Source organism: Thermobia domestica, chromosome 9, assembly GCF_964235325.1.
Source record: "Thermobia domestica chromosome 9, izTheDome1.hap1.1, whole genome shotgun sequence".
Classification (NCBI taxonomy): Eukaryota; Metazoa; Arthropoda; class Insecta; order Zygentoma; family Lepismatidae; genus Thermobia; species Thermobia domestica.
Window position 1 is genome coordinate 97,524,737 of NC_137462.1, and position 60,948 is coordinate 97,585,684.

At 34.3% G+C, this 60,948-nt stretch overlaps 1 protein-coding gene across 1 annotated transcript; it reads left to right on the forward strand.

Annotated features, from left to right (window-relative positions):
* The first annotated feature begins 24,019 nt into the window (after positions 1-24,019).
* On the forward strand, positions 24,020-59,465 carry LOC145694054 (uncharacterized). Its single transcript, XM_081770199.1, has 4 exons — positions 24,020-24,163; positions 28,304-28,379; positions 35,756-36,050; positions 59,111-59,465. Exons 2-4 carry the CDS (start codon positions 28,320-28,322, stop codon positions 59,416-59,418), a joined length of 663 nt encoding a protein of 220 aa, XP_081626325.1. The 5' UTR covers positions 24,020-24,163; positions 28,304-28,319; the 3' UTR covers positions 59,419-59,465.
* The last annotated feature ends 1,483 nt before the right edge of the window (positions 59,466-60,948 follow it).

Consider the following 60,948-nt stretch of genomic DNA (forward strand, 5'->3'; position numbering starts at 1 on the left):
TTGCATAATAACACAAAGACGAAACAAACTTATTTCTGTGAATAAGTAATATAAATACATAAAGCAAAAAATCTAAATCAAAAAAGCCTGGTTTAAACCAAAAAAGCCTGGTTTAAAAATCCCCAAAAAACGGGATTTTGGCATTTTCAAAAACAACCATGGTTCTTGCCAACTCTGCTTACTTTTGTATATAGGAGGTTAAAAAATTCTTATTATATACATTGGTTAATCCTGTGGAATTCATAATGTAAATATGTTGAAGAAAAATTGTTTGAAATATCTTTTCGAAATTCATAGTTTATTTTCGAGGTTTTATATTATTATCAGCATCAACCACTAATTAAATGATTTTTTGTGTTATAGAGAAGCGAAACAAAGTCTGCTTTATCAATTTAAAGCGGAATTTCGAAAAAAGCCCAAAATTTCCCAAGCAAAAAAGCGAAGCAGAAAAAACCGAGTTTTTTTTCAAAAAAGCCGTTTTTTTTCGAGCCCTTGCATCTCTAATTTTTTTACATAAGTTTGTGGAAAGCTTCTACTGCACCAGAAGTACTCCGATATTTATATTACATGTTGAGAAATTGATACTATCGTAATATTGTAATCAGATATACAAATTATTACATAAATCAAGTAACAAACAAATTATTTCATAAATTATTGAGAAAATCAAGATGGCTGGTGTATCAATACACCCTAAAGTGAAAGAAACGAAAATATAGTCATGGATGAAACATTTAAAATTTGTCCACGTCTATTTTCATGGTTATATACATTGCACGGAAAGTATTTTGGACATTTTCCCACTCCTCTTCTGCTCATTGCAAAAGTCAGTCGTTGTACAGCCAGCCACAAAAGTAATTCTTCCCCTAAACGCTCTAATTCCATTACTTCGGGTCCAGGTCTTTTGCGGTTATGAGAACGAATAGACAGATGCAACCCAACGTACACGTAACTTTTCTCGTCACTGACAGCAGTTGGTAGCAATGAGTCAAGTCTGTATGGAAGTAAAATTGTGAGTAGATGACGCACGAAACATTTCTCCATTCTGAGATCAATCTCTCTGATTCAGAGCGTGTTGTCCAATGAACATCATATGTTAATCTTACTAGTGCTGTGTATGTAATGTATTTTTTCATTATATACTGTATAATCAAAGAAATAAAAACACTGGTCACATATGAATCAGAAAATGCTTGAAAGTAACTGAAAATATCAAATCTAGAATAACTGCTGGAAATAACTTTGTAAATGATTGCCTCCAATGAGAGACCTTCTCCAATTCTCCTCATTCCAACATCTTCTTCTTTCTAGGGAAGAGAAGATCTTCCTTATCACACTGAGTATGCATTGAAATTGAAATTGAAACAAGAAAAAATTTCAGCCTGGGCGGGACTCAAACCCGGGTCCTTCAAATAGTTTAAGCTTCCACCCAAACTAATACCTAGTTAAAATAGTTTCATGGAAAAATCTAAAAAAGATATTAAAATATAACAAAATCTAACAAATATAAAGAAAATATAAATAAGGAAATATAAGCAACTTGTGAGAGTGTCTTAATGGCTTAGTCGAGATTTCCTCGCTTAACTCAAAAACAAGTTATGTAGACGTTCCTCAATGAGGAAAATATCACGAAACGTTCTTCAAGTTAAGGCTACGCCATTAGCAGAGCCATAAGTTGTGGGGCAGGGGGCAAATGTCCCCCAGAGAAGCTCCCCGACATTCGAGGGGGCCCATTTACAGGCAAAATCTTACTCCATATACGATACGAACATGAAATTAGAAATGAAGCATCAAATAGGGTCACTACATTACATAAACAAAAGGATACAAAAGGTAAATAGAACAAAAATGAGTCTTGGACCCATTTCAGTAAAAAATGTCTACCATTAGGGGCTCTAGAAATAATATTTATTCGTATGGCTTTGAGATTTATCAATATTGTCCCCTTAATAATTCTGTCATGTATGGAATGGGCCCAGGGAGTAACTAACAGAACCACAGACCTTCCCGTGCGGGACGGCCTACAGGCTCCAGAAGGCCCATGAAGATTAAGAGAAAGTTGGAAAGAGGGGACCCAAGAATAAGAAGAACAACTTTTTCTAGGGGGCCCAAATAAGCTTATTAATGCTTGCCACCGCCTCAGAAAAAATCTAAGTTACGGCGCTAGTCCTCGGATGCAGGGATTGTCCCGATTTACATTACATTTCGTCTTTTACATAACTTGTAATTTCCAAAGAAGAAAAGACGACAGAAATTATTGTAGTAATAGACATGTGTAGTAATAGACAGTTCTATGTTTATGTTCCATAACTACTGGTTTATTTTTTTATGTTCATATGAGGAATTTGTGGCAAATTGAGGCCACATGATCATGAGGCTGCCGATCATGAGGCGCAATCCACTAGGGTAGCGTTTCCCAACCTTTCTCAACTTGCGGCACACTACAAGTGTAACTTGAATTCTTGCGGCACACTCATATAGATATTATTATTATTATTATTATTATTATTATTATTATTATTATTATTATTATTATTATTATTATTATTATTATTATTATTATTATTTGTAAACATAAAATACAGTGTTATTTTTTCTGTGATTACTGATATCCTTTTCACAGAGAAGAAAGCTCGATCACTGGTTTTCCCACGCGGTAAATCATTATGCTTATTTTTCATTCTAATTTAAAAGTGGAAAACAATTGCAATGAAATAAGAATGACAGATTTTTAAAAATACACTTTCTTTTTCGAAAACTGTATGCAACTTTTCACTAAGAACGAAGATCACTAAATAAGGAACGAACAAACAAATCTCTTTTACTTTCAAGACACAAATGTAGGTAATTTGTATGCATGTTTGCTTTGCAAAAGGATTGAATGATATTTTAAAGTTTCAAGTTACGAAATACTCTGCAACAATAAAGAAACGATAGTGGTCATAACAATGATAACAAATACTTTTCCAACATTAAAAATGTGCAGAAAAGTAACACAACATGAAACTTAAAATTGTAGATTTATAGTATAGGTTCCTAGTAATGTGAAATACAAATATACATTTTTTCCAATGTCTTGCAATTCGTTTGCTATAGAATTAATAATTTTGATTCGATCTCCTCGTGGCACACCAGCGGCCCATTCGCGGCACAGTAGTGTGCCGCGGCACATCGGTTGGGAAACGCTGCACTAGGGGGTTCGAATTCCACTGAAAAGCAAGGTCGGAATTTAACTGTCCTCAGTATTTCTGTGTTCGTGTTCCTGTAGTGTTTGGAATACGTCGAAAGCACATGAGATGCAAGTGGCGAATAATACTCCGGTTGGGGCGAATTTCTTTAAAAGAAATTGTGAAAACAGGAAACTCCCATTGCAGGAAACCCAAATTGCGAAAGAAAATGTAACATAGTCGAAGGTATTCATAGGAACAGAAAAGATATAGAGTATGTCAGATGTTTCTTAGGTTTACACATGAACGCAATAATATTATTTCGTTTATGGATTTAGAGACAGAATTATCATTTTATGACAACAAGAAATAGAATATAAAGATTTGTTAGCTGATAACAGTAATGCATTTTGTTTCGGCCTTCTTCTAAGTACAAAGGTGAGCTAACATCTTAAATAGGATCATTCACGTGACTAGCGATCCCTATTGTAAGTTCGATAGCTATTTGCAATTTGTGTACAGCTACGAACAATTCCTTGCAACTCATTTTTGGTCCATACTACAGCAGTAAGGACGTGTTTAGGCCTTATGTGTTCATCAATTCTTGTCCAAACACGTTACTTACCAGACAGTTACGAAGGTTGATACAGATAACGTAATTTTGTGTTATTGGCGTTTCACCTGTAAAGGAAGTTGTCGCAACTCTTAGACCCAGAGAAATTGAATATTTTTCATGTTACTATACATCAGATATATCAGTTTTGTAGATTGTAAAAATTTACTGAAATGCCACACCCGGAATTGAACTCGCGTCTCCAACATTACGAAACTAACGCTTAACCTACTACTCTAAAACATCACTGTTCTAGGAGAAGGAAAAATGGAGCTGTAGTGAATTCAGTAATTACACTCTTTTACGATTCCAGTGTAATAATGCTGAAACTTTCTGATTTCAGTCATGACAAAATAATAAAGTATTATGCAGAAAGAATAGTCCAGAGAAGTCAACTTTAAATTGGCAACTCATATGTACGGAGGCGCTGCCATATGCTCTCGCCTCAGCCCTGATTTTTCACTGCATGGCATTGGGCAGATACTAATAATGATTGGAATCTGGTGTTTCAGGGGATTGGATTATTTTTTTAAAGTTAATTAATTTAACAAATCTTTCACAGTACTTTTTTCCCCATTTTTAGACGTTTTACTCACTTTTACAGTTTTTCCACTAACTCTTTAACAAGAGGGACAAAATCACAGAAACATTGTTAAGAGTGAAAATCACAAACACGATTCGTGCGTTCTTCCCTTGCCTGAAGTAAAACAATAAAATGTGGAGAATATGCAATTTTTGTATTCCAGCTTCTATGTGTTGTTAAGTCTGTAAAACCAAACTAAACAAAGAGCAATACTACTACACAAAACGCTCAACATGTTAGCTATTCATGCATGTTGACTATTGCATTATCCGAATAACTCCAGTATATCCACAAATCATCATTTTTCATATTTTACCGAAATACGTCATGACTTGTCTGACAACCTGATACTTTGAATGTTGTTAATACGTAAAGTTCATTGATCTCACCACTTGTTCACTTACTCTCTTATGATCATCACAACTTTAGGGTACTTCCCGTATATATAGAAAGGTGAAATTTAGTAGCCAGGCTTGGTGTAGCATGCAAGTAAACAAATAAAAAGCAACAGGATGATATTTCCTTGCGCCAAGTCCCCTTCAATGGAATGTGTTGTTTATTCAACAAAAAGACGTGAAATTCTATCAGAAAATTCATAAAATATAAAATATTTAGCCAAGTCTGGGCTTTGCAATAATAATAATAATAATAATAATAATAATAATAATAATAATAATAATAATAATAATAATAATAATAATAATAATAATAATAATAAATAATAATAACAATAATAATAATAATAATAACAATAACAAAGGAATAACAGAATTACAATATCAATTACGTAAACAATACCTTCCAATCAAGTAAAATAATAAATGCCACACCAGGATTCGAACCCGGGTGAGTGTAATGGGAGTTCTCTGCTCTCACACTTTGCAATCAATTCTTGAGACAAATATAAGAAAATAAACTAGTAGTTATGTTAGATAATCATAACACACACTATTTCTAGACGTGTTGACATAATTCAGAGAATGTGCAAATAATTTCTATCGTCTTCTTCTTTGGAAACTAGAAGGTAAAGAAAAATTGTAGGGATGGGCACGAGCGAGTTAGAGCTTGTTTTCACTCAAACTCGACTCGACTCAAAACAGACATCTTTGAACTCGACTCGAGAACTCAACTCGAAAAATTTCCTCCAACTTGACTCGAATTTGACTCGAGTTTCCATTCGAGTCAAAACGAAGAAAATCGTGCCAAATGCTGTGTGTAGTTTCAAGTACTTTCTTCAAGTATCCTACATAAACAATGTAATTATTATCAATGATTCTACTACTACTACCACTGCTACTCTTACTTATTATTATTATTATTATTATTATTATTATTATTATTATTATTATTATTATTATTATTATTATTATTACTTTTACTATGGATTCCGTATAGTAAATCTGCAAGCTTATTTTAATTAAAAAAAAGTGTTATGAAAATTTAAAAAACCCTTGGGCAAGGTTTTAAGCCAAACCAAAAAGTATTTCCATTACTAGAACGTTGTCCTAGAGCACTCGGCCACGAGGGAAGACAGCAGCTTGCCTTAATTTCCGCAATGTGTAGGTCATGACTCTTGATGTCCTATTTGTATCGGCCAATAAGATTACAGGATATCTTAAATTCTTGGAATCTCCCGCACACCAAGGTCTGCGGAGTCGTTAGTTACGCCTCTGGGCCCGTTCCATACACGACAAATTCATAAAGGGGACAATATTAATAAATCTGACAATAATATACGAATATATATTACTTCTAGTGCCTCTATTGGTAGACATTATTTTTTTACTGAAATGGGCCCACAACTCATTATTGTTTTACTTACCTTTAGTGTGGAGTGCTGTTCTGTTTATGTAATGTAGTGAACCTGTTTGATGCTTCACTTATAATTTCATTTTCGTATCGTATATTTAGTAAGACAATTTTGTCTTAAAATGGGAACCCCTTGAACGGCAGTGAGCTTCTCTGGGGGTGGAGGGCAATAGCCCCCCTGCCTCCACAAGTTACGGCCCGTCGTCGTGGCAATCATTTTTTCTTAATTGGCAGATATTGTTTACGTAATTGATTTTGTAATTCTGTTATTTCTTTATTATTATTATTATTATTATTATTATTATTATTATTATTATTATTATTATTATTATTATTATTATTATTATTATTGCAAAGTCAAGACTTGGCTACATATTTTATATTTTATGAATTTTCTGATTGGATTTCAAGTCTTTTTGTTGAATAATCAACACACTCCACTTTAGGAGGTTTGGAGGAGGGAAATATTATCTTATTGCTTTTCATTTGTTTACTTGCACGCTATACCAAGAATGGATACTGCATTTCACCTTTCTATATTTATTTATTTATTTATTTGTACCTATTACAGGAAATAAATCCCAATTACAATAGGCTTACATATTAGTAAAACATAAGTGAGTATAATATAAAAAGGATAAGAAAAAAAGAAAAAAGAGAAAAGAGAACAGATAAATAACAGTTAAAAAGACACTAATAATGTAACTCCATAGCGTACAAGACGATTTGAAAATATAATATTCAACTTAAATATTTTCACAACAAGGTTTAGTATTTACTCACACGCTGCTTATATTACAATAGATTTATTTGTTTTTATGTAAGATGAAAAAGATGATGAAAAATCTAACTCAATATTGGTTACCGATAAATTATTGTAAGTTTTACACATTCTCATTAGTGGTGAATTCAAGTATGCTTCGGTTTTAGCTCTTGTGAGATGGAATGGCACCCTGTTACGAAGATAGGTATTTTTTACATTGAAATGTAATTTACTCAGTAATTCCTGATTATCTACAGTGCCATTTACTAGCTTGAACAAAAAAAGTAACAGGGAAATCTCCCGTCTTACAGATAACATAGAATAGTTAAATGTATTTAATAATTCCTTATAAGATATGTTTTCTCTAATGGAATTTAGCTTATAAATTTGATAATACAAATATCTCAAAAAATTTCTTCTGAATACGTTGAATTTTGTTTTCATAACACTTATAGTAAGGCGACCATATAATAGAAACATATTCAATTTTACTACGAACCATACTGTTAAATAGGGTTGTAAAAACTTTAATCTGTTTAAACTCCCTTGTATTTCGTATTAAAAAACCAAGAGATTTAAATGCATCGTTTACAATATTGTCAATATGTTGTTTGAAACATAATTTACTATTTACAAGTATATCTAAATCATTTACTTCATACACTTTTTGTATAATAATATTGTTAATTTTATAGTCATGAGCGTAATTAGAGACCTTTCTCGAAAACGAAATTGATACACATTTATTGACATTAAATGGTAACTTATTTTTAATACTCCATGCATAACAGTTATCCAAATCTGCTTGCAGTTGTGATACATCATTACTATCTCTTATCTCCTTATATATTTTCATATCGTCTGCATATAATAGACATTTTGAATATCTAATGACAGTAGGCAAATCATTTATAAATAACAAAAACAATAATGGGCCAAGATTAGAGCCTTGGGGTATACCTGAAGTTATGTCATATACTATTGAGTTAGTTTGATTGAATGTTACGTACTGCTTCCTACCTTGTAAATAAGAGCATAGCAACATCAACAATTTGTCAGAAAAACCCATATTTGATAATTTCATTAGCAGTATATCATGGTCAAGTCTATCAAAAGCCTTTGCAAAGTCTGTGTATATAGCATCAACTATAGATTTGTTATTAAGATAGTCGAAAATGTCTTGAATAAATGTAAATAAATTCGTAGTGGTAGACCGTCCTGCATAAAATCCATGCTGATAAATCGAAATATATGGTTTTACATGGTTGAAAATTTTTGTATATAATATCTGTTCAAATATTTTAGCTGGGCCTGAAATCAAAGAAATCGGCCTGTAATTTTCTATTTTGTCTGGATTACCTTTTTTAAGTATTGGACATACCTTACTATTCTTCCAAAATGCCGAAAAAGTGGATGTTCTTAAAATAAGATTAAATATATGAGCAAGAGGTATTATTAATACATCAGCACACCCCTTAAAAATATAAATTGGAATCATATCAGGACCGCTTGATTTCGAGGATTTTAACTTATTTATAGAGATTAAAATTTCGTTATCTGTAATTGCATCAATTAATAACGGGTGAGAAACATCCAATTTACCTGCTTGAGGGAAATCATATGTAGCAGAGTGAACGGGATGTACACTTCTAAAATATCGTGCAAAACCATCTACAATAGAATTACTAGTATTCAACTGTTGATTATTATAATACATACAATTGATTGTGTTATTATTTTTCTTTTTACATTTAATAAAATTCCAGAACGATTGAGCATTGCCTTTTATTGTATCCTCAATTTGCATTATATATGATTTGTAAGCTTGAGATATTTTACTTTTTAATTGTCTACGTAAATTAACATATTTGTCATAGTTATAGTCCGATTCATTTTTATGCCTCCTATAATATTCTTTTTCTTTAAAAATATTAATAACTTCAGAGGTAAACCAACTTGGATATCTGTTCTTTTTAAACATTCTTTTCTTAGGCACATTTTTGTCAATAATATAATTAAGAATATCATAAAATTGTTTAACAGCATCATCAACATTATTACATTCTAGTAAGCTTTTCCAATTTTGTAGCTGTAGCATTTTGTATATATTTAAAAAAAAAATCTGCCTTATTGTAATTATATACAGTAACTGGGCTTAATAAAACCTTTGGTATGGATTTTTTTAACCAGTATTCACATTTTAATGAGGGATGATGTGTATCTTCAGGTAGCAGTGGAAATTCAGATTTATTTACCGTAATTCCATTTTGAATATCAGTTATAACTAAATCCAAAGTCTTCCCATTATCATTTTTTACATTATTAAATAGTTTCAGGTCAAATAAAGAAAGGAAATTTGCTACAAGTAACAATGCTTTCAATTTTTAAAAAGAATTCATTGTATTTATCAATTTTTGTTTTTGGTGGTATATATACTAAGAATATGTAATAGGTTCTACGTGAAATACCCTAAAGGTTGTGATGATCATAAGAGAATAAGTGAAGAGATCAATGAACTTTGCGTATTAACAACATTTCAAATATCAGATTGTCAGAAAAGTCATTCGGTATTTCGGTAAAACATGACAAATGATGGATTGTGGATATACTAGAATTATTGGGATCATGCAATAGTTTGTCATGAATAGCTAAGATGTTGATCGTTTTGTGTAGTAGTATTGCTCTTTGCTTGGTTTGGTTTTGCAGATTTGATCAGAGATGGCGTGGGTCAATGAAAACTTGACCCACCACCCACCGCGAACCACTCTGACCCATGATCCACCACCAACCTTGGCCCACTCTGACCCACTACCCACCATGACCCACTCCGACACACCCCCCACCATAAATCACTTACCCACCAAAACACATCGTCATCAACTCGGACACATGATCCACTTCCTCTTTTCTACCAACTAAAGAGTTTATATTTGTAATAAAACCACGTTGTCAAATTCTAAGTAATCGGAATTTGAATTTCTACTTTCAATCCCTCAAGCACCGCTCTGATACAATAATGATGGATATGACGTTTAAGATATAAAATGGTAAAGTGTTTTTCATGGGTAAACTTACGATGAATTTCAATTAAATTATCATGATCTAATTATTTCCTTGTTGAATTATCGATACTTCTCAGTGGAAAAGCGAATGAAATTTGAAACTCCCAAATCAAGGTACGAAGACCAACATACAGAAAATTGCATTGCAAATTTTATCTATTTTTCTCACAACTTTATTGGTTGAATGCCCTGTGCTCTAAGTGCTCCATATAATAAACAAGCTTTCAGCAATTATTATAAAGCGCATGGTAAGCATGTATGGATATATGATGCGAAACACTGTATTTTTGTTGAGTTGAGTTGAGTTGATTTTGAGTTTAACGTCTTTTTCAGCAGCGAAGCTATATGAAAATGCACCTACCCCATGAAGTAAACAACGCCAACAATTAGTGGCCCACTTGCGGGTAAATGTTGATCGTCAATAAGGAGACGAGTCGAAGGATTGCCGCTAGTGTCCCACTGCCGGCTGGGTTTCGTCGAGTCGAAACAAATATCTCGCGTCGGGGTGTTGAAGTTACCACCACGTCGCAGCGAGGATTTCGTTTTGGTCCGCGCTCCTTCGATTCGTCGCGGAAAATCGCGAAGGGACCAATACGAACTATCGCCAGTCATGTATATGCGGTTATTATTATATATTATTTTTTCCTGACGAATTCTTCCTAAAGTAAGCTCCGGGTTTCAAGAATAACCTCTGCCTCAACATCATGAAGTGAAAAATCTTGAGTGCGATAATTGTATGAATTTAGATGGCAACTGTCGTCGATGATTAGAAAGTGAGTATGGGAAAATTATGAAATAAAGTAAATAGACACCCGTCATTTTGTTATAAAATTACATGGCGAAGGCATTTAATCTTATCCCAAACAGTTATCGTCTCATATATACTGATAAAAGAGCACTCTGATTGACCAAATTAAAACAATCTCAACGATTTATCCCTTTACAAGCGACATCTCCTTCATCGCCTCCGTAGCGAAGTAGGAAGTATACCCGCCCAGTAATCATACGGTTGGTGCTTCGAGCCTCCCCCGGGGTACTTTTCCTTAGTGTTTTTAGACTCACCTTAATGTAATCAAATCACACATACAGGCGATTTAACCTATTTTTGGAGGAGTAATTTTGTGGTTCTTAGCGTTTTGTCGCGTCAGAAGATGCTGTCTAAAATGCAGTGAGCAGAGAGGCTCAGTGGGTCAGAGTGCGTCATAGTGGGTGGTGGGTCACGGTGGGTGATGCGTTGGAGAGGATCACGGTGGATTATGGGTCGCAGTGGGTCACATGCTGTTGACCCACGACCCACTGACCCACTCCAACTCTGGATTTGACACCACATAGGAAATGGAAGACCAAAAATTGCATGTTCACCATATTATTGTCTCACTTCAGGCTAGGGAAGAACGCGCGAATCGTGTTTGTGATGTTTACTCTCAACAATGTTTCTGTGTTTTTGTCCCTCTTCTTAAAGAGTTTGTGGGAAAACTGTAAAAGTGAGTAAAACGCATAAAAATAGGAAACAAGGTACTGATGAAGGTTCATTAAATTAACTTAAAAAAATAATCCAGTGCCCTGAAACACGAGATCCCAATCCATATAAGTATCTGTCCAATGCCGTACAGTGAAAAATCAGGGCTCGAGGCGAGAGCATATGGCAGCGCCTCCGTACATATGAGTTGCCAATTTATAGTTGACTTCTCTGGACTATTCTTTCTGCATAATACTTTATTATTTTGTCATGGCTGAAATCAGAAAGTTTCAGCATTATTACACTGGAATCGTAAAAGAGTGTAATTACTGAATTCACTACAGCTCCATTTTTCCTTCTCCTAGAACAGTGATGTTTTAGAGTAGTAGGTTAAGCTTAGTTTCGTAATGTTGGAGACGCGAGTTCAATTCCGGGTGTGGCATTTCAGTAAATTTTTACAATCTACAAAACTGATACTTCTTATGAATAGTAACATAAAAAATATTCAATTTCTCTGGGTCTAAGAGTTGCGACAACTTCCTTTACAGGTGAAACGCCAATAACACAAAATTACGTCATCTATATCAACCTTCGTAACTGTCTGGTAAGTAACGTGTTTGGACAAGAATTGATGAACACATAAGGGCTAAACATGTCCTTACTGCTGTAGTTTGGGTCAAAAATGAGTTCCAAGGAATTGTTCGTAGCTGCGCACAAATTGCTAATAGTGATCGGACTTACAATAAGGATCGCTAGTTCGAGAATGATCCTATTTAAGATGTCAGCTCACCTTTGTACTTACAAGAAGGCCAAAACAAAACGCATTACTGTTATCAGCTAACAAATCTTTATGTTCCATTTCTTGTCATAAAATGATAATTCTATCCGTAAATCCGTAAACGTAATAATATTATTGCGTTCATGTGTAAACCTAAGAAACATCTGACATACTCTATATCTTTTCTGTTCCTATGAATACCTTCGACTATGTTACATTTTCTTTCGATTTTAGTAATAATAATAATAATAATAATAATAATAATAATAATAATAATAATAACACCAATTACATAAACATTATCTTCCCATTCAGAAAAAATACTAATTACCACGACAGGATTTGAACCCAAGTTGCTGGAATGAGAGTTTCTTGGTTTCAAAATTTTTTTAAGACAAATCGCCCCAACCGGAGTATTGTTCGCCACTACCACCTCATGTGCTTTCGACGTATTCGAAACACTACAGGAACACGAACACAGAAATACTGAGGGCAATTAAAATTCTGACCTTGCTCTTCACAGGAATTCGAACCCCTAGTGGATTGCGCCTCATGATCATGTGGCCGCAATTTGACACAAACTCCTCATAATATAAGAAAATAAACTAGTAGTTATGGCAATAAACATAAACACGTTTCTACACGTTTTGATACAACTTAAAGAATGTGAAAATAATTTCTGTCGTCTTTTCTTCTTCGGATATTTAAAGTTATATTAAAGGCGAAATATAATGTAAATCGGAACCATCCCTGCAACTGATGGCCAGCGCTGTAACTTAGATTCTTTTCTTGGAGAGCTTTGGCGAACGAGTCCCGGGTTCAATTAGTGGCGGGAGCTCGTGTGGTTATTATTGCACGTTAATCAGTAGGTCCACGTCTCATATAGCCTCGCTGCTGAAAGAGACGTTAAACTCAAAATCAACTCAACTCTTTTCTGGGGGCAAGCATTAATATGCTTATTTGGGCCCCTAGAAAAAGTTGATTTCTAATTATTGAGCCCTGGCCCACCGAAGCCTGTGGGACCTCCCACACCGGAGTCTGTGGTTTCGTTAGTTACTCTCTGCGCCCATTCCATACATGACAAAATTATTAAGGGAACAATAATGATAAATCTCAAAGCCATACGAATAAATATTACTCAAATTGGGCCACGACTCATTTTTGTTCTATTCAGTTTTTATGTGCTGTTTTTTTTTATGTAATGTAGCGACCCTATTTGATGCTTCATTTCTAATTTCATGTTCGTATCGTATATGGTGTAAGAAGATTTTGTGTGAAAATGGGCCCCTCGAACGGCGGGGAGCTTCTCTGGGGGACATTTGCCCCCCACAAGTTACGGCTCTGCCGATGAAGTAGGCTCAACTTGAAGAACATTTCGTGATACTTTCTTCATTGAGCATCGTGTACATGACTTGTTTTTGAGTTAACTCATTAAGACACTCACACAAGCTGCTTATATTTTCTTATTTATATTTTTATTTACGTATATTTTGTTTATATTTGTTTGTTTTCGTTATATTTGAGTATTTTGTTTATATTTTTCCATGAAACTATTTTAACTAGTTATTAGTTTTGGTGGAAGGTTAAGTGGCGCGGTGGGTGAGTGGTTAACACATTGAACTTCGGTAGACCCGGCTTCGGATCCCGGCAAGCCTGAAACTTTTTCAAGCGTTCCTGTTTCAATTTCAATTTCAATGCATACTCAGTGTGATAAGGAAGATCTTCTCTTCCCTAGAAAGAAGAAGATGTTGAAATGAGGAGAATTGGAGAAGGTCTCTCAATGGAGGCAATCATTTACAAAGTTATTTCCAGCAGTTATTCTAGATTTGATATTTTCAGTTACTTTCAAGCATTTTCTGATTCATATGTGACCAGTGTTTTTATTTCTTTGATTATACAGTATATAATGAAAAAATACATTACATACACAGCACTAGTAAGATTAACATATGATGTTCATTGGACAACACGCTCTGAACCAGAGAGATTGATCTCAGAATGGAGAAATGTTTCGTGCGTCATCTACTCACAATTTTACTTGCATAAAGACTTGACTCAATGCTACCAACTGCTGTCAGTGACGAGAAAAGTTACGTGTACGTTGGGTTGCATCTGTCTAGGCGTTCTCACAACTGCAAAAGACCTGGACCCGAAGTAATGGAATTAGAGCGCTTAGGGGGGAATTACTTTTGTGGCTGGCTGTACACACCCATGCTTCTGCAAATCGAGAAGAAAGCTGAAGATTATTGCTTCCAGTTTCGTTTGCAAGAATTTAGATCCTATGACTGACTTTGAACAAGCGGCAATAAACTCTATAAGAGAAATATTCCAGCAAAGGACATTATGCATTTGTTTGTTTCATTTACCCAAACTATATGGAGAAAAGTACAAGGTATGGGTTGGCTCCACTTTACAAGGCTGATAATGAAGAAACAGATTACGAGAACAGATATACTACCACTTGCTCCTCTCGAAGGCATTCCTGGTGTTTTTCCATATATACAAGACGATACAACAAACATCCCGGAAGCACAGGTTTTCCTAGACTATTTGGTGGACACTTATGTTGACGAACTGAATGCAACCTTCCACTCATAAATACAATAATAATTGAAAGTTTACATTTTTATTGGATTGTTATTTGATTCCTTACGTTGTAATAATTACTATATATTTTATTAATGTTTCAGGGCAGTAAAAAATAAATGTGATAGCAACAGCGAAAAAAAGTCGAACATGGCCAAGATTTAGCATTTAAATTTTAATAGGAAGTAGATATAAATCATCCCTATGTATACAGATTCATTCTACTTTTGACACAAGAACAGTCCGAGAGTGCGGCTGCTGAAAGCAGGCAATTTAACTTTGCATAGAAGATCGTGTAGACGTTTAGACAGTCATACTCGGGACCTTAAGAGTAGATTTAAATCTGGCGATGTTGGCCTTATTTCGTACTTTAATGCAGTATTTCATTGCATTCATTTGGATAGTTGAAATTACAATCCAATGAAGACAAGGTGATATTAAGAGTCACACCTCTGTACTAAATTTATTAAAGTTCATGCCATTATTGTTCAATGAAAATGATATTTTTCATTTATGTGTCTGTGTATTTGTAATTTGTTCTTGTTGCAGTAAATCACGATTGCACTTGTGCGATCAAGGCTCTATTGCGAGCTGCACCTCTTTAGATTTAGGTTGATGTTTTGTTCCTTTCACCAAATATTTCTAGTATTGAAGTGCTATCAAATCATTTCATGCAATTCTGCGAAACAGGAATGGGTAGACTTGACAGGACATTCTACGAAACAGGATTCTGCAAAACAAGAAGTAACCGTTACGAATATAGTAAACCAATAATACAGCAAACATTTGTATTTTAGTACATTCATTTCTAACTAAATGGATTGTCACAATTTTTCTCGTTGGTTTGAGGGCAAGGAAGTGAAGGGAAATCTAACATTGATAAGGGTCCTCCAAATTTACCATTCTCACCTTCAAAAAAAGTTAAATAAACAAAATATTGGTAGCCTATGCTGCTCTCGTTATAAATAGAATCAATCCTTATCCATTTCTGACTTCGACACAATTTTCTTTCATGTGGTAATTTTTTTTATTTGCGGTCTACCCGTCTAAAGGGTTGTGCCCTTTCTTCGGGAAAGTGTTACATTTGTATTGTGGAGGCTAGAACAATTTTGGTTTGTCTAAGGGATTTTTCTTTATTCATTTTTAAAGACATTAACATATATACATTAGAAATAAACTTGAACTGGTGACAGGGGTGCCTACAGGGGGCTATGACGCAAACTGCGTCATTGAAATATTTGGGGCGGGGTTAAAAATCTATATAAATATGTTTGAGGGGGTATAAAAATTAATTGAAAAGATTTTTTCATGGAAGAACACCTACGGATAGACAATTGAGGGGGGTGCGTCATGGACATGAGGGGGTGGGCACCACTGACTGGTGACATACATAAATAACAAAATAACAATAAGAGAAAGATGTGCATGGAGGCGATCAATAATATGAAACAAAAAAATAATAAAATCAGTGCAGTGCATAAAGGCTCAGTGCGTGAATGTAACAACAAATATGAAAAACATTAAAATGAAATAACAATTCTTAGCAAAAACATAATAACAAGAATAATAGATCTCGTAGGAATAATTGAAATGATGAAATGAGGATGAATTGTTCTGGACGCCACAACACGAGGTTCTGTTAGTGAACAGATGCGGTTATATTCTGTTCCTGGGGCTATTCACGTGTTCCTCTAGACAGGAGAGGCCCATGTTAGTAGGTATTTACTGTGCAAATGATGGATATATGAAAGATGACAGATGACGTGGATGATATATAGCAAATACTTCTGGGTCTCGGTCGGCAGGATACATTTGCAAGTGGTACAATGTAAGATGGTGCTGGAGCGGAGTATCGATGTATCGTGGTGGTTCATCATTGTCTCGGTCATAGCGTATTACGTCCTGAAGCATGGGGGGTTGTAAGCCAAAACGTTTCGTAATATAACGGATGCGAAGCTGTTCTAGATGAGCGAGCAATGGTGGAAAACCTGAGGTCATAGAGGAGACTGGTTGGACTTGGTAATTTAATGCGATATGCCAATCTCAGAGCATGTCGCTCCATTATAGATAATTGTTTATAAAATTTGTCGGGGGCAGAGGCCCAAGTTGTATGGCCGTAAGTTAAAGTTGTTCTCAAAAAAAGCTTTGTAAGTATGGAGGACAGTAGGTGGTCGTAAACCCCAGCTGGTTCCAACTAATCGTTTAAGGATATTTAGTCTGTTCCTGGCTTGAGTAATAATTTTCTTAAGATGCGGTGTCCAAGTGAGCGGTGTCCAAATATCACCCCAAGGTAGGTGAGAAACGATGAAAGAGGAACTGGCGTGTTGTCCACATGAATGTATAATAGTTTCGGATTGCGAAACACACTGGATCGTCTGCGAGGTGGTAGAAATACAATAGATTGTGTTTTCGCAGAGTTAATACTGAGCCTCCATACGTCACACCAGTGGACAAATGTGTCGATAGCTGGCTGCATTCGTCTGGATAGTACGAGCCGTTGTTAGAAATGCAGTATCGTCCGCGAATTGATAGACTTGGAAGTGAGGAGTGAGTCTGAGATCAGCAACGTAAACTAAGTACAGCAATGGATAGAAAGAAGATCCTTGAGGTACGCCAGAGTGTAAGAAAATTGGGAGTAATAGAGAGTTGGGTGTAATAAAGCGTTGTTAATAGAAATATATGCAATACGTCTGGTTCAGAAGGTATTGATTAAGCGTATATAAGATATGGGTAGCAGATAATTAAGTAATTTGTATATCAAGGCAGGATGCCAGACTTTATCAAATACCTTTTCCAAATCAAATGTAACTAAACATGAAGGAAAGCCCTTACTGTATTGGTTATAAATGGCAGTGGTAAGTCGTAATAGTTGATTTAGTGTGCTGAAACGCGGTCGGAAATCAGCTTGATGGATTGGCAGAAGATTGTGAGGTGTTCGTGAAGTCGTCGTTCGAATACTTTGCAAAGACAACTTCTTAAATGGATTGGACGATACACCTGGACGTCAGATGGTAGTTTCTTTGGCTTAGGAAATAAAGGAACTTTGGAGTATTTCGAATCGAGCGGAAAGAAGCCAGTTCGAAGGATGAACGTATAAATGACTGAGAATCAGAATGAAAGAAGGAGGTCCATGCTTGATGAGAGCATATATAATGGAGTCGAATCCAGGTGGTGCATTGCGTTTAGTTGCTAAAGTAGCTCTGATGTCATCTGGGCCTATAGCCTGAGTCAGTGGATTATTAGATTCCAGAACATGCTGGTCAGATGGTTGTAAGTGAACAGATGTCGGATCAGCGTGACGGTTGATCGAAGATTGAAGGCGTTGCGGTGTGTGCCATCCAGGAAGCGGAGTGAAGATATCTTGGAAAAATGCAGCAAAAAGATTCGCCTTGTCGATGTCAGTACTAAGAGCTCGATTGTTGTGAATAAGAGGATAAGGCGTGCGAGACGTGTTGCCAGTGAGTTGATGGAATTTAGGCCAATATTTGGTAGGATGGATTTCTGTGGTAAGGGTGTTACACGTTTGAGTCCACTGTCTTTTCTTGTAGGCTATAATGCTTTTCTTGTGTGTTATTCGGAAATATTGATAATGTAAACGAAGTGCCTCCAAGTTGCCGCTAGTTTGGTATTCTCGATAAGCAGAAATAAGTGCAAGATATCTTGGCGGCAAGATAGGTTTATGTGGATGGTCATGAGAAGATGGAATGGAATGATCCGCTGTACCTTGAACTGCGGCAGTAAGTTCCGTGATGACGTGATCAAGACTATGTTGCGATGTAGGTACAGTGAGTGCGGTAATGGCATAATCGATGGTAGATCGATATTGATCCCAATTAGCCTTATGATAGAGATAAATTTTCCTAACTGGTAAGGGATTTGTTGACTTTACTGTACACTGTAGTTCCAGCTTAATAGGAACATGATCACTGCCGATTGAGTCCAGTACAGTAATGTTGATAAGAGGAGATAAAGAAGATGAAGTTATTGCTACGTCATGAGTCGTGTTACTATCTGGTCTCGTAGGCTGTGGCAAGTTGTGAAATTCTACAGTACTGGAAGTTTGTATAAAATCAAGGAAGAGCTGCTTGTCGCGTTGTGTTCGACTATGGAAATTTAAGTCTGCCATTATAATATAATGTGTATCAATGAAACGAAAGAAATAGTAATTGATAATCTTTCCTGGGCGAACACAGATTGTAGCAAATGTGATTGTGTCACCGCGAAAGTAGATAGTTGCTATATTGTATTCAGGCAGATTAAAATCGTAAGGCATGATAACAGTGCGGTATGGTAGACTAGTTGTAATGCCGAGAGCTGTACCGCCATATAGACGTGGTCCGGACGGAGCATCATGGCGTAGTAAATTATATTTTAGGAGGTAAGGTAAGGAGCCAGGTAAGTTTCATTCAGTGCAAAGGCTGAGATATGTTCTTCCTGTAATAACTGCGTGAACAGCACTGGATGTGTCAAGAGAGAACGGATGTTCATAAATAATAAGTTGTAAGCCATCACGAAAACACAAAAGTAGTAGCAAATAGAAGCTGCCATATAAGACGTAGACTACAAGAGGTTGGATTTGAAAATGAACTGTTGGTCCAGAACATGTGGCATGTAGTTGAAGATTAAACAAGATTTTAGCTGCATGAATGATTTTTTCAGAATGTGAGTGGGAAGAAACGGATGGATGTTCTGTAAACTAATTGTGAGAAAGCGGGGCAGATCTTCGACAGTAACAGGATGAAGATAAGAATTAGCAGGTGGAGTGGGACGGTCAGCAGACCTTATGGGTGCAATAAGTTCTGGTTTAGATGGTTCAGGTTGTGGCTTAGACTTACATCTATAGCTGTAAGTTGGATGTTTCTCAGGACATGTACTGCATTGTGGTGGTGCCTTTTGATTGGGGCAACCCTAGGTTGAATGTTGCAATGAACAATAGCCACATTTTATATCGTTAGTACATTCGGATGTGGGATGTTCATTATACAGTTGACATCTCTCGCACCGTAACAGTGGAGGAGGAGGTGTGCGAGAGGGTTCGACCTTATAACGTCCTCGATAAATGTAGGCTCCCGTGGATAACAATTGATCTATCAATTGTGGCTGATCTGTGAGTACCCTCACAAGATATATTGCACTATTATTGTTCCTCATCCTGATACATCGTTTTACAGGGAATCCTTCCTGGTGTAATTCCTCACATATTTCCTTATCGGTGAGATCCGGTTCTACTCCTGGTATAACTACTTAGAGCATTGGCGATCGTCTAGGAGGAGGAGGAGTTTTGCATGTGCTTGGAGTTAGGGCTGTTAGTTTAGCCTTTGGCCCAATTATTTCAAAAGTGGCCTTGTTACGCACATGCGATACAAAGTTTCAATTGCTATACTTTATGCCTCTGTGAGTTTTGACGATTTCGCGTATCTCAGGACGAGGTACATATTTAACCATCTGCTGAAAAACTGTGCGAACGGTATCATACTTTTGGTCATAACCTGTTAACCGAAAGTTATAAACGGGCTCTGGTTGGTTCCGTGTGTTCTAATTATCGACCGAAGTTGATGCCCAATCCATGCTACTCTGATCAATTATAGGATTAACGCGTTCTTTCATTGGATCCAGAGATTGTTCACCATCCGAGAGAGACCGAGAGCGAATGTGATGTCCTTTACTAATTCAGTCAGCGTAACTAGGAGAACCAGAGGTGTTGAATCCTGATCGTGGCGTTCCGGTAACAATCCGAAGTTGAGTTTTCTGACGTCCGTTTGGTCCGATATTAACAGGTAGTTGTTGATGGAGATACAATAGTCCAGAAGCGTTACCAAAGTCAGTCATGATGAATAACGAGCCTAGGGCTCAAGCCCAAATGAAGATGGAAGCGAAAAGAAAGATGATTAAATGATGTTCAGAAAGCAAGCTTGCCCTCCGAAAGTGAGAACTTTCGCCAATCTAAGTGCGTAAGTGTGCTATGCTCACAAGTATGTTTTGCAATACTTGGTCCTTGCTAGCACCCCCATGCCGTAGGCGTCGGAGGACCACCGATGGGCAACTTAATATATCTCGCCAAAAATTGGCGGCCCCGCAGCGACGATCCGCGGTGGCCCCACTTCCGTTTTGAAAATTGTACCACCAGCGGCAGTGACGCGACGAAACGCCAATGAACTAATGAACCCCATAGCTCACTTTAGGAAAATTCGTCAGGAAAAATAATATATAATAATAACCGCATGCACATGACTGTCAATAGTTCGTGTTGGTCCCTTCTCGTTTCTCCGTGACGAATCGTAGAAGCGCGGACCAAAATGTAGTCCTCGCTGCTACGCAGTAGTAACTTCAATACTCCGACTCTAGATAACTCTTTCGACTCGACGAAACCCTGCCGTCAGTGGCACACTAGCGGCAGTCCTTCGAAGCGTCGTTATAGCGACGATCGACATTTACCGGCAAGTGAGCCACTAGTGTTGGCGACGTTTACGGCATGGGGACTGTATCTAACACAAGAGGCTAGGCATCTTCGTTAAGTAAGTATGTTTGGTGATAATTTATTTTAAAATGTTATTAATGCCAAGTTCATTGCAAGTATTAGGAAACTAGCAAAACAAAAAGATGTTATTTATTTAGTTATTTATTTCGGAAAAACAACAGGCAAATACCTTATCCTATATATTTCTACTTTTTATGGAAAAAAGTTCAACAGAAAACACAATCCTGTTCAGTAAATGTCATAATTTGAATTAAGTTCTGAGTGCTGCAATCTGGTGAAAAACTTAGGAGACAATTGAAAGATTATATACGAAACTACATACTATAATAAACACCTTACCATTTCAAATTCAATTACCACATAATCAAATAAAAACTAGGGTCACCAACAAAATTTCTCTCACCAATAAACTAAATCATGTTATGGTGCAGTTATACAAAGAAAATTAGAAGGCGTTTTTAGAAAACTTGATCGGAAGGGCAAGAAACCTAACCCTCAAAAGTAAAGTACCCCTTGCGTATTTTTCAAAATAAGTAAGCTATGCCATATTGTGACGTTATTAACTAAACATTTATTTGCGAAATGTAAAAAATGCCGGCCAAGTCCCTTATGGTGTCCCTTATGAGTTAGTCGCCTGAGAAAACTTACCCTCAAAAGTAGACTACGACGGACAAATATGCAATTTCTCGGGAGAAATAAATTATGCCATGTTATCATGCTATTAAAATACATTTATTTATTAAATGTGAAAAGAAGTACCCGAGAGGATTTTGAGAATATCGCCTGAGGAAATCTCACCCCAAGAGTAAACTACCCTTTGTCTGATTTCTCAGGACAAATGAGTTATTCCATAATGCCAAGCTATTAAATAAACATTTATGGAATATGAATAGAATCGTTAGAGCCGTAAGAGCAAATAATATGAAGATTTAAAAGATGGTTATATTTTTGCAGGTTAAGGATTCGTGGACCAACTTCGCAACCAGCTGAATAATCAACAAATTGTATCCAACCAAAATTATTTGTTGGGCCAACGAATTTTTAACAATGAATATACAACGAAACCTTTACCCAACTTTTTTCAACCAGACCCACCACTTTTCAATGGAGAACCAACAATTTCATGGAACGCATAACTAATTAATGTGTACTTGTCTACTTAGATCCAACAGCGTCTGCTAAACGATAAACTGGGGGCATGTATTTCATTGTTTCTATTTCCATTCATTGAGAGTCATTAAAATGGAAGCACGAACTGTCAGTGATGTGTTGAGTTTTCGATTGTCCTGTTTTCAATAAGTCTCACGTCAACCTGTTCCACAATAATGACTCCATACCCGTTACAGATGCTATTGTTATAAAGCTCATTCTGTCAGTGTGCACTGTTGAACTTCATAGCAGCCGAATGGTAAGTACGATGATATGAAGTGCTATTGGGTACAGCACACGATCTTGGCTACTACGCATTGAGGACATCACCAATGACGATTGTATCAGGAAAATTCTAGAAGCCCTTCCTTCAGACAATTCTGGACACCATATTTTAGAACAATGTCTGATCATTCGTAAACATGGAATGTACGTACAAGCTTTCTTCCCGAAAATTCTGCTTTCATAGCGACGTATGGAAATTGTAATTACAGAACGTAGAGCCTTAATGCAGTAAATGATATTCTAAAATTGTAATCATCTCTGTATATAGTCACATAATAAATTATGGTATAAATGTTAATTCCTTCACACGTGTCTTTCTTTGTGTTACAAGTTTCAAAAACACTCTCGTGTACAACATGCCCGAAGAGTTAAATGATGCATGAAAATATTCTAAATCAAACAATATTGTTCGCAATTTCATCATGTAAGCTTACAAAATGTATTGAGTATAACCGCTACAGCTAGAAGTGATTAACGTTATTATGTGCGTTTCGAACTGGTACAGTACAAATGAAAGCCTTTATATGAAAACTTACTTGCACTTTTTTATAGGCAACAGAAGTTTTTTTTTTTTTAAATTAGTGATTAATGAGCATTGGAACGCGTTAAATGATCATAAAACTGTTTGTAAGTACTGATAAAGGCTATGCTATCAAAAGTTCTGGAAAATGTGGATAACCATTGTTTCCAGTACATGTAGAAACATAAATAGTACCGGTATGCATGGTGTGAATAAGTTCCAAAAACCGTAAAATCACAATGAACTCTTTATAAGATTTCCAAAAAATACATATATATTTTTTAAACATCAAATACACCAAGGCTGACTATTTAGTCTTTAATTATATTAAGACTTTACTCTATCTTGAAGTGATCAAATTTCCAAAAGTGCATAATTATTTTCTTGTGTTTGTATATTTGGTGATATGGAAAGGCGTACGCTGTCATTACCTAACATAAAAGACTGAATAATGATGTAGATCAAAGATTTCTCAATATGAAGTGAGAAGCCATTTACATTTCTTGCTTTTCTTCGCCAACAATTGTTAATTAGATATCTGTTGCTTTAACACACAAGGATATGATGTAAACAACATATTTTTTTCTTCACTCTCTTCATTAAGTACCTATTTACAATTATCATTATTTCATACCATTTTCTGTTTACTGTTTCGCTACGAGCATTTGTAAATTATACACAGAAAATTACAAACCTAGTTACACACAAATGTAAGATTTGTTTTCCCTTGTATTTCAATTTTTGATTTGCTTTGTGCGTGGAATGTTTGTTGCGACTTTCTAAGAAGCAGACTGTAAACCATAGACGTAATTATTTATAGTTTGAAACAAATTGGCGATAACTAAAAATGAAATAATTTCATTACGCTGACAATTTTAAGATTACGCATATACTGTACCTAAGTATATCAGGTAAATATCTATATTCTAGTATAAAGAATAAGATTATGCATTACATACAATATCAGTTTTAGAGTTTAGCCTACACATTTTCAGAGAAAGATAATACAGTTAATTGTTATACTACTTAATTTCTTCTTCTTCTTCTTCTAATATTATTATTATTATTATTATTATTATTATTATTATTATTATTATTATTATTATTATTATTATTATTATTATTATATAACATCTTAGCATCTCTTCTTAATAATCATCTTGAAATATTCATCGTTAGATTCGATTGCACGCACTTCTGTACTAAATTGAGCTTAAAATTTTCTAAAGATTCTTAAACCCGATGAAAATACAATATTTTCGCATACCGGAAATTATTACTTTAACTTATTCTTTCACTGTAAAAATTAAGTTAATACAAACATATTTAGATTGTACTTATGTATAAAAAGCAACGTCAGTTACTTCAATATATGGAAGATTGGTTCAATGCTGGTTTGACGTCTTCAAGTGGCGCCTTTATCGGGAAAGTTAGGAACTACTGCCTACCGCAATGTTCTTTTACTCGTTCGAAACAGGCATTGTTCTCATTATGACTATTTCTTTTAGTTTAACGCCCTATGTTTATGCCCTTCAGAGTAAAGGATATGAATGATTAATTAAGGTAAATGATTATGAATTTTTTGTGCTCCTCTGGAATCGAACCCAGAGCCTTGTACACTGAAGGCACACGGGCTAGCTACTAGGCCAATTGGGAGGGCTATGACCAGAGCCGTAACTTGTGGGAGGACAAGGGGCAATTGCCCCCCAGGGAATCTCCTCGCCGTTCCAGGGGGCCAATTTATCACAAAATTTTCTCACTCCATATACGATACGAACATGAGATTATAAACGAAGCATCAAACAGATTCACTACATTATATAAACAAAGCAACACACAAAAGGTAAATAGAACAAAAATGAAACGTGGACCCATTTCAGTAATATTTATTCGTATGGCTTTGAGATTTATCAATATTGTCCCCTTAATAATTTTGTCATGTATGGAATGTGCCCAGGCAGTGACTAACGGTCCCGCAGATCTTGCCGTGCGGGAGGGCCCACAGGCTCCGGAGGGTCCATAAAGAGTAAGAGAAAAACGGTAAGAGGATGCCCAAGAATAAGAAAAACAACTTTTTCTAGGGTGCCCAAATACGCGTATTAATGCTTGCCCCCCCCCCCCAGAAAAATCTAAGTTAAGGCGCTGGCTATGACTCAAAGGCGCATTCATCGCCATATATTGTCCAGTAGTTCGCATTGCCAGAAACCTATTTAGGGGAGAGTCTAGAAGGTCCTTATCTCCTACCACTTTGAATACAGAATTAGCCAAGCAGATTCCCTTTGTGTCGACGGCGCACGTTGCACGAAAAGTTTATAAGCCAAACGAAGAAAATACGCAAAAGTTGAATAATAATGGTAATAACATGATTAAAGTCAGAATAAAGCCTATTCAAGTATTAATTCCTTTAACGAGTCTATTGGCTTCAATGATTGAAGTTGAGTGGAGTTTTAACATTGTACTTCCAGTACACAGTTGCGTAGGAGCGAGCACGTTAACACTGTCCTGCTAATGCGCGGCACGCTATCGTACAGTGCTCCTCTGCCTCACAACAACCTACTACTACACCAAAATTCATTAAAATATAAGACAACAATGTTGAAAGAAAGGTATGCATAAAATAAGAATTACAATTAGGAATTAGATTTCTGGGCTTTCAGCATTTGTGGCCACATTAGCCCGTCACGTATGAGGGATGCACGAGCACACTATCCGAGCAAAGGGAAGGAAGAAAGGATTGGGAAAGAAAGGAAGCTGTAGGTCCTGTGTTATGTACCACCCCGACATTTGCCTGGTGTGAATGAGGAAAACCTTACTCAGGATGGCAAGCCTGAAAAATCTTTCACACTTTTTCTACCAAGTGTTCCCATAGGAAATCGAACCCAGGATCGCTCGCACCAAAGAGGAGAGCGTTAGCTACTACTCTAGGCGGGTCTATGATAAAATAAGTTTATTATTATTATTATTATTATTATTATTATTATTATTATTATTATTATTATTATTATTATTATTATTATTATTATTATTTCCTACTTTGTTAAAATTTTGTACATTGGAGTGAAGGACCGTAAACCCCTTTCGACCTAGTGGCGGCAAAACGAAATAACGACCCTGTTTCCAAATTTTGACTGTAATTTAAGCCTAGGTGTTGACCCGAGTCACCTGCCTGCTCTACATATAGGGGAAAGCAGGGCAAAGCGAACCAGTTAACTTCAACAGCCTCAAGTAACAACTAAAATTAGGACAAGGAAACTAAAACTTTGAGAAAATATTTTATGATTATTAAATTTCCAAATGATAATATAAGAATAATGATAATCTCACATATGTAAGTGATATTACGTAATAACTGAACTATTACAATTTATTCGCTTTGCCTCAATGGTTGGGCAAAGTGGATCATGATAGTGGGGCAAAGTGAATGAGCGAAAACTCACATATTAAAGGCCAGAGTTTAGTATAAATATGCAAAATATAAGTTATAACTACCACCTAAACGAACTGCTTGACATACAGAAATACTGAAGTGCTTCACATTTTAGTCTAATACAATTAAATGCGGAATTGGATCTACACTAGGCTTGCATACACACTAGACCTAAACATATTTAAAGAGCTCAAGTCCATATAGGTTTAATTTCTTATCAAATAGGCAGTGTTCTATGTGTCTAGTTTCTTTTAATCAAAAGCAACCTTAATGACAACAATCTGCGTAACAGCTATCAAACTGAAGAAAGCAAATTAGAGCTTAGAATATCACATTACATGCTTGGTTTGCACAGATCACAAACGTAAATATCTTGACTCTCATAATCAGTGCAATTTTCCTGAAACCATGATAGACAAATAGAGCATTGGATCCAGTCTTTCGGTAGGGGGGTGTGAATAATATTCATGACAAAACTTGCACTGGTAACTACCGTCTTCTTCTCAAGATATTGGAAGAAGTGATTTTTTTCTTCGTAATTCCATATGTATTTGGTATATTTATAGCAGCAGCAAAAATATTTCTTCTTGCAGAAATATCTTGATCGGTACATTTCCTTCTTTATTTTTCTGGTAGTTCCTTCAAGGAAAGTGCACTAGTACCTGCTTCGGTAGACTTATTGGACTTGCTATACTTCTTTGCACTCTTCTTTTGTAGAGATTCCTTGACAGGAAATCGCTATTCGTTTTACCCCTTCTAAAATTATTCTCTTTGCCCCACACTATCACACGAAACAAAATAATATCTACAGCATATAGATTGCGTAGTTACGATTACTTCCAAATATGATAATAAAGTTAAAACCTCACACTATTCATGCATGCTATGTTCGCAAAAATTCCACAGAATAGTAGGAAAAGATTCTGAAACCCTTATCTTGTGATTTTTTCATAGCAAAATGTGTAATTTCTTTTCTTCTTCTCTCTCGTGGAAACAACAACACGTAGACATTACGCATTAACGTCCTTCTCTTCTTCCACTAATGACGTCACAAACTTGGTCAATCACTTCCTGCCATCTATATTAAATTGACTGTAAATTACGTTATTGGCTTTGCCTCATATATTCACTTTGCCTCCCCTTCCTCTACATTAAAATCATTCTTAACTAGAAGCTCTGTTTACATTTAACTTTTTTTTGTTTGTTTGTTGCAATTAAATCTCCATAATAATTTTAAATCGGCAAATCGCCTGCACGCTAGCGACATCTATTGGTGTAAGACAGCGTATGTAGCGATAAGTAGTAGCATGACTGTTTCATGCACAGACTGTGAAGTTTCTCTTTTATCCTGTAACTAGTAGTTTGATTCAGCAAATTGACAGCACCGTTTAATACCCAACAATACATCAACTGTCGACATCTATTAGCGTGACTGTTTATTATTAGAAAAGACTTTACCATTTATCATTAGGATTAGGTTTGATGTAATGTTACTCCATTTACCAAGTTAAACATCGTAATGTCTGTGTAGCAAGTTCTGTTTCATTGTACTTTGTAGACCTACAGTCTATCTTTAAATAAAAGCGTAATCTAATTTATTCTTTTATTTTATTTATTTTTTCAGTATATGGTCTTCAACAATGTTGAAATTTGGAATAGTTTTAACATGTATTTTACTCCTTACTCCACAAGTCTATAATGTAAGTAAAACATCCAATTTTTATTTTCAGTTTTGTCACCTTAGTGTATACAATTTATATTATTCAATTGCTGTTTGTAATTATAAATTTATACAATACATAAATCCCAGAGTCCCCATCCTTCCCACCCCACTAATCAACAAACCCCATGATAATTTATTTTGCTTTTCCAAAAGCTGGGGGCAGAAAAACCCCAGACTATGATAAGTATATCATGAGTTTTTCCTATAAACTTTCAAAAACATATAAATAATAGCTTTAATTATTTTTGTCACTCAAAAAACTGTGGGGACTAGGCCCCTCGGCCCCGCGTTAGATCCGCAACTGATTCCAAAAATAATTGAAGTACATACCGGCCAAATATTAATTTTATTCTTAATCGAATATGTAAAATTAGGTAAATTCTTGCTTCTTTGCTCTGAAATATAGCATAATTCCTATTATCAAAACTCCAACCATCAGAACTCCGACTTCAATTATCCGAATTCCAATTATTCGAACTTCAATTATCCGAACTCTAATTATCCGAACTCCAACTATCCGAACTCTAACTATCCGAACTCCAATTAGCCGAACTCCAACTATCCGAACTTCAACTATTCGAACTCTTATTTTTATCCTAAATCCAACTATCCGAATTTCAATTATCCGAACTTCAACTATCCAAACTCCAATTATCCGAACTCAAACTATCCGAACTCCAATTATCCAAACTCCAACTATCCGAATTCCAATTTTCCAAACTCCAACTGTCCGGGTTGATATCAGGAAATCAAATTCCATTGTGGTTATATTGTTAACGAATGCGTCTTCGGCGCGGAAGACCCGGGTTCCATTCTCGGTGGGGGCTCATATGCTTTGGATCCCACATTAGACTGTAAGTCCATGTCTCATATAGTTTCGCTAAAGAAAGAGATGCTAAACCCCAAAAGCAAAACAATATTAAGAAACAAAAGAATTTTAAAACTATTGAGAAAAGGAAACTGACAAAGAAATAGAACCTAAGCTTAGGAAAGAAATATAATTGAAAATATGCAGGATATAATCGCGAAAATTCTTTGCTGTTCCGAGTGTAACGCTGTAGATGACATAACCAAAGGTTAAAGTGCGATTCTATGAACCCGGAATTTCAAATTTTGAGTGATGATGAAATTATTCATAGCGCATGAAATTGTTCGAATCTCAAGAGTTGGGTGAATTATGTAATGACGTGACTTTAGTTGAGCTCGAAAAGGGACCTACTGCGACTAAGTAATTCGTTTATTTTTATACTGGTTTGAAGAGGATGAAACACCAGCCTGAATACGACCACGTAAAATTTCTTTTCGTTAATCGTTTGCAGGACTTCGCAGCATATAAACGAGTATTTGAGAAAAAACAATTAACGTTGTTGGAAACGCTCTACAGATATGTAAGTACAAACTGCAATGACTGTACTTTTTTTTAATTTTCTGTAGAAAGAAATGGAATGTTGCCTCATCACTGAAAAACGACGTCACAGAAAGTCATTATCTTGATTTACACGCTGTAACACTAAAGAGCATTCTTCAGTTGCATCTTGTAGACATACAGTCATTGATGCTTTTAAAGAATAAAATGAAGTGTGGAATAGGTTTTCTCCAATTGCTTGGCAGCAGCCTAAACTGATTTGATAAGCATCCTTTGAAACACTTGGATGCATCTCAACATCCGCACTGGTGTTAGATCGATCAGTCCATTTGTGATGAAGAACATTAGCAGGTTGCATAAACATACTATGCCACACAAAGACGCTAGGTCTGGAAGAAAATTGCTATCATTAGTTTTCCGAAGGTTGCACTGTACTAATGTGTCTCATTTGGTCTCTATGAACCAATACACTCATTCCGCTTTCCGCTGTGACCTCCACATGACCATTCTCGGGCGATTCCCCTAAAAGAAAGTATGATCACTAATTATTCAGGATAAAATATAATATTAATTAAAAATTCTCTCCCTTCTTCCATATTAAGCTGGAATTTTCAAAATTCATACAAATAGATAAGATGTCTATTCCCTGTCATGTTGATTCTCCTTTCGTAGATTTCGTGGCTTTTTCCCTTTAAAAGAGTGTCATCGTGGGTTTCTTCCGAAAACAAGTGGTCTTGCAAAACTCAATCACGAGTGAATCGTATACTGTATATGCACTTTTTAATACAAGTATTAATCATTAGTGTATTTAAATCTTTACTATTAATGTGGACCCAAAATTACGGTTTCAACTACTGCAATAACGTAAAAATAAGTCAGTTCGTGAATATAAACCGTAATTATGTAATTGTAAACATGTAAACACAGAAAACTACTACTGTAAGATACTGCACGATCATTTCCAGGGGCGGATCAAGGGGCGCCGCAGTCAGAGGGCGCCAAAACGAGCCTCAAAAGTAAATTTTATAACGTATTTTCCACTAACTTTTTTGGTTTATATTTTTGTAAAGTAGCATGAATTACATCATCTTTGTCCATTCTACCATGGAAGAAGAGAGATTCATAGTACTAGGGGGGCTGTATCGGTAAATGGAGACATGGTATGTAGAAGAAAGAGTGGAGGGGGAGTTGGTATTGTTTTTAGCGGGCCATGTTCTTTGTGAATTTTTCTCAGTCAATGAATGTTATTGGAATTTATATATGTTACTCTTTTAAAGTGATAGAGGAAGGGGGAACAGTATATACAGCACTTAATTGTGATTTTTTTAGAAATGACACCACACGCCAAACTGTCGACCTGTGTTGAAAGTAGTATCCAGGAAATGTTGTTTCGCTATGTACACTTCTTGCCAAATCATTCATTTCGACAGTGTTTGTGAAACCGAATATACCACTCTGCAATAACATAGGAGGGAGTTAGAAGCGGCACTACGAAAAAAAAAAAATCAGTGACTACCTTTGTATCCTTCCTCCCGCCACGCAAAACCCGTTCAACATATGTGAAATGTATTTATTGGTATTTCATGTTATTAGAATTGATATATGGTAGAATGATTCCTGATGTTATTGATATGACAAAACAATTTACAATATGGCAGTAATCATGTCATCATTAGTAGTATTCAATGGTGAAACAGAAATAGGACAGACATTAATTCCTGTTTCACTACATTAAGGTGAGATAGAGATCATTATGTAAATTGCCAGCAGGTCTGTACGAAAACAAGAATAGGGCAAACAGAGAGACGCCATTAATTTGGGATGTTGAGTCCAAGTGGTCTATTTTTAAATATATACGTAAATGGGGCACGAGAAAAACGACCTCAAAGTTGGTACGTTTATACCTATTTATATTTACAGCATAAAAGGCACAATTAGAAGTTGATCCAAGTGTGGGCACTTTTACCATTGCCATAAGCAGTAGTTCTTTCGTATGTATACATCTAGTGGCTCAAACAATTAGCTCTTCTTCCTTTTCCGTTCGCATGTGAAGTCCCTATATGTGATATCTATTAACATACTAATGACATCTTGAAGAATATATATGCAACTATGAACTTCAATTAGCATTAATAAGAATATTGTTTCTTAATTTGATAAGAACGTTAGAAAAGATAATGGACTCATATGTAAATATTGGTAAATTTTGTTTTTCAGTTACTGTGACATCTCGACTGAGGAAAGTAATTCGTTTTAGATAGGTGTTCTTACGTATCCTGAATCTAATTATCCATTATAAAATAATGTACAGTAGAAACCCAATTAATTAATTCTACACCAACGTATATGTTAATATAAAAATCAATTTACATGTTATTTTATACAAAACAATACAAAGAATGATACAATTTTCCTTTCAAATAACAATGATAAATATAATATTGTAACATGAAAACAAATGAAACCAAATACGGTTATAATACTGTGCTATCTTTGTCCATTCAACACATCGTTTTAAAAGGATATGATCTATATATGTGGAGAATTCTTTTAACAGGAAGGTCAGCATTCGCTGATAATTATATAAGAAAGAAGAAAGACAGTGATAGTAAAAATAAAACGGTTTGGGGAAGTTTTTGTACATATACATCATTAAAGGTTCTCTCACACAAATTTTATTGTGTTCATTAGTCGACAAAAAAAGAAAAAAGTACAAATTTCGCACTTTACAAAAGTGGTTTAATCAAACACGCAGATCGGTGCAAGCCCCTTTAAATAGGTATTTCCAAGGAAGCAAAAACCTGCGTAGGAATTCCTTTCTTTTCCACAATTATCGACAAAAATTCAACGTATTCTTTCAAAGCATAAAATATCTGCTTTTAATATCCCCTCGAAAAGTTTAAAAAAACATCTTACCGGATTTAAAAGTTATTTTGTTGATCCACTAAATAAACCAGGTGTTTATCTTGCTCAATGTAAATGTGATTCCTCATACAGAGATCAAACGAAACACAATATTAACACCCAAATTAAATAACATATTACAAATCAAAAAAAAAAAAAGTTACCAGAAAAGAGCATGTCGGGATTAGCGCTTCACTTAAAACAATATTCACACAATATAAAGCAGATGAATGTGATAGGGTCAACAAAAACAAAGAAACAATGGGAGATTAAAGAATCATACTTTATTCACAAATATAAATCAGCTTTAAATCTGGATTTTGGCAACATTGATAGAATCTGGTTACTTACCTTTAATGTATATTTTGGCTCTGGCAATAGTGACGTAACATAGACATCGTGCTTCTTTCAACTGAGCTCGTTCCTTCGCACTGTGGCATTTTAGCATCCTTCACGTTATACTCATCTATTCTGGCGTATGTATTCCTCTTTCCAAACCTTTTTCTCTCATCCACTTTTATCCTTATTATCTTACCTCTGAAGACGGAACTAGTTTGTTGTTCCGATACGTGTGGAGAGTACTTAACTTCCCCACTTGAGGATTTATTGGTAAGTAACCAATTTTTTTGCTAATATACTATTCAAATTTAATTTAAGTAATACATTTATTTACAAATACAATTTCGTTTTGAAAAAAGCAAAGGGACTTTTAACAAGATTTGCGGAAAAAAATCATTAAAATCACAAGAATAAAATCCCAAATCCACATATAACCATTGGGTTAAACAGAAAAACTTTTGCTCAACATCACTAACAAAAGTATTATTACAAGGTCTTAGTGAAAAAAATCATACCACAAACAAAAAAGAAAAGATTTTAATTAATTTGATAAAATTATGTTGTTTTGAAATCGCAAGATGTTTCATAGTTCTCTATTAACAGAAATTTCTAGATGTCATAGTGACATGGAAATATTGCATATCAAATCAGTTTTGCTTTCTTGTGTTTAGCACGTACATTATTCATTGAATATTTTGTAGAATGAATAAAATGGAACAAAAGAGTTAGAATTGAAAACACATAAGCAAAAAATTGAAACTTAAAAAAAGAAAAAAACTCTCATAATTTCTTGCTTCTGGTGTGAGGCTACTTCTCCGATTCCTTGACAACGAATGATTTTAAGATTGAATTAGGAAGCACATAACCCGGGAATCCTAGAATGGGTGAAAATTCACCCAATGACATTTTTGACTAGCTGCCACTAGATGGCAAGTTAATCTAGTTAGTTGAGCATTTGTGTATTTTCATTCCAGCTAGTGCAGATTCAGTCAGTGTCACGTGCAGCTGTGTTGTGTGCGTAGTATACGCTGTGTCGGTAATTATTCGGTGAAATTTCACCCATTCTAGTAGTAAAGTAATTGTAATTCTCTAACTGTTTTGTCCGAACATGGCTTCTTTGCGAGGTCTTACAGAGGTTAAAATTAAAAAAATGTTAACGGATGAAGCAGCGGAAGGCAGTTAAGACACAGACGAGGAACCAGCATTTGTCGTTGACCCAGAGGATGATGTCGTTGAAGAAGACGACATAGAAGACGACGAAATATATGGCATTGACGACAGTGATATTGATCCTGACTATAAACCAAGTGATAGTTCTTCGACTGAAAAATCAGATAGTGGATATTGGTGCCAGCAAAAAAAAAAAAAAAAAAAAAAAAAAAAAACTTGAACTGCGTACTGGCGGTGTGCTAAGTCCTGCGCCTGAAATTACATCTATGTTTAGTGATAGTTATTGTCCCAGTGGCGATTTACATAGCGAAACTGTTGTGATAGCAAGTAGGAAAGATGAAATAATAGATGCGGAGAGAAGTGGTTCAAAATTACTTTCAGTGCCTACTATTTCAAAATTCAAGGTAAAAGGTAAGACTATGCTCGATATAGATACGATTTTCAAACCAAAACATAGTAATCCAAACATTCTTGAACTGCATAAGAAGGTTATTGTGGGCAAACGCTCTGCAAAATGGGCAACCACTGAACCGAAAAATAAGGGCAAAACTCCTGCAAAAATATTGTTAGGAAAATGCCGGGTCCGAGAGGAGATGCAAGAAAATGTACTTCTGAGTTGGATTGTTGGTCTCTATTTCGACGATGCAATGCTTGAATCCATTGTGTTGCACACGAATCAGGAAATGGCCGAAAATGTGGAGGTACAACCTGTTCCTGGACTTCCAGCACGAACGTCACGACAAGAAAGATGCCCCTTGTGCCGCCGAGATCTGGACAGAAAGTACGCTGTTCGCTGTTGTAAGAGCCAATCATTTGTTTGTGGTGAATACAGGGAAACAGTATGCAAAAGATGCAAGTGACATTATATGAAGAACCCATTGGTAGTAGTTTCCTAATGTTCCATTATTTCAACTATATTTTTCATCTAATGTTTTAAATTGCCTTTAAAAATCGTTGTAACATGTACACGTGGTATTTTATACTGGTCGTATCATAAAAATGCAACTTATTCTACAAATAAGCCGTGATGACAATTAGTCAAAATGCACTTTTCCGGAATTTTGTTTTGTACTATCATGAAAGGAATATCTACTTTAAAATACTTTGTGGACTATTGATTAGTACATATAAGAGAAGGTTATAGTATGGAAAATATAAAAATATATTATAATAAATATCATTAAATGTGCAGTTAAACCAAGATCATATGTACACGAAAAAAAAATAATAATTGATTGAAATACATTGATTTAACGTGAATTACAATTTATTTTTAAAATGTTTATAATATCTAGTGGAAAGTCACATCCATAGAAATAAAGCTGTAATATTACAATTCGGTGTTTTTGTATAAACGTAACAATAAAAATTATAATTAAATCAACGGGTGAAAATTCTCCAACTCTAGTATTACTAGGTAAAAAAAAAATCCTAGTATTCCAGGGTTAACCTTTATAAATACTTATGAGATGCTAGTAGCAGATACAGCAGTAAAGATTCATTATTTATTATAGTACCTTAATCCTTACTTTCCCAAGTACTGTAAAACGGTGATGTGATCTATCATTTTTCAGATAAAAAATTTCAATGTAATTCGAATTGGAAAAAACGACCCCGACGATGAGGTAATATTAGAGAAAACGGAGAAGGATGCTAGCGGTGGCGCAGAGAAAGAATTCAAACACAAAGAGAGTGGAAAGTCAAGCAAAATAATCAGAGGCATTCGAATATACAATCACGTAGGTGAAGATACACTCGTGTATAAATCCATTAAAATAAGCAGGAAGTCCGTGTTCCTTCGAGCAAAGGCAAAAGATGGACAACCATTAGACTTCACAGTTCAACTCTATGGCTATACTGATGAAACAGGTAAAAGTTCCTTTCTTGTTTTTAAATGATTTATTATGTGATTTGTGGATTATTTATACGTTATACTAAACTACTTAGAACCCATCAAATCATACTTCATTCATAAGATAAAATGTGTTATTTTCCTTATATTTTATCGGACACTTTGTCATCGTCAGATAATGTAAATTAAGGAAAGACTTTAGATTTAAGTGAAGTACAAAGAGTGACTGACTGGACCAGGACTCGAACCCGGAACTTTCGGCATACCATGGCGATGCGTTAACCACTACGCCACCCAGTCCACTTCCCAGAACAGCCACTCACTCTCTCACTCTCGAAGTGGGTCTCTCCACTCGGACCACGTCAGGGCCGGATCCAGGGGGAGGGGTGATCGGGGCGATTGTCCCCCCCCCCCAGAAGAGAAAATTTTCTTATGTTATATATAAATAAAACCCATCCCAGAGTTTGGAGCTCTTAAAAGTAGCTCTAAGTAGCAGTATTACCACCCACCGCCTCCCCCAGAAATCCGTTCTGGATTCGCTCCTGGACCACGCGGTCTATACCACAGACCGCTTCTGTGATTGGACAATCCCTGTGTACAGTGGCGGCGATTGGACGTTAAAAGTGGAAGGGTAAGATATGATCTGGGTATGTGTATATCAATGTTAGTGTTCCTGATTGTTTCTAGCACTTTGTTTGTTTGACGAAAGGTTGTATAACTAATAGGATACAATTTTTCAGTTAAAATACCGTATATCGTGTTTCATATTTAATTAAGTAAATTGACAAGAGCAACGCACATAGGTACTAACCCTGGATTCCTTGCTCATGAACATCTTAAAATTCTGTCTGGAAAATTGTGTGATCAGATTATTTAATAACATATTTGTAAAACAAATAAATAGAAAGGATATTATTAATCATACTAATGAATAATGAGGCTTGTTTTGTAGAAGTTATATTGAAACTGAGAATTAATGAACAACTTACATTTTTAATTCCACACTTGCCATTAAATTTTACTCTTAGAAAATGAAAGACAGTAAATACTACAAGCATATGCTACGACGCAATTGTAATATTAATTCCTTTGAATTGCAATTAAAACGCAATTCCTGTAGCTGTCTTAACTCCACGGAAAGACAAATAACCAATACACACTTACGCAACGACAAATATTATATGGTACCATTTTTTTTTTCTATGAACCAGTAATATATGCAAAAACTTTACATTTCCAAATGAAACTATATACATTAATCATTTTAAATTATGGCTTTTTAAAGGTAAATTATTGAATTTCAGTCAATCAGCTACAGCATCATCCCCATTTATCCTAGGATTATGGTTAGTACCTCATTCTCTTCAGAATAGAACAACCTTTCATGTGGTTTCATTTACGTTTTCCTATCATGTCCCTAAGGTGGGAAATTTTGAGGGAAATCTGTTTTTTTTTTTTTTTTTTTTTTTGTTTGTTTTCAAACTTTGATTCCCTCTGGACCCCCTTTGTTAATGCACAGATCTCAAAATTAACTGAAAAATACGAAGAGGTATACTAAATGTGCATTAAAAATTTCAAGCTTCTATCTTGAAAACTAAGTGCGGAAAAATGTTTACCAATGAGCTAAGAATATTCTCACAATGCCCCAGATGACCCGGATGTAATATAAAATTTTCCTGAGACATCCCTATTTACCCTATGATCGTTGTTCGTACATCACTCCCTTCATAATAGAACATACGTTCAAACGGTACCATCAACATGTCTCCATCATGTACTTGAGATGGGAAAATCATGAAGAAATGGATTGTTTGTTTAAAACATATTCATTCTTTGTACTTTTGCCCCCCTGTTTTAACGCAGAGATCTGAAAAATACTAAGGGGTGTACTAAATGTGTGTGCAAAATTTCAATCTTCTAGGTGCAAAAGTAAACTCGCCAAAAATATCTCTACAATACTAAAGATTCCCGTATAAAAAAGAATCTCAGGCAAAAATTCTCTGAGACATCCCTACTTATACTAGGATCATGGTTCGTACATCATTCTTTTTAGAACAGAACAGCCTTTCAAACGGTACCATTCACATGTCTCCATCATGTATCTGAGGAGGGAAAATCGCGTAAAAATGGATCTTTACTTCCAACGAAGTAAATATTTAATTTATGACATATACGATTTATGTAAAATTATTTATATGATTATTTTCCAATATATTCTTCGAAAAATCTCCAGCCAATTCTCAGTGATTTCTATATCAGATATATAATCTTTTTCCTGATTTTATATTATGCTTCATCACCGGAAACAATGTGACAATACATTTATACTTCTAAAAATATATTTCAAATCTTGTGAAGTTACCGAAAATAAAGAAATGTTAGTCCACTTCATTTTATTATCTTAGAAAGATTATTAATGCAAAAAAAGTAGAGGCCGTGGTGGCTCAGTGGTAGAACGTTCACCTCTGGTGCTTAGGGTCCCGGGTTCGGTCCTTTGTGGTGGACAAACACCGTGTGCGTGAGTTTCCTCGGGGTTCTCCCGTTTCCTCCTACTTTCTTCATTCTACTATTTCATTCTTTTCTCATCATCACCGTCTCCTTTAACCTAACCGACATAACCGTGAGACGTAAAACTCAAAGATTTCATTTCATTTCATTTGCAAAAGAAAGTATTTAAGAAACAAGCACTAGCCTTGTTTAAGAAGACAATAGTCGGTGAACTTTTTGATATATGTTTTCGTTTAAAGTATGTCGTCAGGGATTCTAGGAAAATGGCCGATACCTAATTAGTAGAGACTTCTGATACTTTTTGTTTTCTGTTTTAAAACATTTTTGCTTTACATCTTTTCTGTTTCTGTATGATTTTTCATACTATATAGTTTTAGAAAACCATATTCGACTCCAGTCTCAAGACTCATTTATAACAACTCAAGAGTTTAAACATATCACTCGTGTTCGAACCATTTTGGTTGCAGTTTGTGCTGTAACTATTGAAATCGGTTTATACAATTTAGAAGATACTATTGAATTTGATACAACTTAAACAATGTTGGCCGTCGATATGGATTTATATCTATTACAAGAGCACCTTTCACAGATGTTAAAGAAAGAAGATATCTCATCATTCTTTTGTATATATTGAGATAAATTGTTTTATTGGTATTTCTGAAACTATTTTATAAATGTAATGAAAAGTGGGCAAAATATATAATTTGGATATACTTGGTCATTTTATAATATGTCATTGTAACATAAGATAGGAAATTGTTTAGGTTTCAAATGTTAATCTGCATAGCAACCATTTGTTAGTTCGACATTTAGAATATTAGGAGGTAAACTAAGTCGATTTATACATAGTAATCACGTAAGCGCCTCTCATTTACTTTGCTTATTAATCAAATAGCCCAAAATGTATAACTGCTAAAATTTATAATAACAAAAATTCGGATTATTTTCGTGTATCCTTATTATAACATCAAAACGTCTCTGTGTGTCAGTCAGGCTCCTTAATAGTTCATAAGCAATCTAATAGTTGTCGCTAGAGTGCACTCAATTTGCAGACGAGTTAAAGGCTTGAGGAAAGAACTAGTATTGGTAAATTTTTGACGTAAGAAAGTGTCAAGGTTATACCAAGTGTCAAGGTTGCTAATTTCAATAAGCAAAATTTATGCTACTTTCTGCTTGTTAATCTTTTCGCAATCACAATCATGTTGAGGCTCTTAGAAAGACATTTTTACATATAATAGGTTTACATATGCACGTATGTACGTACATTATTTAACTGAACAAATTTTTCTGTAGATCTGTGTTGAGAATTTGCTGTTACGTTTATATGATTTGTCGTCATTTTCATAAGTATTCTGTAATGGCAGACAAATAACTTGAAAAAGTTCAGTTCCTATTTTTCACTAATCTGTTCTTTTTGACGTAAGAATTTTCATCTTTATTATTTTCAGCAACCACAACATTTTTTTTTTTCTAAATTTTCTTTGCATATAATACTCAAATTATTACAAGTAAGATAAGCCTCACCGCGTAGGAGTATATGCGTAACTGTTAGGCGTATGATTCTCACCCTTAGGAAAAGACAAACGAGAATAGATTCAAGATGCTTCTTAATGGTGCATCTTTTATTTATTTTACATATAGACCAGGGCACAAAATTTCGAAATCAAACGCACTCGCCAATCCAAAAATGATGGTCGCCAGTATGTCTCACGTACAAATTATGAGAAGTCTCCCCCTCCCCGGCCAACATAAAGACCATTGTGAAGATTTCACATTCCGTATATTCTCTCACTCAGTGATAATTACGTATTTTCGTGCGAAACAGAAACTGCGCAGTCCTGTGTGTTTAGGCAGAAACCATCCCTACTGAACCCTGGTCGCCAGCTCTAAATTTCTAGTCGCCAGTGGTGACCTGGTGACCGGAAATTTTGCGTCCTGATATAGAGTAAATAAGTAACATGTTCTGGTAGAATAAAAGCTATCAATTATTGTTTGACAACGAATGACATGTTTTTTAGCGCAATAAAAAATTCGTTTTTCCCCCTTATTTTATCGGAAACTATGCAACTTAACCTTAAACACGTAATTTTGTTCAGCTCAATATGACCTACCAATTCACGTGTGTTTTATCTTTAGACAATATTATGCTTAAAAACAAATTAAAAGTTTAAGAGTTTATCACAGTTTTAGCTTACCTCATTAACCCTATTTGTATACTGTCGTCTTTGCTAGTGTCATACTAAAGAACTTCATGAGAATATATTTCAGTGTGTTTCATCTTATTAGCTGACGTGGTTATTAGAGGCTTTCTATTTCAAGTATGCCTCTGCTGGCGCTGCTGTCGATGTGTGTTTTCTCGTACCTTCCTCGAAAGAGGAGCTAGACAAGTTGCTGTGGCCGCGATGTTTCAAATGTTGGATGTGGAAGCGTTGCCACAATGAATTATTTCACTGACTTTGCTGTGTGCTCTGTCTTGTTAGTCATTCTAAGTTAGCCTACGATCTTCACTCGTCAAAACGAAAGGACTGACTGACAAATTGGCAACACAGCCGAGGTCATTCACTTCTTAACCCGAAGGAGGATATCCTCCATTCAGAGGTTGGCGGGGATGGAGTCGAAGTATGTTTCACATATTTTCCGAGAGCACACTTGAAATAAAAAGGCTCTAGACAGCATCCACTTCTAAGTGTACAAAAAAAAAGCTCCGTTTTCTCGAAAACTACTCATGAGTGTTTTCTACATTCAGTCATATCATTTAGTTCTAGCCAATGACATCTCTTAATAGATATATGTATAATTTTTTCATAAGCACTATTAATACTATAGATTTGTTTTCTCTTTAACTCGGATGGCCAAGTAGTTTAAGGCACTAGGCTGGCGAGTAAGACTTTATCTGTTATGGGTTCGAATTCCGCTCAGAGCATGGGTATTATCTATTGTCCTTTCATCTCTTCCTTTAGCCTAAACTACACAATCGTGAGACGTAACACCTAAATATAAATAAATTAATAACATTTCTTTAACAACTTCTAGCATCGTTCTTCTCTTCAAATTTTGCTAACATTTTCTCATTCAAATTTTGTTCCAGAAACTTTTTTTTTTTCATTCTTCAATGGTACAGACATTCCAATGTTGCCAGTTATTTTCCATCACACTTTCATAATGTCTATGTTCCTGGCCCGTGTAAAACGATCTGCACAGGAAACACTTCACTTTTCAAATACCGATTAGAGTTTCTTTAATTCTGACTCTACTTTATGCTGTGCGTATACATTTCTTATGGAATCAAGACGGAAAAGGAACACCTTCCACATTTGTCTTAGTAACTGAACTAAAATATAATCAATTTTAACTGAATCTCAAGTCATTGAAACAGCTTTCTTTTTTGTTCATCTTTTTATTGACCCAGCAAATATTTCAGCATGCTTATAACACTGTAGTAGATAATGACATTATAATTTAAAGAGTATCTGTCTAAGGAAGTATTTTAGCAGCATGTGGTTTAGAGTGTTGAGTGAAAGAAAACACTTTTGTGTAGATTTTAATACCAGGATTTTTTTATTATTTTATTTTATTTTATTTTATTTTATTTTATTTTATTTTATTTTTTTTTTTTTTTTTTTTTTTTTTTTGTCTAAGTTCACAAGAAACAATGAATATGTATATTATAAGCTGAGAAAACACCAGTTGTTTTCTTTCATTTTTTTCTTTCTTTCTTTCCTTCGATAGTGGGAGACCCGGGTTCGATACCCGGCGGAAGCTCATGTGGTTCGAATTCCGCATTAATCAGTAGGTCCCGCATAGTAAGTCCTACAACATATAGCCTCGCTGCTGAAAGGAACGTTAAACTCAAAATCAACTCAACTCAACTCTTTCCTTCGAGAGCTATATGTTGTTGAGAAAAGTATAGTTTCGAAACGTTCAGTTCATGACGGCTCTTTGTTTATAGTCTGTGTGTATGTTTTGACATGTCTCTTCTTCCACTTCCTTATTATTGTATATTTTATTGAACTGAAAGAATAAGAAAACATTAGTTCTTATGCTTCTTTTTCTTAACTGGGTGAAATTGTGTTTTTATGTTATGTATGATTTATTAATAAAAGATTCTTTGATATTATTGATTAAAATTTTTTTATTGCTTGGGCTTGCTACCGAATTATTATCGAAAGATTTTTGTTTTCTCTTTTTTTAAGAGCCTGCATAAGGAAGAAAGATATTTTTAAAGGAATCTTTAGGGAAAATTATTCCATAGTGTAATCTTCTCTTGTAAGACATCAGATCGATGAAAATGTGTTTGATTACAGACAAATTTCAATACAGAAGTGTAACATGTACACCTCGCATAAATATAAATCTAGAAATCACTATTCTATATATGATTTCTTGATATATAGGTCATATTTAATCATTGGCAATAAATACTAAAATAAACAAGTTGAGAATGCTCCAAGAGCATTGAAAGAACGAACTTAAAAAGAATGAAGATATGGAGCGGGAACGATAACTGTCATTGTTCCTAGATGTAAAAGTAAATCTTTTCATCTGCACCTTCTTCTCTTTCTCGCAAAAATTAGCAAAATATTATCTCTCTATGACTTACAGTTCTCGAAATATGTCTGCTTAAATATCTAGAAATTCGAACATTTTGTCCAATATCGGCGAATGATGGCCAGTTGGCCAGTAGACAGTTAATCAGCGGCCACCGGTTGCTATTTGATACCAAAATATTTAGCATCGTTTTAGATATTGATCAACACCAATATGATTTCTCTATGACTTACGGTTCCCGAGATATGGCTCCTTAAATCTCTGAAAATCGGTCATTTTTTGTCCAATATCTCGGGAACGATAAGAGTGACGCAAAAACTTTAATCACTTTCTCTGATAGTTTTTGATACTCTATCGAATGCAGGGTTCAAAATTGAAAAAATTGCAAATAACAGACAGACAGGCACCCAGACACCCAGACATAGAAAATTCAGTAACGAACGTTTTAAGTTCGTTGAAAATGAATAAATTCTTTCATTATAGGAGTGTTACATTTTTTGAACAAAAGAAGATATTATTATGAAATGTGTGTGTGTGTGTGTGAATTTTGTCTACTTTTTGTGCAAGAGGTAAAGATTGTATATACTCCTGAATTTGTGAAGGTAAATTTCACAATTGAAATTAACCCAAATTTCTCCCCATTATTCCGTACAGAAACATTATACCGACAAATAGAAACCAGATTTTAAAGTTTATCTTATTACACAAATAAGAAGATGTGGACAGTTTTTATGCGTTAGAGTAGAGATATTTAAATAAAAGTAACATTTAAAAAAAATAGAAGTATTCACTAACAATAATATTTTGACTGGCACTGATTGACTAATATTTATAAGAAGTACATATATTATGCTACTTCTTATTAGTATTCGAACATAATAGTGTCATATGATGTTGATACTGTAAGAGCCCTTTGTTTGTAAAAGAAGCAACAATATGGGCTAAGTTTTCCTAAGAATTTCCTGAAATAAATAAATAAATAAATTTTTCCCTTAAACTTAATTAAACTACTCACTCAGCAAAACAATACTTGTTATTTCAAAAATAATAAAGTGTAGCCGTTTCGTGAACTATCCATTTGACTTCATCAGTCACTATGAATTATGTGAGCTGTGATAGAATTAATGTACAAGACAAATATGATATCTTTCTTCACATGTTACTTTACCTGAAACTAAATGCTTATAATAATTTTCGAGAGTTTCTAGCTTTCCACTCAGTAACGTCACATTAAAACAATTTATTATGAAAACGTTACCATTGTTAAGGGACTAGATAATTTAGTCCGGTATTCTGATTCTTCAAAATTATACAGTAGCTTCTTTCAAAAGTATCGTATTAGTGGATTTGAGATAGAGTTATGTTAAACATTAATGAATTAAAATGTTGTTGATTGATAATTATAGTAACTCACTCGACATTAAGTAAACAATGTAGAATTCAAAATAGTAACGTACTTGAATGGTGAATATTGTTCATATCTTCTGTATTTTCTCTCTCAGTCTTTCTCACTATATACTCGTATAACTACCAGATGTGATTGTTGCTGTATTACTAGATATTCTATGCAATTACAGGACTTTTTTCGTTTGAATTCTACATTTTTGATATTGCTACATGAAATCCAACGAATTTCGACTTCGAATGTCATCGCGACTAGAGAACTCAATTATACGTATATTGTTAGATTTTACTTTGTGATTATCCTGTCTAGTTGAACTAGTTTTGAGATATCTAGTCAGTAAGCTTATAACTGACTCTGACCTTACATATTTTTTACTTTTTATTTTTGTTACATTGGGATAAGAGACATTATAGAGTGGGCTATGTTTATAGTTTTTATTTCATACTCCCAAACTGCGTGGTCTATCGGGGTGGAACTTCCATTATTAGGTAAATTCAAAAAGTCGGTTACGGTATAGATTCCATAGACCCCATGTCCTTATTTATCGAAAATATAAAATATTTGATCCTGCTGAGCCGACTGTAAGGTAGTTGTGCCTTTAGGGACTTAATTGATAATTCACTAATTTTTTTCCGTATTAAAAAAAAAGAAAGAAAAAAAAGCAAAAAAAAAAGCTTTAGTACATTAAATGGCGTACAGGGACGTGGTTAAAGAGAATTAGATTTCAATATTACTTTTATGTCTTTCCGGACGCCTCGTTCTATCCGAATGACATTTTTATCTTTGGATACAACACTAATCTTCTTATGTTTACTAGAAGGGGGTGTCTCCAGATCCCTTTTCATCAAATATTTTAATTTTTCAGAACTAGAAATCTTGTATATTAAGCTTGTTCAATTGTATCATACCTCAGGGAAAATACACTCAACCGATAATCTGATATTCTGAGGAGCGAGTCCTCCAAAATGTCCAGTATTTGATCTTTATCTTATATCTACTAAATCGCTTGAATTACCGGAGTTTGATCTTTATTACCTAGCAGTAGTTTTTGCAACTCGATGATTCACTGAAAAATTAGGCGATCCACTTCCTTTCTTTTTTACCTTATTGCAAAGGGGTGCTTTAAAATGGATAGCATTTATAGCATCTCTTTGATACCTCCTGAGTTTCTAGCCTAGCGGGAAAGAAACTTTATACTAAATCTTCCCTCATTCACTTGTAAGGAAAGAAGAGAGAGAAATAGAGCGAGGTATCAAAATTTAGTTGAGCTTTTATTCATTTTTTTAAAAGTGGACAACTTTGGGATGCTTAATCAACTAACAACTCTAGATTTTTTCTTACTTTTGCTTCATTATATTAGGGTGTGCGGAGATATCTACATACTGCCTTTGAGAGGATTTGTAGAATTGTTATCTCCCAATTAAACACATGTAGTTTTGAAGAGAAAACAATTGAAGCCACGCGTTCCGTAACAGCACAACTCCATTGTTTGGCACTATATGAATTATATATATCGTTGTAATCGTCTAACTAAGCTCTGTCGTTTAACTTTCAAAACAACACTAGTTCCCGTATCTTCCGCATGTTACTGACGTGTTGATTTTCATTGCACACAAGTCCGTGAACCTGTGTTGTTCTGGAAAACAAACAGCCGACATTAGTTTAATATGGCTATGAATAATAACAGTACGCCGCATGGAGGCGTAAACATCAAGAAATATTAATGTGGTTAAAGTGGAACAAAAGTATGATTAAAACACCAAGAAATATTAATGTGGTTAAAGTATGATTAAAAATTTTAAGACTGTTTTTTCTAAAATTAAAGAACCGTCTTCACTTATAAACAACAAGAAAAATGGAAAGTGACATTTTATTTTTAAAAAAATCAATACAGATCAAATACCATAAGCAAGGTATCATACAGTTTAGTTACAGAAATATTCATGATGACAGGAAAAGTAAAAGTTGATGAGAAAAACTAGGAGAGAGCATATACAACTGAAATTCTCCTGAAAGCTGCTCAAGCCAGAGATATTGCAAAATACCTGTCCTCAATTTTATCTACAGAGCAATCTTATTTTCAGAGACTTCTGGACGAATATGGTAAAAATCAGCTTCCAGTGCTGAGAAATCAGGAAGTGATGTGTGAGATTCATTAAGTAAAGGAAAGATATAAGTAAACTAAATGTGTCGTTTATTGTATTATTCTTACATTATTGTAAAAATAGAGACTGGGTTTATGCATAGTGATTGTTTGTTGTTTCATTTCCAGACATTTTTGCTTAAACATCAGTATTTTTTTTTTTTTTTTCAAATCAAAGTTATAGTTTCTAAAACCAATATAACATATTGATGAGTTCCATAATAACTCGTCTAGTATTTTCATTATTTTATTATAGACAAATTACTTGTAATACTTGTTATTTTAATAGTTAGTGACATTTGCTATTCAGCAAAGTGTAAGTATGAAAAATATTTGATTTACAAGTTCAAATTTCCAAGAAATATTAAGTTTTTATTGATTTTCTCAATATCCCTTCAGCTGGACTTGTATGGTTATGGAAGTTACGGCTTCAATTCAAGTTATTCAAAGAATTAGAATGGAAACCAACAAAACTATAAGAGCTTGTAATAGAAGTAAATGTAGAATAGAAGAAAAATACAGCTGCAACTAACTTATCAGAAGTTAAATTAAAGTGGAAATAGGAAAATTGAAAGGGAATATAAATATGAAAATTTAAAAATATATATATATAAGATACGTAGTGGGCTAAACGAAGTTTTTAGTAGGTGCAAAAAATATTAAAGTATATAAAAAGAACTGACTGTACAGGGTGGCCCAAAAGTAGGTATACAGACCAGCATCGATCAAGTATGACATTTTAATTTATTAATATAATGAATTTATTTGCTTTGGTTGGTCGTAGCCTAGATATTGAAGATGAATAAACTAATAAATGAAGATTACAATGAATTGAGTTTACAATTACGTAAGATAAATTTGAGCAAGCTCTTAGTAACATAAAGAACAGAAGCAATATATTTTATCATACTAGTACCTCTGTTCTAACAAAATTGATTGTGATGTAGGGGAGGTAGTTCTTGAAGGAATGTTTATCCGATTGTAAAAGAGAACGAATAAAGAGCAACTAGTTTAACATCACATGTGGCTTCAGTTACGCTATCCTTATATATATATACATATATATATATATATATATATATATATATATATATATATATATATATATATATATATATATACAAAAGAACACTATTATTTTCCTTAGGATGATTTTTTGATAGACAAATAGTTGGAAGGCTTTATCTATGGGTGCATTATGTATATTTCTGTTGAAGATAGAAAAGTTAATTGAATTCACTTTGATCACTATATTGACGTGGATCCTGTAGTGAATATAAAAGAAAAATTAATAAGATGTTAAAAGATCCAGAACAAATTAAGGGTTAAAAGTAAAAGACGAAAGCTATGGTAAAAACTAAGGGGGCTGTTTCAACTTTAGAAGTTCGATTGAAGAAAATAGAATAGGTTTCCGAAATAGTTTGGAATGAAATAGATGTTCTTCTTTATTTGATTTGAAAGGGAAAAATATTTTTTTTCTTTTTGAAATATAAGAACAGCGTTTACGTTTCTTTTCCAATTGGATGAAATTGTATTATTTTGTCATGATTAACAAAAGGTATTTCGACATTATTGATTAAAAAGAAAGTTCTTTGATGTTTGAGCTGCATTGAATTAACACCTAAACAGCCTTTTTTACTTTTACAAGCATGTAAAAAGAATAAAAATTCCCAAAAAAATCACAAGGAGATAGTTAGACTGAGATCAATATTGGATTGCAGAGGCAATATATCGGAACTGCAGGAGAAAGAAATATAAAAGGTGGTAAAAGTGATAATGAGGAAACACGAGAATGACTGTGTGAAGAAGTCGGTGGAGATAAGAAGAAAGTTGGATGAAGTAAGGGAGATTAAAGAAACGACCACTATGTTTAGTGTTTATGTGAAAGTCATGTTTCCAGGTTTAAGAAGAACGAGCATAGTGATGGTCATAAAAGAACAGTGAAAGTAACTAGGAATAAGACTGCAATGAGAAAGGGTTGAATGAGGCCTTGAGGACTATGTGGGAGAACAGTTACTGTGTCAAAGAAGACAGGATAGTCAGAATTAAGGAAGGTCTAAGCATAGGTACAAGGTTAAAATCAGTGCTGTCTGATATTGTTATGGACGATTGGGAGAAAGAGGTAAGGTAAAAGATATGACAAATCGGTGTTTTTAGCAGATATGTTGGTGATTGTATAGAAATATGGAAGAGGACAAAAGGACAGTTGGACATGTTTGTGAAATAAATTTAATGTTAAGAAAAAGTCATAAAACTGGAATTGGAAGTGAAGAAGGACAAAGCCATAGGGTTTCTGGACATTAAGGTGAGGAAGAAGGAAGGAAAGATACAACGATAATGTATAATTTGTATATATTTACTAAGTATTGTTTATATTTACGGGCTAAAGTGCTATTTTAAAGCCACAAGCAATTAAGAAGAAGAAGAAGAAAATTATAAGGAAAAGATTTAAATATTTATATCATATCGAGAGATTTCTTAATTTTGTTGCTATGACAACTTGTTTATCTGTTTGATGACGTTGTTACGATAACTAAGAGATAGAGAAAACGAAGAGCCATCTTGTAAAGACTGAATGTATAATATTGTAATGTGACAAACACGATATATGTTAAAAGTGAATATATATATTCAAAAGTGAATAACTGTGTTATGTGATTCATGGTAATCTCGTGATCTGAATAAATATTCAATATATATATTTGGAATCAGGGAATGTAACGTAACAGAAGAAATGTATAATTAACCTTACATATTTATATGGTACCGGAACCGTGGACCTTTGAGATTAGTCAGAAGTATTAGTAAACTTGGCATCACGGATTATCTATTACTACGTAATAAAAGAAAAATATACTGAAGACCTAAAATGAATACCAATACATATACAACAGTTGAAGAAGTCGATATTCAAATAATTGTGACTTCAACGGATGTAATTAATCTTTTACGACAGCTAGGACAGGTATTCAATCGAACTACTAAAGTTGAAACAGCCCCCATAGTTTTTACCATAGCTTTCGTCTTTTACTTTTAACCCTTAATTTGTTCTGGATCTTTTAACATCTTATTAATTTTTCTTTTATATTCATTACAGGATCCACGTCAATATAGTGATCAAAGTGAATTCAATTAACTTTTCTATCTTCAACAGAAATATACATAATGCACCCATAGATAAAGCCTTCCAACTTTTATATATATATATATATATATATATATATATATATATATATATATATATATATATATATATATATATAAGGATGGCGTAACTGAAGCCACATGTGATGTTAAACTAGTTGCTCTTTATTCGTTCTCTTTTATAATCGGATAAACATTCCTTCAAGAACTACCTCTCCTACATCACAATCAATTTTGTTAGAACAGAGGTACTAGTATGATAAAATATATTGCTTCTGTTCTTTATGTTACTAAGAGCTTGCTCAAATTTATCTTACGTAATTGTAAACTCAATTCATTGTAATCTTCATTTATTAGTTTATTCATCTTCAATATCTAGGCTACGACCAACCAAAGCAAATAAATTCATTATATTAATAAATTAAAATGTCATACTTGATCGATGCTGGTCTGTATACCTACTTTTGGGCCACCCTGTACAGTCAGTTCTTTTTATATACTTTAATATTTTTTGCACCTACTAAAAACTTCGTTTAGCCCACTACGTATCTTATATATATATATTTTTAAATTTTCATATTTATATTCCCTTTCAATTTTCCTATTTCCACTTTAATTTAACTTCTGATAAGTTAGTTGCAGCTGTATTTTTCTTCTATTCTACATTTACTTCTATTACAAGCTCTTATAGTTTTGTTGGTTTCCATTCTAATTCTTTGAATAACTTGAATTGAAGCCGTAACTTCCATAACCATACAAGTCCAGCTGAAGGGATATTGAGAAAATCAATAAAAACTTAATATTTCTTGGAAATTTGAACTTGTAAATCAAATATTTTTCATACTTACACTTTGCTGAATAGCAAATGTCACTAACTATTAAAATAACAAGTATTACAAGTAATTTGTCTATAATAAAATAATGAAAATACTAGACGAGTTATTATGGAACTCATCAATATGTTATATTGGTTTTAGAAACTATAACTTTGATTTGAAAAAAAAAAAAAAATACTGATGTTTAAGCAAAAATGTCTGGAAATGAAACAACAAACAATCACTGTGCATAAACCCAGTCTCTATTTTTACAATAATGTAAGAATAATACAATAAACGACACATTTAGTTTACTTATATCTTTCCTTTACTTAATGAATCTCACACATCACTTCCTGATTTCTCAGCACTGGAAGCTGATTTTTACCATATTCGTCCAGAAGTCTCTGAAAATAAGGTTGCTCTGTAGATAAAATTGAGGACAGGTATTTTGCAATATCTCTGGCTTGAGCAGCTTTCAGGAGAATTTCAGTTGTATATGCTCTCTCCTAGTTTTTCTCATCAACTTTTACTTTTCCTGTCATCATGAATATTTCTGTAACTAAACTGTATGATACCTTGCTTATGGTATTTGATCTGTATTGATTTTTTTAAAAATAAAATGTCACTTTCCATTTTTCTTGTTGTTTAGTAAGTGGTGACGGTTCTTTAATTTTAGAAAAAATAGTCTTAAAATGTTTAATCCTACTTTGTTCCACTTTAACAACATTAATATTTCCTGATGTGTACGCCTCCATGCGGCGACACTGGAACGTTGTACTGTTATTATTCATAGCCACGTTAAACTAATGTCGGCTTTTTGTTTTCCAGAACAACACAGGTTCACGGACTTGTGAGCTATGAAAATCAACACGTCAGTAACATGCGGAAGATACGGTAACTAGTGTTGTTTTGAAAGTCAAACGACAGAGCTCAGTTAGACGATTACAACGATATATATAATTCATATAGTGCCAAACAATGGAGTTGTGCTGTTACGGAACGCGTGGCTTCAATTGTTTTCTCTTCAAAACTACATGTGTTTAATTGGGAGACAACAATTCTACAAATCCTCTCAAAGGCAGTATGTAGATATCTCCGCACACCCTAATATAATGAAGCAAAAGTAAGAAAAAATCTAGAGTTGTTAGTTGATTAAGCATCCCAAAGTTGTCCACTTTTAAAAAAATGAATAAAAGCTCAACTAAATTTTGATACCTCCCTCTATTTCTCTCTCTTCTTTCCTTACAAGTGAATGAAGAAAGATTTGAGTATAAAGTTTCTTTCCCACTAGGCTACAAACTCAGGAGGTATCAAAGAGATGCTATCAAAGAGGAGGTATCAAAGAGATGCACCCCTTTGCAATAAGGTAAAAAAGAAAGGAAGTGGATCGCCTAATTTTTCAGTGAATCATCGAGTTGCATAAACTACTGCTAGGTAATAAAGATCAAACTCCGGTAATTCAAGCGATTTAGTAGATATAAGATAAAGATCAAATACTGGACATTTTGAAGGACTCGCTCCTCGGAATATCAGATTATCGGTTGAGTGTATTTCCCTGAGGTATGATACAATTGAACAAGCTTAATATACAAGATTTCTAGTTCTGAAAAATTAAAATATTTGATGAAAAGGGATCTGGAGACACGCCCTTCTATTAAATATAAGAATATTAGTGTTGTATCCAAAGATAAAAGTGTCATTCGGATAGAACGAGGCGTCCGGGAAGACATAAAAGTAATATTGAAATCTAATTTTCTTTAACCACGTCCCTGTACGCTAGTTAATGTACTAAAGCTTTTTTTTCTTTTTTTTTTTTTAATACGGAAAAAATTTAGTGAATTATCAATTAAGTCCCTAAAGGCACAACTACCTTACAGTCGGCTCAGCAGGATCAAATATTTTATATTTTCGATAAATAAGGACATGGGGTCTATGGAATCTATACCGTAACCGACTTTTTGAATTTACCTAATAATGGAAGTTCCACCCTGATAGACCACGCAGTTTGGGAGTATGAAATAAAAACTATAAATATAGCCTATTCTATTATGTCTCTTATCCCAATGTAACAAAAATAAAAAATAAAAAATATGTAAGGTCAGAGTCAGTTATAAGCTTACTGACTAGATATCTCAAAACTAGTTCAACTAGACAGGATAATCACAAAGTAAAATCTAACAATATACGTATAATTGAGTTCTCTAGTCGCGATGACATTCGAAGTCGAAATTCGTTGGATTTCATGTAGCAATATCAAAATCATAGAATGTAGAATTCAAACAAAAAAAGTCCTGTAATTGCATAGAATATCTAGTAATACAGCAACAATCACATCTGGTAGTTATACGAGTATATAGTGAGAAAGACTGAGAAAGAAAATACAGAAGATATGAACAATATTCACTATTCAAGTACTTTACTATTTTGAATTCTACATTGTTTACTTAATGTCGAGTGAGTTACTATAATTATCAATCAACAACATTTTTATTCATTAATGTTCAATATACCTCTATCTCAAATCCACTAATACGATACTTTTGAAAGAAGCTACTGTATAATTTTGAAGAATCAGAGTACCGGACTAAATTATCCAGTCCCTTAACAATGGTAACGTTTTCATAATAAATTGTTTTAATGTGACGTTACTGAGTGGAAAGCTAGAAACTCTCGAAAATTATTATAAGCATTTAGTTTCAGGTAAAGTAACATGTGAAGAAAGAACACCACCTCATTAAATATAAAAGTGGCACTTTTAAGATCTCACATTGACCACATTTTGCGGAGGAGATATACCTACGAGACACATCGGACTGCAAATTATAGCAGGTGAGAGTGTAACGGAGCAATACCACCTCGTAGTAACTGATATCTACATGAGAAAGCAAGTACGAAGGAGGAAACAAAAGGTTTCTATACGAACAAAGTGGTGGAAACTGGATGAATTAACTGCTGAGAAGATTCAAAAGGAATTGAATACATCACAAGTACTGAAAATCAAGGCAGAAGAGGTGCAAGCGAAAGAGGATTGGACCAGAGTGTCAATACTATTCAAGAAAGCAGAAAAAAAGTTTTGAGATAAACAAAAGGAAGAGATATCGATAAAGAAACGTGTGGTGAAATAAAGAAGTCCAAGCAACTGTGAAGGAGAAAAAGGAACGATATAAAAAGGGGCACAACTTGGGGAAATTAACAAGACCTAAAGTATTACAAGAAAGCTAAGAGAAACATGGCCATCAGTGAAGCAAAAGGCAAGATTTATAATGATTTGTACGGCAAACTGGAACAAAAGAGGGGGAAGATTATTTACAAGCTTTGATGAGAAGGAGGCAAGAAAATGATATTTCGCATGTGCACTGTATCAATGATGAAAATAAAGGAGTTTTGATAAATGTGGAAAGATAAAGAAGCTGTAGAAGGAATATTACCAGAAAATCCTCAATGAAAAAATATCTGAGAGAAGCTTGTAGAAATCTACCATTGAATCAGGGACTAGTTTGGTCTATGAGTACGGCAGAGATGGAAAATGCAACAAAGATAATATCCCTATCGAAACATGAAAAAATTTAGCTAAGGATAGAGTGCATTGGTTTACTCTACTTTTTAATAGGATGTTGGAATCTGGAAAAATGCCAAACAATGGAGAAGCAGATACGTAGTATCAGAATTTAAAAACAAGGGAGATGTACAAAAATGTGATAATTATAGGGTAATAATACTGTGAGTCATGCAATGAAGCTTTGGGAGGGAGTGATAGAAGCAAAAAATTAAGAGTAGAGATCAAAATAATAACAGAAAACCAATTTGGTTTCATGCCTGAGTGGTCGACAACGGATGCAATATATGCAGTTAAGATGCTAATTGAAAAGTATATATAACACCAGAAGGATCTCCATATATTTTTTATCAATCTAGGGAAAATGTACGATAGATTTTCATGGGACTTTATTTGTTGGATACTGAAGAAAAACATGTGTTCCAAACATATACATATGTTCAATTTAAGATATGTAAGATAGATGTAAGACAGAAATGAAGAGCGCGTGTGGAATAACAGAAGAGTTCACAGTGATCTAGTGTTAGTCCATATCTTTTAGGAATTATAATGAACGAGCTCACAAAGGATATTCAGGAGTTAGTACTTTGGAATGTGGTATTAGTGGGCGACATCGTACAGGTAAGTGAGACCAAATTGGCACTGCAATAGAAATTAGATACTTGGAGAGAAACGTTGGGGTGAAAATGGCTTAGAATTAGTAAAACCAAGACAGAATATCTACATTGGCTATTCAGCAAAAATGAAATTGGAAATACAATAGACTGGATGGAGAAGAAGATGTGATAATGGCAAAGAAATTCAAGTACTTAAGGTCACTACTACAGAAAGAGTAAGCGGCAAAATTAACAGCATTTGGACAAAATGGAGAGAAGCAGCAGGAGTCTTGTGGCTGTATGGTACCTATACACCTTAAAGAAGAGACTTACAAAACAATAGTCATACCTGCCATATTATATGGAGCAGAATGTTGGACAATGAAAAAGAGAGAGGAACAGAAGTTGCATGTTGTAGAAATAAAGATGTCGCGGTGGATGTGTGGAGTGACGCAGAAGGACACAATTAGGAATAAAGGGATCCGAGGAGACGTAAAGGTGAGGCTAGTAGTGAGGCTAGTAGCGCAAGAAATAAGACTTCGATAGTTTGACGATGTAAGAAGAGACCTTTGAAAAAATGTAACTCACCGAGTGGACGCTATAGAACTGAATGGGAAATGACCCTAGGCCAACAAAAGAAGACTGATTGTGTGAAGGAATATATGGCGCAATGTGGTACTTCAGTGGATATGACACAAGATAGAGAAATGTGGAGGTCAGTGATTCGAAAAGGACACTCCAGCTAAATGGGAAAAGATTTTAGAAGAGCGAAGAAAAAATAGAAAATTTTAGGTAAAGTAACATGTTATTGATTTGTCGTCTGTGAAAAGGATGTTGAACCCAGACAATTATCAACTTATTCTCCGTAACAGGAAACTCCATTGATTGATTTTCTTCATTTAAATTGGAAATCTTAAGTGAAGAAGACATAATGAAGAAAAAAGTTCAATATGATTGTATAGAAATCATAGCACCAGTTTTAAATTATAGTACTTTTAATGATATTCTGAAATGTTTGTTGTACATTTTAATATGTATGTATAAGTAGAAAAATGTGATTATAATATTACAATTTGAGGGGAAATTTTCTCTAAGAGTTCTGAATAAAATACTGGATTTGATTCTATAGGGATTAATGAATCATTAGGATTCTTAAGAAGTGTACTTAGTTTTTCGTTTGTTAATGTAAGTATGGATTCAATAGGATTTTCCTACAATTTTGGACAAGTTTAGTAATTTGATTTATTTTTTTTTCTAGGGAGACAGGTTTGGGGAACATCTTTATTGATTCAGAAAAGCATAAGATGATATTAATATACCAGTAGAGGGTTTCGCTCTCTCTCTTGGCATGGGGTGTGTTTGCATCAATTGTATCTTTATTTTGCTTATAGTTGGGCATTGAGCTATAAAGAGAAATACTGGTGATTAATAATTAACAAATTCAAAGAAACTAATATATTACAGCAACCAGCGGCGTAGCGTAAGAGAACGCCGGTATGCCCGGCATCCCCTGTTAATAAGAAAAAGTACGTATTTCATTATATATAAATTGTTTGCTTGTAATTATCACAATTATTTCCACTGCAATCTTCTGGCGCGCTCTCTCGACTTACTTTGACAAGAGGAACCTACGCATGCGCGTCGCTCAGATGCACATTTTCTGTCTTTCCTCCTGTCGTATGCTATTTTCCTCGGGCTTCCAGGCCTACTGAAAGCATCGGGGTTTTCGTCTGCTTTCTGTTGAATGCGCATGCGCAATACTTCTCTTTTCACTCCTCCTCATCCCTTGCAACCCTACATTTGCTTTAGATATACGCTGGCATATTCAAGTATTTCCAACTGTATATATTTTGAACTAAGCTATAGTTTCTGAACAGAACGTACGAGCCCTAATATAAAGGATATAGAACAAAACGGAAATGATTATTTCAACGCATTTTTGAAGCATGCCGGTTATGTAAATAATAGTATTAAAATAGTTATGCCTTAATCGTAACTAAATGCATCGTAATTGTAATCTTCATCGTAAAGGAGCTCACAGACACAGGCATAAATTTAAAGCATTCTGTAGAATTACGGTCACCGATCTGGTAGGACAAGAGAGCCGTCACTCGCAAAGATTGTGCCAGAGCCCTTCAGCCACTGGCACAAATCTCGGGGACATAAGGGGAACATGTTCCCTACAATCTTGTCCATCCTCCCCCCCCCCCCCCCCAATAATCCGATTTGATATTGTGATGATGATGATTTCTATCCGACTGCCACAAAGGAAACTGATGTCCTTTGACTTGTTTCATTTTTAAAAAAGAATCGTGCTCTTTAATATTTCATTGTCATTAATTATTAGTAGCCTATTTTCAACTATTTGTTTAATTCCTGTAACAATTCCTATAATGCTATTATGGTAATCATAATTTTGCTCAGATAAGAGTATTGTGCGCCAAATATAGGCCTGATTGATTTTCTTTCATAGTTTTGGGGAAGTCATTATTCGTATTGTTATAAAACAAATGTCGTAAAATTTTAATGTGGATCATTGTGGATGCGTAAGTAGAAACATGACAATTATTATTATGCATATATTCAAATTTCAGAATGTGCTCACGGCACTGAGTTGTAATAATGATATGTACCACTATTTCATCCACATCATTTGGTATATAATATACGAGTACAACATGTTTACCTCAGAAATCTGATTCATCTACTGTAATATGAGTCTCTTCTCCCCTCCCCCCACAATAAGCCTTAAAATGTACCCTCCTGCCGATGTTATAGACAACTCTGCTCCCCTAATCCTCCACAGCATTTTTTTCAACTTCATAAATATTTTGAACATCGTTAAAAAAAGGAAAGGATTATGGGAACAGTCTTACCCATCCCACGAACGTTGAAGACAGATTTGCGCCCTTGACTTCAGTATCTGGATACAGAAACAGGCCCCCAGAGTTGGTTTAAGTGCTTTGCATTTACATCTTCAAATGATATATACACTCAGGCCCATATTCACGAACGGGCGTCTGAGTTCCGGACCCAAGATGACAAATTTCTAGGGGCGATTTTTTTTTTTTTTTTTTTGGAAAGAACGAGATTGACGTGTGGTATGTGGAGAAAAAAGCCGCCAACAAGAAAGAAATGAAGGGAACGATACTGGACAATGTTCATACAAAAGTGGAGCCTAGTTTTCTCGTCACAACGGTAGTAGCAAGAAGGAGCTGAGACAATTGGTTATTAAATTCTAACGTAATCCACGCATTCGCTTCTCTATGCCCCACTAGACCTCCAATTAGGGGGGCTTCCTCCTAAATTTTGTATAACCCTATATTTCCATTCGGAATAGCTATGTATTGCTGCTTGCAGTAGTACTATATCGCACAAATGACTAACTTTGGCATCCCCCTTTCGGAATATCACGCTACGCTACTGACAGCAACATATATATTGATAAGTTACGAGAAACAAAAATATAAAGAAAAATTAGCATATGAAAGATAAATATAACTAACTACTAGATAATATATAAGTAATATATAATGAAGTGAAATGATAAAGAACAGTGAAAGGTCCTGAGAATGCAACGAAATAAATGTATAAAGAAACAAAGCAATAGTGGAGGATTCCTTTCTGCATCTTCCGAGGGGGGGGGGCACAACTATTCTCGGTAACCGATGCATGAAAAGGATCAAGGCAATGAAAACAAGAGATACTCAGTAATAGGCAGTATATAAGCGAAGAGCATCCCGTTCGGATAGGTTCTACAAAAGACAAAAGAATTGGTCAGAGTATGAATGCAAACAATAACCTTCAAAATTTAAGATAAATCCCTCCATAAGATGAAGACCTTCTGTGAGACTCCTAAGTAGAGTATCTGTACTGATCTCACAAGTACGTTTGCTATACTTGATCACTGCATAGTACAGTAACTAACTACAAGAGGAGTTAGATTCGAAGTATGTAGTAATCTTATTGTTAAAGAAGTTTAAATGTAAAATTTCAACAAAAATATCACTAATTTCAAGTAGATATCTTTAGTTTAAGTAATAACTACTTCTCTATCTGGTACACTAAAATTATTATTTAGATAAAATTATTATTTAGACAAAATTATTATTTAGATAAAATTATTATTTAGACAAAATTAATATTTAGACAAATTTGGATCAATACTCCACCTTCGAGGCTGAACTTGTAAACGTACTGATAAGTATATTATTGGAAGCCCAACAGATAAGGAAGAAGTCAACTTTTAACAGGTATTTTGAACTGCTATAGTGAAACACACGGTTTTTAAATAAAGATGTTATGATTATCAGACATAATATCTTTTAATTTTATTGCTTTACTTTTTCTTCATTCCAGATCAAAGTGTCACCGAAGAATCAGACGTATGTAAATTGAATCCCGATGAGAACGAACCCGACGTTGTAGGAGGCACAAGACGCTATATAAAAGGTGGACTAAGAGGATACAAAAGTAAAGTTAAAAAGTCAGAAAAGAACTGGAAGGAAGGCTTAAGAAGATATGGACATGAAAGACCAAGAAATTATAGTCGTGAAGTAATAAGTAGATTTGGAGATGATGATTATTATGATTATGGCAGGTTGAAAAGAGGAAAAAGACAATATGCAAGAGAAGGAGAAAGAAACAACAAGGAACGTAGTTGTTGAATTATTTTAATAAAGCTGTTTATTACTAATAAATAAATAAACTCTTATAATTATTTCCTCTCTTGTGATTTTCTTTTATACTGATAACCATAAATAAGTCTGCAAACTTAATGTCATTGAAAGAAAAAGAAGAGAATGGCTAATCATAATGATTTCTTTTGAGAATAAAACTATCCGTTTTTTTTTTTTTTTCCAAGAATCAGAAGAGGCTCTTGGTAGAAGTTACGTTGATAATAGTAAAACTTTTATCGCTTCAAACTAAGGGAAGAAACTTACGTAATGTTCTTCTGCTTGTATACAAGAACTGTGACTTACTTAATGAGATTAAAGTTTAATTTTTGGAGATGTGACTTCCATCAACAGCCATGTCTCATAAGAATATAAGAAAATATAAGGCTTCATTACGATCACCTAGATCTTGTTACTTTCTGTTCACTGGACCTGCATACTAGCTTTAAATTACTGTATAAATTGCGAATGAATAACGAAATCTAACCGAAGCACTAACCATATACAGTGTTTTTTTTTTTTTTTTTTTAATCATACATTGAATCATTTATTTCTTTTTTTGATGTCTTAACGAGAGTCTAAAGAAACCAATCGTCTACAAGCGTGAGAATATTTTTTTCTTTCATTGATCGTTTCTTTTCTGTTTTGATGTTTTACTGTATAAATGTAATAAGGATTGGAGGAGTACTTTATGAATTTACGAATGAATCAATAGCTAAAGACAAGTACCTAGAAGTCATTGTATCTTCCGTTTCTGCATAAGTCTATCGATAATGTCTAGTGAAAATGAGAAAATTAAATTTCTTTTCATCAGAAAATATGATTTCTACACAAATGGGAAACGGAATTTAAGTAAACAATTTAATTGTAGTGAACTTTCAACGCTAAAGCTCAGAATAGAGAGACCGAAACTGTAACATAAGTTATTATTAATTCATAGATGGCGCTTAGGCGATATTTTACTATTTACTATTTAGTAACTGGACTTCAAACACTCTTGAACTATGGCCACAAAATAGCATGTTAATGATGCATATACTAAGATGGAGGAACATGTAACCGGGACGTGTTTTGTCAACTGAGATTAGACTGAGATATTATTTTTCATGACGCAGGTACTTGTCAATACTCCCTGACGCGCTTTTCAATTACACAGTTGAGTACATAATGTCAGGAAAGTCAGACACGAACTTGAGAAAAACAGAGAAGACTTAGGAACAATTAGGCCAAGAAATCAAAATTTATGATATATATATTATATACTTCTAAGAAGTTATATGAAAAGTTATTTTACATTGAACAGCATCTGCGTGAAAAAAAAAAAAAAAAAAAGAATGTTATCAATATGAATCAATCCTTTAAGTTGAGATATTAGAAAATTATTTACAGATATTATTTCGTAGCTAACAAAGCATGAAATTCAGGGATACCTTCAGTCGTGATCGGAATTTTGTAAACAGGCAAGTTTTGAGATATTATTTTACGTTCGACATAACAAAAACACCACAGTTAGGATTGTAA

Bases quoted from the DNA above. Each gene is read 5' to 3' on its own strand.
- LOC145694054 (XM_081770199.1), top strand. From the start codon at position 28,320: ATGTTGAAATTTGGAATAGTTTTAACATGTATTTTACTCCTTACTCCA. The intron at 28,380-35,755 runs GTAAGTAAAACA...ATCATTTTTCAG, and splicing joins TTACTCCACAAGTCTATAAT to ATAAAAAATTTCAATGTAAT. The intron at 36,051-59,110 runs GTAAAAGTTCCT...TCTTCATTCCAG, and splicing joins TGGCTATACTGATGAAACAG to ATCAAAGTGTCACCGAAGAA.